General features: G+C 37.4%; 1 protein-coding gene across 1 annotated transcript; it reads right to left on the bottom strand.

The window, feature by feature from the left end:
- Positions 1 to 3,042: 3,042 nt before the first annotated feature.
- On the bottom strand, positions 3,043 to 38,385 carry LOC145766103 (unconventional myosin-Ib-like). Its single transcript, XM_082577761.1, has 24 exons — positions 38,254 to 38,385; positions 29,126 to 29,241; positions 26,668 to 26,867; positions 25,585 to 25,631; positions 24,808 to 24,871; positions 23,271 to 23,369; positions 21,403 to 21,497; positions 19,587 to 19,734; positions 19,119 to 19,237; positions 16,613 to 16,771; positions 15,857 to 16,024; positions 14,431 to 14,625; positions 13,714 to 13,949; positions 12,146 to 12,295; positions 11,435 to 11,579; positions 10,873 to 11,022; positions 10,132 to 10,200; positions 9,574 to 9,735; positions 9,185 to 9,319; positions 8,529 to 8,610; positions 7,745 to 7,905; positions 7,179 to 7,334; positions 6,383 to 6,507; positions 3,043 to 5,160 (listed from the first exon to the last, which is right to left on the bottom strand). The coding sequence occupies exons 1-24, from the start codon at positions 38,383 to 38,385 to the stop codon at positions 5,040 to 5,042; spliced, it is 3,234 nt and encodes a 1,077-aa protein (XP_082433887.1). The 3' UTR covers positions 3,043 to 5,039.
- Positions 38,386 to 60,948: the final 22,563 nt, after the last annotated feature.

The following is a 60,948-nucleotide window of genomic DNA, read 5'->3' as shown; positions in this document are numbered from 1 at the left end:
TACTCTATGGTGAAATAAACCCTCTTAGGGTTACTTTGATGACATCTTACATCACCTTTTCACCCGAAAATATTGTTAGATTTGATATTTTTGTTATGCTGTGAAATAAGACTTCGATTTAACCTACTTTAGTCCATGTAGCCTACCTTATGGGGTGCAATTAATCCCCTGGGGGGTCACTTTGGGGGAGTCTTACATCATTTTTCCTCCCAAAACTATTGTTAGATTTGATATTTTTGTGATGTCCTGACATAAGACTTCGTTTTGACCAAGTTTGGTCCATGTACTTTATGGGGTGAAATACACCTTCCGAGGGGGTCACATTATGGGAAGTCACTTTGAAGTCATCTTACATCACCTTTCCACCCGAAAATATTGTAAGATTTGATATTTTTGTGATGTCCAGACATAAGACTTCATTTTGACCAAGTTTGGTCCATGTACTTTATGGGGTGAAATAAACCTTCCGAGGGGGTCACATTAAGGGAAATCACTTTGAAGGCATCTTACATCACCTTTCCACCCGAAAATATTGTTAGATTTGATATTTTTGTGATGTCCTGACATAAGACTTCGTTTTGACCAACTTTGGTCCATGTACCTTATGGGGTGAAATTAACCCCCCGGGGGGTCACTTTCGGGGGGGTCTTACATCACCTTTCCACTCGAAAATATTGTTAGATTTGATATTTTTGTGATGTCCTGACATAGAACTTCGTTTTCACCAAGTTTGGTCCATGTACCTTATGGGGTGAAATTAACCCCCTTTTTTGGGCTTTTTAGGGGGCTCTAGGGACCAGATCCACCCGGTGCGGTCAATCTTCCATACTTTTTGTGAGTGACATGGTTGACCCAGGTAACTTCAAGGGGTCAAACCTTTTGTACCTTATGGGGTGAAATCTTCTGTCGTAGGCTCCCAGACTAAGAGGAGGCGATCGCTTCAATCGTCCCTCTGTGGACCCGCTACTAAGCAGGACAATTTTTTTTTTATCAGTTTTGCTTAAACAGTAGGCTATCTTCTTCACTACATTTTTCATTGATCATCACTATAATATCATGTTCAAATAATAATTAGTAGGGCGGGTCACGAAATCCATCCACAGCTTTAGAATATTTTTTTTTTTGTAGATGTGATGTTTCAGCACGGTGAATATTCTGTATCTGATAGCTGCTAGGTCTATCAGAATTTCTTAGTCTTTGATCCATAACAAAATGAAGGTCTACTAATGGGAGTTTAGCATCTGTTGCACATTTGCATCTTGTGTGAGCCTTGTATTTGCAACTATCGCAACCATAATCTCTACAAAGCCAAATCGGACAATTACATTTGATGATATCTACAATTCTATCTAATCGTTTCATAAACAATTTCTTCTTCTTTGCGGTTAGACTTTTTCTCTTCAAGCTGCTATAATCTTTAATGCAACGTAGGCTACCAATTTATTCCGAATGGATTGATCATCCTTGAGAGGTATGTCGGAATCAGCCTTGATAAACATATTCTTAATGGGTTGAATGATATTTTTAATTTTCTTTATCTCATTAAAATTTCCGACACATCTCTCTTTAAAAAGATTTAAGTAATTAAAAACATCTATTAGTGTAGGCAGTTCAGCCAGTGGAAGTGGCTTCGATGGTCCGACAATTTGACAAACTTTATATCTTGTACTTCTTGGAGTTCTCGGCATTTCCGTTTATACAGTTTTGTAGGTATTATTTCATGTGGAATTACTTAATAATTAGATATTAATAAATCTGAAAAATACAAAATTAAGATTAGTGAATAGTGATGTTCTACGATCATTAAAGCAGTAGATTTTCGACAAAAATTCAATGTTAATACTACTGCAATAAATAATAAAATGTAATCTCTGCAGCTACAACTATCTTCAGTAATTCTATAACTGTCTTATAAAATAAGTATAAGACCACAGCAAACGGATTTCGCTTGAAAAATTTAGATTGAACAATGAACATAATTCAAAATTTTGCGTTTTTTGCAATTTTCGGAAAAAATTCAATGTTTAATACTAGGCCTACTACAATAAACAATCTCTAACTTACTTCGGCAAGTCCATAACTGTCTAAAAAATAAGTATAAGGTCACAGCAAATAAATTTCACTTGAAAAATATAGATTGAACATAATCTAAAATTTCGCATTTTTACCCAATTTTGCAATTTTCGGCAAAAATTAAACGCGATTTCCTAGCTCATCCCAAACCATTGTTCAAATGAGCTGAAATTTTGTATAGGCTACAACAATTTTAGGTGTCTATCTATCAAAATCCGTATGAGGCAGGTGGATATAAAAAAAAGTGATTTCGTGACCCGCCCTAATAATTAGTGTATAACCTATTCCTGAACCGATCAGTTATCGATTGCTGTTTTAAAACTGCACCATTGTCGTTGCTGCAAACACTTCACTTTATTTAAAAACGAAACAGTGTACATAGTTTTTTGTATAAGCTCACCGTACGTTTATTCTTAGTGCTTGTGTTTTTTTTTGTATTGGTTGTAAGGTTCAGTCGCCCCGCATAGCTTCATCAACTGTCAGACCTCCAGTTGCTTTGGGTATGTGGAGCCAACTGATTCTTTCAACTAATTCATCTATTTTAAACTGTTAGATTTGGTGGCCGTGCTTAAATTTACTTTCATCGACGTATCCTTTAAATTTACATCGCATGCACGTTTTAAAGTTCTTTGGTTTTGCCGCCGTTTCCTTTTGTTGGTTTTGTTCCTGTAAACTATTGGTAACTTTATCATTGCTGTTGTTTTTCGACAAAGAAAAATAAATTGAATTGATTTCAAACAGAAATGCTAATATAATAGGCTACTTCGCAGCTTTCAGTTGATATTCACTTATTTCACAGAGCGTTTTTCAATTGATGCATACTTGTTATAAGTGTGACTGAATAATAAACAATTGAAATGAATGTGATTAAAAAGTGATAAATGTGAATAAGTTGAAAGTGTGAAATGAATAATTTACTGTGTGCCGTGACGCTGTTACTATTGCTACAACAAAGTAAACCAATCAATGTATGTTAAATGATGGAAGTATATTTAGTGTTATGCGACACATTCTTGATTATACAATGTACAGATATTGATGATCCAGATAATTGAAGGAAATTTTTGTCTTGAAGGAACACTATGCCTTCTGCAATGAAACACGATTCAACAACAAAAAGCAAACTGAGAAATACAAGAGAACGCAACAACGCAATGCAGTATGATACAGCTCAAACCCCTGAACTCTAATAACGCAAGGTCAAATGAAACAGTAACGCTAGTGATACCAACCGCTAAGGATAAACTCACTATATCAGTATTTTCAAACAAAACTTTTATATTTTGTTTGCAAAATGCAAATAACATAAGGCATGGACTGCTAACCTTGACTTGCAAGACTGGCCAACATTGAGCCCGTTTAAACTTGTTTCAGTACCTTATCGTAATTGCTGCTTGGTAAAACACAGCCTGATTATGACAAAACCAATCTCATTAATGATGATTACCATGTGACGATAGAGTATCAAAATATTAATGACATCAATACTTGAGGATCAATGTGCATGGTACTAATATTCACAAAATGTACTGTGTTAATGTAGGTGCAAATATTTTAAGGTGAATTTGGCAATTCAGATACCTTTCGTAGCAATAAAAATATAAAAAATTGACCCGTAGTCAAAAGCATATGAAATAAAAAAGTTGGAACATTGTTATCGAAGATCAAGATAAATGATGGTTTCACAAACAAACGTATGACTGTGGTATTTGGAGAACACAGCAAAATTGTGCAAAGCTTAAGAACGGAAACATGACACCTAAATATTTACAGTAGGCCTAAGTTATTTGAAAACTTGAGTAAACTTTATACTAACTACAGCAACATAAAAGTTGTTCGATAAAGCAAGAGAATTATACATGGTTGGAATCTATAAAATTCTTTCAGTTTAGTTTCCAATTTGCTGCTTGATGTGACTTTAAAACAAAAAAGTAGTAAGGAAAAAGGTCCACAAATTAGGGCAATGTTTGAGAAAAATCCAAAAAGCATCATCGGTCAAAAAGAATAAAACTATGACCCAATAAAAAATAATCAGAAATACTAATTATCGATATTGAATGATATGAATTAAAATTATTTAATTATTCAATTAAATATGAAAGTTGATTTCATCTGATAAAAAAGACTAGGCTAATTGATATGAACTTGAATTATCGAAAAAGAAGAAAAGCAAACATATAAATTTACAAAGGAGGCACATAACAAACCTAAGTACTAACAACAAAGACGTACCGTGCTGTTCAACTTAACGCACATAAACTGCTTAAATCGAACCTACAATAGTCTTTGCCGATCGAGGTGTTGCATATACAAGAAATTTGCTACTAAAAAGTAAAACGAACACTTAAGAAACTACGTGATCAATTGCTAGACAATACTGCAATTAGGTTAAAAATTTGCAAAGAATGACAAAAAATGTTAATACAGTAGCGTATGTACAAGCTGATAAGGTTAAAGACACAGCCAACAAGAGTCACTGTTTTGCACCGTTGTTTCAACGTCGCAAGAGTACATTTTGTTAGCCAGGGATGGACAAATCATAACAAGCATTTGATAAAAAGCGGAAAAATGATTCGATGCATAGCTAACTTCACTTTTTTTTCTTATCCGTGAGAACTAAATTACTTATATGTTACTGGTTGAATGACAAAGAAAGAAAATTAAGCTTATATTTTACTAAGTGATATGCGGAGTAGAAATGGAATGAATTTTGAAATCTCTAGTACAAAAGGTGCTGGAATAATTAGTCAAAATGCATAAAAAGAAATAAAAAAATAAAAACGTTTGGCTGAACATAATTGTCGTTCGCAAAGCACCATCATTCTTCAAACACTAACCCAGCCTACAGAATCAATGCTTTAACGTCTCAGACTCTGATCTTGTTAGCTGGACACAAATGCAAAAGGTCTATAAATATTATGTTCATTGAACGTAGAAATACAGCATTTAGTTGTTGAGAGATACGATTATTGAGGTACGGTGACAAGAAAGGTGTTCTTGTTTTTCTTCACCACCGGTCCTTCATGAGCACCGTTCTCCAACCTGGTAAATTTCACTTGCATGGAAACCTTACAGTTGATGTCAATGCTGTGTGGAAGAGAAGACAAAATGGGTAGAAAAAAAAACGAATAACGAAAACTAGTTTACCTAAATACCTAAGCAACATCACTTTAACATGTATTTTTTAAAACTTTTAGAACTTTTTTTAAACATAAACTTATTGCATCAGTTTAGAATAGATCATGGCAGAAAACAGAATTTTTCTATGTACCAGCAACCACTCCATGAACTTTCGGATAAAATTTTTAATATTTATGGTAGAGCTTTGTTAGAGAGTTCACTTTAATGCATTTTACTTGTGTTCTTGCTTAGCTTCGTTTATAAAACTAAGTCACAAAAGTATAGAAATAAATTTAACGTTTTTAAAGCAAAATAATTTTCATCATTATATATTCGGGCGTACCGGACTCCATTAACGCATTTTTTTCCAAACACTCCTGTTTCTCATAAAATTCAACAATTTATGACGTCTTAGTTTGGTCGGAGAAGAAAAATTACTTTGGAACAAAATAATTTCAACCTAAGGTTAAAATATAGGTTTAAAATTTATTTTATTGAAACAAGGTTATGTTTATTTCATTACTTTTGTGCATTTAAAGGGATACTAAAGGAAAAACCTGACTTGGCGATTTTCCACGTTCTTCGTGTTTAACTTGCTACCATAAAACGATTTTCAATAAAATTTTGCCCCATTGCGGTCTGATCAGCGTTCTGCGCGTGCTTTTGTCAAAGCTTTCAAAACGGGAATGGGCGTGAGCAGCGAAGCTTGCGACTGTACAGTCTACGTCACTATAGACTAGCAATCAGCTGATCGCGCAATAGTTGTTACTGCGGGCGATTTAACTGTAGGCTATGTATGTATGTACATCAAAACATCAGATTTCAACATCAAAACATCAGACAGTTTGCTCAAAACACCACATCTGATGTTAAAACATCAGATGTGGTAACGTGGCTTTTGTTATTGCTGTCGATAATTTTCGAGCAGTGTTTTTACTTTTTGATCATTTTGAAAAAAATACATAAATAAATGAAACATTGGACTTTGGGCCTTGTCAGAGCCATTGAAAAAATTTTTTTTTCGGTAATTTTTTTGAAATGTATTCTTGAATGTTTAGTTTTCGCATTTTAATGCTTAAATCCCGTTTGAAAATTTCATTTAGTATGCCTTTAAAGAAAACATTGCTAAATCGGTTTGTGGCATTCAGTTTTAAATTTAAATTCGAGATTCAAGTTTTCAAATGATTACCTGTTGCCTATTTGACAGACCAATTCTCGGCCGTTGCGGTTCTTCAGCAACAACGACAGCTTGGTTGCCAGCTCGATGGAATTTGAAACATTCAATATCAAATCGCCTTTGTGCTTTTTGGTGTCCTGCGAAAAGAGCGGACTTTAGATTTTTCGTCAATGTTCTCGGCTGCGTTGAACACTGTCTGCTTTGTAAAGCGCTGAGAGCAACGCATATTAAGTGGCAAAACTTAAATAATCTAAATTTAAAAAGTACGCTCAGCTGTCTCAGAGGTAAGGTGCATGTTTTCAGCAACCACAGCCACAAAAGCCAATATTAGCTTCATATTGATCAGTGACAAACCCAGTTCGCAAAATTGCTTCTTTTTAGATCGATTCAACTTTCGCAGACGTTAAATCAATGCAAAAATGAAAAATAAAAATGGAGCAATTTATTAACATAGCTAAAAAATTTGTCACAACACAGACAAAATGTATTTGTTTTCTTGAAAATGTTAAAAAGCCCAGCTTCTCCACGCTGTGAGAAGCGCTGCCATATAGTAACGTCTGGTCACTTGACTAACAAGCACTGGTGCTCCATTATTCTTACTAGTTAACCAAATGTACACTGGCCCTTCTGCATCATATCAGCATAACCTTCGCTCTAACCAAGACTCTATCGATGTGATTAAGTAGCTAACGATTAATGTCTGCGAGTGATTAACTGTCTGCAAACAGACACTGAAGCAAATTCGAACTCAAAGCTGAAGAATGCCAGTTATTCAGTAACAAGACTCATAACTTGGTTCTGTACTCACCGCATTGGGCTTCGTATGCACGATCATCATTCCGTCGTGGAAGGGAGAAAATGAGATTTTTTGAATATCTTGGATCGCAATTCGACTTTTCACTCGATACTTGTCGTCAACAAGAGTCAAGCTCAGATTGGTGAGGACGACCGTGCAACCGACGATCTAAACGTGGTTAGTTTTAAGTATAGCAGCTTGGAAAGTGCGTAGCTTTGACCAGCGCTTGTTTAAGATGACATAATTGCAGGTTCGAACCAATTCAACTAATTCCTAGTTTCATTGGAATCGTAGACAGTTTTTTATTTCTTTACCACGAATTTCCGTCTTCAAAATGAACAACTAACTAAATGAATTTTTAATAATAATAATATTAATAACATTATAGTTAATTTAAGTATTTTTGATAACCTAATGAAGTTAATCGCACTGAAGATAGAAACATTGATTTCAAAGCGTTTACCGACCATGAGTTTAGTGTTAACATTTTAGGTTCTTTATTTATTTCACCAATAATTGACGCAATAGAAATCAGGTGTTCCCGTGTTAGATTTTGCGCTTTTCACAAATTCAAATACCTTTGCGTTAGCTCGATTTATTTTGAAGCCATCGTCAGCAAACACGGCAACAGTGTTGCCATCAACAGCAGCCACTTTCTTCCATTTCTCATTGACTGATATATCGACGTGGTCTCCAGTAAACAGCTTTGGTAAGGAAGTTTTGTACAAAGTTTTTTTGTCTAAAAAAAAGGGGGCCAAAAGTTAATACTCTTCACGAAGTCGCCAGCTAGGACAAAATATTCAAGTGTTCTCTTTCTTCTGCCATTTGTTGTTGGAAGTATAGAATCGAAAACTAAAAATTGAAAATCTGTGTTCGAAAATCTCAGTTTTATCTGTTCATAAGTAAGAAAAACCGTATGTAGGAGATTAGCCCATTTTTGCAAAAGCCGTATTCAAAATAATCACTTACAAGGGAAAGTTGTTGCTTGTGACAGACAAAGCTGATGTGCAAAGCATCAAAGATTCCGCTTATGCATGGGGATGGGAGGGGGGTGCAAACACGTTCCAGCGATGCGAGGTCGATATCAAAAACAAACAAACTACAAGTCCAACTTTAAATTAACTGCAGAACTTTTAATAAAGTAACGTAAAATCCCATTGAAAAAATTAATGACTTTTGGTTGGATTTAAAGTCTAATACCGTGTGAATATTATAATAAAACCATCATGCGAGATCAAGGACTTCAATTTTGAAATTGATTTAAAGTGTCATTTCTCTCTTTCATATTAAAAGTATATAATTATTGACAACTTGACGTTAAACTAACGTTAAGAGATCATTACTTTTACTTCTAAATCTCACCCTTGAATAAAGTTGAAGCTTGCAGCTTCTCGGTTAGTTGCAGCGACCTTTCTGGCGTGAGAGATCTCCTATACTTCATGCACTGTGGAGAGATTGCGGTCATTTCGTTGTGGAAACCAAAAAGCAGAGATTAGTCAAATTTGAGTTGACACGAGATGCGAGAACTACAGTTATTTACTATTTTAGCTCATTAATGAGCTGTAAAGCATCAATACACCAGAAACGCCACAGCTTTGTATAATACAATAGCATCACAATTATGTAGAATGTCGTTTCCAGTGTTAACTTACTGCACATACAATTAAGGGGTCAAAAAGCAATACTTGTCTCCTACAAGTCAAAAAGCACAATGAAAAAAATATGTTGCCAACAAGGTAATCTCTAAACTTTTATGTCAAGCACCACACGATAAACTATAACGCAACATCGTAAATTCGTAATGTCTTCAACAGGCATGTGCTTAATAGTTGACAGGTTAGAAGAAACGTTTAGCGATGTTTACTGCATAAAGACACAACTGGTTTCATGTCTCCAGGCATCGTGCAATACAATACAATCGGTTCGTGAGGTTTGTTTATATCGTAAATAAATGGTTTCTGGCCTCACACAAAAATATCATAAAAAAAGTAAAACCAGGCAAACATTCTGTCACGTACCCTCCAGCGGTGGAATATGGTCCTAAGTTGCGCATGCGCAGGAGCAAGAGACGAGTAGCGACACGTGGGCCACTCGTGGCTGATGGGAGACACGGAAGGCATGTTGTTTACGATTCCCATCAAGTACTTGTATATCTAAGTTTAAGAAGTAGATTTAAAATCTAGCAAACTTTGTTATGTTGTAAGCACACGGGATGTATTATGCAGACACGTCAAACAAATCCTCTTCTAATTACAAACCTTCTGCAGAGATGATCGTTAAAAGTTTGTTGACAGCTAAAACACCTTTTGGAAAGGTCTTCTCGAACATTAGATGATGAAAAAAAAAGATGAAATGACACAAAATTCCGACGTGCTACTATAGAAAACAAAATACAATTAAACTTTACCACAAGTTTTTCCATCATTTTCACAATGACTTTCCCAGCATTTGCTCTGAAGAATTTCCTATACTCCACCCTTGTTTTGTGTCCTCTCCAGTAAGCAGCGATAATGGTGACAGAGAAACACCTCTTTTTGTGGATTTTGTGCGCACGCAGCAGACAACGAGCCTAGAGTGGTGAAAAGGAATTAAGTGTTTTCGCCACTTTGACATTGATTAAACGTAATATTTTTATAAGTTATTGACCTGTGCGGTGCACACTGAATATCCCAGCTAACAAAGTTGTATTTTTTTACATCGTAAAAAGGGCAGTTTTGCTAGCTGGATGATGGATTGAACCAATTTGCCATAAAAATACGTAAAACATTGAAACCAGAAAGAAACGAGAAGTGAGACCTTCCACTAAATGCTCTCCACTGGTGCTGCAACTGAACACGTCGTGATAACTCAACACGAAAGAAAGAGCTCAGTAATCCGTAAGCACTAAGCAGTAACTAAAAGTGGCAAACAATAGCATAGAAACGAGGACAATGAATAAAATGTAGCAAGCTGCAAATGCACGTACCTTCCATCCACGAATGTAAGTTTGAAACACAATGGCAGCCTGACGCAAGTTCAAGTACTTCTGGCGTGCCTGTAATTAGGAGCTGATGAGGCAAACATATATTGACTATGACAGCTCAAAGAGCTCTTGTGTTTAAACAAATATTTACTAATAAAATCTATGCACCGCGTGATTGATTCAGAGCAAGATGGAGAGTGTCATGGTGATCAGGAGACGTGTGTCGCTGAGTGCGGACATGCGAGGACTCGAGTATTGACAATTCAAGAGTAAATCAAAATGAAATTGCTAAAATTCAAGTATTTTTCCCTTTTTTTTATCATTTCAACGCACAAGACAAAATCTGAAAATATTTTTTGGAAAAACGCCTCTTTTTCGTCGTTTTTTGTAGTATCCAGGCTTTCGCCCGTGGTTAAAGACTTAGATTAAGTGGACGGGAAGGCAAGGATGCCAATCTTTGAGTCACCTTCAGGCGTGCTTTTACGTGTCTACCAAAGACACAGCCGCATGCTGCCTCTAGAGCGGTGTCAAACCGGCGCCCGTTTACCACTCGGCAATCGTCGGTAACGATAAACCTTGCTTATAAGCAAACAGTGAAGTCTGACACAAAAACTCGAGGACAAATTTTAGCAAAGTCTTCCTCAGTCATACCTTTCTACACTGGAACTTACAAACATTTCAAATATCGAAATAAATCAATCAAATGAGGTAAACCTATCAAGCGATCAGTCATAATTTGGTTACCTGGTACATTTTAACGTGTTTGCTTATGACTAGTTGAGCTCTCTTCATTATTTGGTATTTCTTCCACAAGAAAAATCCTCGCCACGTTTTCTGTATAATGGCCGCGATGTCGTGCAGTTTGTCGGCTCGAAGCTTTTCCAATGCAAATAACTGTAAAAATATAAAAACAATCATCCAAAGACCTGAGTTTGAACACTGTCATCGATTTATATATTCGATAATAATATCAATTTCCATAAGGTATATACCAGTATACTAAGGAATAGAAAAGGCAGTGAAAACCTTGTAGGTTTGGAACCTTCATAAGCAGTTGTTTGAGTAGTACGAAATACACCTGGGAGCAATTCAGCAGGTATTGGTTACTCATTGAATTAAATATAACCAAGTAGCACATGAAAGAACTGAAGAATTGAATGATAAAACGAAAATAGTAACTTTCATTAACCTCTACTTAGGAAAGCACTGCTTCCATAATTCTTCTGTTGAGAACAATGCAATTAGATGAAATGAAGCATCATGAAAAAACTTGCTAGGAATTTAAGCGCGCAGGGGTTTCACTTACGGTTCGAGGATTGCGAATGAACAGCTTTGTCCTTCCGTACTCGTATTCCTTGAGCGGAGTTTTCGTTTGAAGAAGAATATTTTTTACGCCCTCTCTGGGCATTCCATTCCAGGATGGCCAGGTCGCCTTGGACAGCATCTTGTACCTGGAGAAACACATGACTTTTTTACCGATGGAGAATGGTAAAAAGACGTGATTTAACGTAGTAATTAAACTAGCACATACGTCTTAAGGCACAGACTAGAAGCTTCCTTGGAAGCTTCATTCCAGTAGTCTCGCATATTGCAAAGGCCTTGAACCACGGATGCAGACCAGCTACCTAAGGTTGTTAGCAACAGGGCTGTGGAGTCGGAGGGATTTTGGCGTTTCCGGAGTCGGCCGGTTATAACCTGAAGAGTCGGAGTCGTACCCTGGTTATTAGTTTCTGCTTTATCATGTAAATTCCCCTCCACTGCCTGGCGCTGAACGGAGAGCTGTTCTTAAACCACGTTGCTCAATTGCATAGGTACCCGAGATTTAAACCATGGTTGCTAGATTCTTTTTAATTTTTGGCTTGCAGAGTCAAGTCCAGCATGGGTAACTGGGGTATCTGGGCAGATATTCGTGTCAAAATGCAGCTTTTCTATTTGAAAGCTTTGCCAATATTAGCACCACCCAACAATGGCTGAGCTGCAAACGTGCTTACAGCGATACCTTAGTTTTAGTACCTACCTGGTTAAACATTCCTCGTATTTTTGCCGATAAGCGTAGCCTGCTCTTCTGACGCGAACATTCTCCAACAAGCCAAGGTATCTCACTTGGTGGCGCACCAAATCAGAACTGAAAACCGCCGCCCGCTTCAGATTGTTTGGTTTGATGCACCTGCAAGGGATTAACTTTTGCTGAAAAGTTTTAATTGCAAAAACGCACGGTATCACAACGTCACTAGACATCTATCCAACGTAAAATTGACTGCTCTTCACAAAACATTTAACAATTTGGTAAAACGTTTTTAGATGCTTTGGATGCTAGCTGAATTAAGGAAACATAGATATGAACCTGAACAATAAACAAACCCATGTTTGGTGAATGAAAATTGTGGAACTGATATATGTGTATTCTCGAAGTTTACTAAATTGGTAAAAGTGGCTTTTCTGTTTTCCACCCTGATTATTATTGCGACTTTTTAAAAAATCTGACACTGTCAGCAGTGAGGTACTCCCATGCAACAAAAACAAATCATTATAAAATTTATACAAAACAATATCTAGTATCTATGGTATCTGGTCTACACAATACGTGGGATCTAGTGAGATCAGGTATCCCTGCATAACGATCTAACGAAAGCACACAGTAATCATCAAGCTGACAGAGCTATGTATATTTGAAGAAGTTGAAAAACAGAACGATGCGAAGTTGATTTAGCTTTGTTGAATCAGTTTGTGGGTCGAGTTTGTTTTTTTCTGAGCAATTTTTTAAATTGAAGATGTTTGAGGGAATAGAATTTTCCGGAGATATCAATTTTAGTTAACATGTATCAAAGAAAAAAGAATGTTACAGCAGCCCAGCACATTGATCTTTGCGTGTGAATGTTTTCGAATGGAGCATATAGTGAAATAGACTATAAAGATTGTTTCTATGTAGAAACAAGTAATTAGCGAAACAACACAAGAGAATCGAGCTAAAATAGCTCAGTAAAGTAGAATTGTAGTTAAACTATGCACGAGTGCTCTATTTAAAGCTGTAAACAACGATTCTGCTAAAAAGGCGTCACAGCCAGATAAAGAAAAAAACTGTATCATTGCAAAAACTGTAGCAATAAAAGCTTGCAGCCTCACACTATAAACATTAAACAAGTTATATATTGTACTAGTAAATCATGATACTGTTACAGTCCGTTAATTAAAGTCTATTTTGAAAATACGTGACCGCCATTAAAGAGCAATACTAGTGTCGTGTCTAGATACGAATCAAAACAATAATATGATCAAATATAAACAATTAATCGGACTTCCTAGAAAATTGGAGATAAATTGTGAAGTGTTGTGATTGAAGAATGAAACATCATTTAAACTTTATGTGCGAGAGCTATAGGAACTATGAAAATATTATTTCAACTCTGCTAAGTGGGACACTACACATATGACGGATGATAACAATATATAACCAAATGTTTCCAAGAGACAAAAGCTGCCATTTTTGCATAATTTGAACGTTTGACGACTTTGCAACGGCATTAAATTGATAACTAAGTAGCTGAGTTAGATTGCCTGTACAAACGTTTTCTCTTTAAAGCCTACCTTATGTAATTTGGATTCTTCATGAGCAAGTTTTTCATCAGTGCATTCATTGAACTTCTGAATTGGGTTGCAATGGTTGGGGCCCGTTTCAAAACAGACAAGGATGGGTCTCCTTCGGGAAACAAGCCTTTGGATCCCCCCAAAAGAGGGTGTTTAGAGTGGAATGCAGCTGCCGAGAGACTTCGAAAGAGGGCGTTGTTGTTCTTGTCGATAAAATTTTCAACTAAGTAGGTTACCTTTAAAAAATAGGGTTGATCAAAACTTTCATGAGATGAATTTTAAATGGGGGCCTGGGGGGTTATCAATAGGCATAAGCCTACCCCTTGAGACCCCCATATAAAGATTCTGATCTGAAAAGACGTAATGGGAGAAATATATCATTGTAGAGTTGGCAAGAGTAGGCCCAAACGAGAACAACAGAATTGATGGCACCGGTTGTGAAGTAAATGTTCCTGTTTTTTCCTTACTAATGCCAAGCAGTGTCGGTTTTAATAACACACTATTGGGTATATTGCAGTTTGAAATAAAACTAAAAAAAAAATAATTATACTACAGTACCTCAATAAAAACAACAAAATTAGCTTTTGTACTAAAATAATGCATTAAACTTAGCCTGCTGCAATACAACAAAATTAGATGAGGCCTTAGGAGATTTACCAGAAACAAAACAGATTTTAGAAATTAATTCAGTTACAATTTTAACAAATCAACGCTCACCTTCCCAGCGTAATGTTGGATTCTGAACGCGTCATAAGGAAGAGACTTATCAGTTAAAAACTTGGAGTCCTGGCGACTTTCGAAATGTTCATGCTTTCCACAAGTTGATTGGAGCTTTGCCAGGAAGGTTCTATCAGTGACGTCACCAGGCCTCAAGCATTCCTCGTCAAGCATGGAAAGGATTCCTGAGCGTGGCTGAAGTGGCATTGCAAAGGTCAAGTAGGTTTTATGAAATTTCAGGAATTTAATCATTCAGGAAATATTATCTTTAGTTTGTAAGATGACTTTTAACCAGGGTCATTATTATTTTGACTTAAAAACTGGTTTCGTGCTTAATTCTAAAAAATAATAAATTCTAAATTCTGAATAATAAATTCTTTCTCTTTCATGTGGCATGTATGTTACAGAAAAGATAATTGACAAATTTCAAGCAATCACTCTTCTATCGTGGTCAACACATCTATAAACCCCTCAATTTAATTATGTAAGAACTACGACATATTCCAATCTCAATAGCACTGCAGGCCATGACAATTTTTTTACTTCATTTATTTCACAAGTCCTATGACGCTCTCAAATACGAAAGACTTGGAAAATACAGTAAATGGTAATATGAAGATGCCGGTCTTTTAATACGTATAACCGCACTGTATGAATTTGTATAATGCCTTCAATAGAGAGGATTGAAAATAGCTTTATAAGCCTAGCATCTTTCAGCAGCCAGATGAAACGTATCTCCGGTAGGATCGTGGAGAGTTGAACTTGCAACGTCACGTTTGTATGATCGTAAACATGGTCATTTTTGCGTAGATTCAACGTCAATGATTGCTGGTTTTCAAACAACTGTCATTAGCCAAAGAACATATAAGTAGAAAATGACGTAAAGCGGGGCAAGTGAACTTGAATCCATCGCTCAGCAACTAAGTAATTATAAAGCAAACAAAAACGCGAAAGCGTTTTTGATCAAAATTTTCCAATTTTAAAGGTTAAAAACCGAATACAACATTTCAAATATGATTAAGCGGTCTACCTCAACCAGACTTAATGAAACGAAGCAATATATTAAAATATCGTATTCCAGCCCAGTCTTTTGCGAGCACTTAAAAACAGCTCGAACATTTCAGAAACTCTATTTTAAAACTGGACAAAAATAGATTAAGCACAACATGGCACTGCACCAAGTTGCTCGGTAAAGCACTGCACTGGATCTCTAGCTACGGCTGTTTCAGCGTTACTAGCTTCTTAACCAATTGTTTTGTAGTTGTTCACATGTGCCTATCACTGTATCGAATCTTATAAGTGTTTCAACTATACTTTAACGAAAATATCCCAGACAGTAAATCAACCGTTATTTTGAAAATTAAGTAATGAAGTAATCTTTCACTCAAATAAGTCAAAGGGAACACAACAGGAGGATATAACTTACACTTTCGATGAGTTGACAAATGATGGCGTTGTTAAAATAATCTATGTGGAGCCATTCAATTCCTTCTCGGACATACTCCTCTTGCTCCTCCTTAAGAGTCAACTCCACGAAGATCTGCTGGAGCTTCTCATTGCAATAATTGATCATGAATTGCTCGAAGCTGTTTTTCTGCAGCGAAATCAAAACTATTTGGAGCTCTGAATAGATTTAGCGTACGGTATTCACTTATAAAAAGAATTTAATACATTGATTTCTTTCACATTACGTCGTGTGCGAATGAAAATTCAACCTAACCAGAAAAATAATGCCTTTATATTGATTTAACATTTACAGATGATGAATCACTGTATAGTGTATAAGGGACCGATTTTGCAAGCTTGGAATCTACTGTTTCCTTGAACACATATTAATCCATGAACATAAACACGCCATAACCCCGGCTGGGATGGCAGTTCACAAAATAGCGTTCTGTTGTTCTTTCCTAACATTCGATTTCCCTACTTTTCTATAAAAGTGAAGTTCTGTGGTGGGAGTGCGGATGTTCTTATTTTTGTGATGTCATTAAGTGACACGCAACCAATTTCTGTAATGTGAATGTTACATTCGATTAAGCAAAATAGATGGGAAGAAAATTTAATTTAAAATCGATCTTTCACAAAACTACATACAAAGACATGATTAATTATACTTAATTACTCAAACAGCCAAATATTCAGACGCGCTTGCAGTGATTATGTACAAGACCCGAAGACTGACCTCAAAAACCTCAAAGCCATATATGTCCAACACGCCCATCACTCGGAATTGCTTGTGTTTGGCTTGAGAGGCTTTGATGCTGCTGTTGATGCGAGCCACGAGCCATGAGAAAAGACGATCGTATATCTCTTTGCACAACGCATCTCTACTGTAGGAAGCCTATGAAAAATAAGATGATCAAAAATCAAGTTGGTCAGCTTAACGATACAGAATACGGAGATTTGGAAATTGTAGTCACAAAGCAATGAAGTAGCTGGAAAACATTTCATTAAATTCTGATCAATCTTTGAAAAAAAAAAATGAAAATTTCAACTCCAAAACACTGTAGAAGAAAGCATATAAATGTTGCACAAATTTCCGACGCTTTTGTTACAAAACGGTGAAAGTCCTTAATAGTTACCATAATATTGTCAATTATTAAAACGCGCGTTTGTATGTTTACAATCTATTACTGATTAACTGAACAGTTTACACAGTTTTATATACCAGTTCTAAGGACCTAGCAAGTCATGCAAGGATCACATACACTTGTACAAAACAATGCAAATTAGATGTTACCAAACACGACGCAGTGATCGTGACCGGCAAAGTGAAGTTCGGTCCTTTCTATGAATAACATCTCGTTAATGAGGATGCCCTGCGGCGTCTTTTAAATTGGACCAAATGACCTTCTTACGAATGACAGGCAAACTATACGTTTACTACAGGTATTGACATAGCTTTGATATGTATCGACGCTGTTTTAACGGAAAAACGCATTGTGGAGCGGTGTCTGTAAGCATTCAATAAGAAAAGTTTGGCTTTAGGAGAAAATCTATTTGGTTACGAATCAACATGGCTATGCTTACGTATAAACATCTCATGTTGAAAAATTATGATATTACGACGATTATGCGTCTACAGACGTTGAATCAATGTAAAAAATGCACTAAGTGTTGTCTGGGTTAAAGCAGATTGTTCCGGTGAGTAGGTACAGATTATTTTTCAAATAATTCAACATCGCCAGACCTTGAATCATCGTCAATTTGACGAAAAAGCGACGCAAATACGAGCGTACGTCTGTGAAATGAGATCAAGTTTGGTAAACATTATCTTGAACGGGTCAGCCAACAATTCCCATAAAACAACAATGCTCAGCCTTTTTGTTTTGGACCCTTTGCTATTTCAAAACAATTGCGGAAAATTATCTTTGTCGATTGCATATACAGTAGATGGGTGGATCGCTGCTCCAGGTGTTAGGAACCTTTGTAGGCAAAATTCCTCGTTTTTACAAAAGCGTTAGATTTTGATGCCTAGAAATTTAATGATCCCCATTGTGGATGTGTTGTAATAAAGAAGCTATCGGATGTTGATCTATTATGAGATGAAATAAAACGAAACAATGTAGCTCATGTGCTGACATAATAATTAATATCCAACTAGTGCAGATAAACCAATGAAATTGAATATTCTGCATGGACTGGACCGGCGCGGGCTAATAAGGGTCTGTGGATCCACAATAGGAAGCAATCGCTTAAATTCTAAGCCTTACAACGACGAAAAACCGACTCAATTTACTCAGCAAATTTTTTTTCTGTGAATTAACAGCGAATGTCAACACGACTGTTTCAAATATTGGTTTCAATTACAGTAACGTGTACCTGATGTACGGTGATGAAACACTTTTGAAAATGCCTTCATTTATTCGATAAAGATAAAAGTTTGCTTATCTCTTCTCTAACGCTTGTGTAGGATTCTTAGTTAAATATACACAAGGTCCAAGTGAACAATACATTGAAGGATAGATTCGTTAGAAAAAAAAGCTTTAAACTTAAAGCAAACATTGAAGCCGCTTATTTATAATAATGAGTTCTTGAAACCCTTGCCAAAAACATTTGTTAAAGTTGCACTTATTACATTAATTCAACGTTGCTAATCTTGAAAATATTTTGACCAGTCCAAAGATCTTACAGCTCAAACAATTCAAAGTTATTTACATTGTTTTAACGTTACCAACGCTTGCAGACGTTGAATCAATGCAAAAATGACGGATTTTGCTGTCCTAGGGGTAATTTCGGAATGGCCCGTTTCGGTGAGTCCGATTCGGTGAGTCCGATTCGGTGAGTTCGATCCCTTAACGGGGGATTTTTTCAATTTTTTTTTTAAATTATCGGGTACCGTAGCCTAATTATCATTACCGTTTTAGGGTTAGGGGTTTGGGGTTAGGGGTTAGAGGATAGAAACTCACCGAATCGGACTCACCGAATAGTAGCAGACCCACGACGATGTCTAGCACACTTCTTTCCATTCAATGTTTTTGTGATTTCAAAAGATATCGTAAAATATCAAAGTTGCACTCTTATGCTGAAAACAAACTTAAAACAAATCACTCTATCGAAAGACGCCACTCACTTTTCAGAAGCAAAGACTGCGGCAGTGCACTGGTGCAGTAACTGCTCATACAAAAAGAGCAGTATTTAACATTTGGCCATATCGATCCAACAAATTACATTTGACGGACACTCACTTCATTTGCTGAGAGGTTGCAAGTGACGGTGTCTTGTTTGGTGACCACTCTGCGCTCTGTCATAGCGCTTGTAAGGATGGAGGATTTCACTGAGAGAAGCTGGCAAATCTCGGCCACTTCTGAAAAATGATTGAAGTGTATCCTTAAATTCTCATTGCTAAGAAGTATGAAGTATATAAACTTAAACTTTACTTTCGACTGGAAACGCTTGTTTTAAAGCACAAGACTGATCATTTTTTCAGCCTGGAGAGTTTGTAAGCGAAAACTTTTGACTTTGGTATTGCTACTGGCATGCTTTATTTGATTCACAAGTTTGTCCAATTTTTTTTTCTGGCTCAGAGATGTTAAGTGTAAGACGTATAAACTGCGGAACAAGTGTCAAGTATTTTTTAGTGGTCACAATGTTTATGAAGATATTTTGACCTGCAAGTTAACAATAAAAAAAAACACTCCACCACATCCACTCACCATTTGTGTTGTCTATGACGCAATTTTCCATTCCGTTTTTACTGGACAGAGAACGAAATTTGACATTTCCTATCTTGAGAATGGCAGCAATCAATTGAAGGACACTGTCCACTTCTTCTTTGGAAAATCCGATCACGTCGAAAGCGTTCTGTTGGAAACAAAGTCTTGAGAATGCTGAGTCAGCAACATTTCACTCCACATAATCAATTGCTCTATTTTTAATTATCTCAGGGCAAAAAGCAGTAGTACTTTTCCAAAAATGTCACCTTCTCAGTGGCATAGACGCCAAGATGATAACTCAAAATATCTACATTGCTCAACCATAACTGTAGTTCATTCTTCATAAATTTACAAAGCTAGCTGTACTAAGGTGTAAAGATAGAGAAAATAAGCTGCGCTACCACCAAGGCATGAGGGGTCCCACGTCTTTTAGGTACATGTAGTTAGATGCCTGCCAAATAAGTGTGCGCATTGTGTTTGTGGCATCAAGATGTTTGGGTACGGCTCACTGTGGTGCCCGGTCATTTAGGTGAGCTTCCATGTGTCAAATTATATTCATTGTTCATTTTTTTTTGGTAAAAGAGCGTTGTGTCATATTGTTTGTTTTATATACAAAACCAATCCAAATGAGTAACCTAGCTGTTGCAAACTAACAAAATATCGTCAATGCAAGCTGAGTATGGTTGGCTAATCTTATACAACATTACTTGCTGGTTATAATTAGAAAATGGGCGTTTTTTAATTCGTTTTCGTTTCGAAAAGCAGTTCAAATGTATGTTGCCAGTAACACTACACGGGATTATAGCAAGTCGGTTTTCATTCCATTAAAAAACTCTAAACTAGAACAACACAGGTGGTTCTTCAAAGGTATTTTAACTTAATCATGTGTCAAAGGAAGTTACTTCATTATGCAATCGCAAGTTTAACTTAGAATCGAACGTATGAAATCCATGGCAAACAACTAATCACACTTTCATGACGTTTGTAAGAGGTCAAACGCAAAGGGGGGGGGAGGGGTATTAGAAAGAAGTCCACAATTCTCTTTTTAGCTGTCACATTTTAAACTAGAAAATCGAATGCGGTCTGATGCGTTTTATTGTATTGCAGCTCTATTACAATGATGTGAGCATGAAAGTTGACCAAGCGAAAACACTGGAAAACGAATTCTTGTAACAAGAAACAGTAAAAAAACTGAAGTGGAGTTGATTTGATAGATTTTACTGAAGTCAAATAGCCGGCTGCTCAACTGGCAACACTTTAATTTACCGGTTGTTGCTCAAAAAATTAGCTTCTTTGTAGGATATGTGTAATTGTGTAATTGTTTATGCTTAATGTCCGAATAATCACAAGTTAACTTGTTTGCAGTTTTTACACATGCATTCGAATCTGTGCAGACAGACGCTCGCAATATCACGCGGTTGCTGCAGCGATCTGTAGATTATAAATACGTCACCTGTAAATAAACAAATAACTGTGTACATCAAATATATTATTTAAATTGCAAATTCAGATAGTTTTCTACACGTCATGGAGTTGAGAAAACTTTAGATACAACGGATTTCGATTGTAGTGGATGAATATGGTTGACTGGAACTTATCTGCTTTATAGAAGGTTGGCTGAAATTTTATGTTATTGTTTTAAATTTACAATACTTACTACAAAAACAATCAGAAGACAAACTCAAATCTGTTCTGCCAGTTACCTGACTACATCAGCAAGATATCACGAATTTTTTTTTTAATCTAGCAGAATTTCAAGACAATCAAATCCCGAATAAGTTCTTCTTCTTCTACTATTTTTCAAACCAAACCTCACCATAACATTTTTAAATAATTCCGAATCTTCTCTCGTACATTCTGCACAGTTCATGTAGTTTAAGTCAACGGACTTGTCTCCAAGCATAAGTTTCTCTGCAACAAGGCAAAAATAACATTAGAACACCACTTTTTCATTGCCATTAACATGAAAAAACATTTTTGCACAGTTGACTTTGTTACACCACAATTAAGCATTGACAAACTTAAACGGATTGAACAACATGAAATACGTTGTTTTAGTGCAAACTAAGCTGAACTATCTACCACAAGATGTATGATTGATAAACTGCTAGTTGGCACCAAAAGAACGTATATATATCATGTTATTTAACTAAATGGTTGGTGAACAGTCTCATTCAAGTTTGAAACGGATTAAGTTGATGAATTTAAAGATTGTGAAACAGAGCTGTGAAACAGTCATATGTTCGGCCAGTTCCGACATATATTTTCACGTTTGCATGCCAGCGTGGATGATTGATGCAAAACTATTCCAATTAATGCGACAACCTGTATTGGAAAACTCAAGTAGTCTATGGAAAATCCCACGCGTTGGAAAATGGAGATTGCAGTAAAAGAGGTCTCACTATGTTTCTTTAGCAGCTTCGAAATGGTATAATACCACTAGCTTAGCAAAAAAAGTACAGTCAACATTTTCATAATATTTCACTTCAAGTCGACGAAGCGATGTGTTTCCTTCAAGTCAGTTTTTTATTGCAAAGCAAACAGAGTTTCATCCGCCGTAAATTGGCCCAATAAAATAGGCTATCACCATCTTAATAAGTTAAGATACACATGTCTTCAGTTTTAAGCGCAAAATTTCCGCATGTTTTTTTAGTATAAGATTGCTTGAACATCAAATGCTATAATTAAAATAACAAAGTAAAGGTAAACAATCGAAATGTTTGTTTTTTGATACAAAAATAAATCAACGTGCTTTCCTGCTGAATGAACTCATTGCAATTGTTAAGGCTGTGGCTTTTCAGACAGCAAATTAGTCGTTTTTACATTGATTCAACGTCTGCAAACCGCTGATTTGCTGATTGGGTTTTTCAAGAAGCTTAGCTTCTACGAGCGAACCACAAAAGGGTGGATAACTGGATATCGTATTGTAGCGAGGTGATGACTGACTCGTGAGTCCGACTAGCAACTTTAGAGTTGCCATTATTTATCGTTATCTGTTATCGTTCCATGCATAAGTTTGTATAGTGAATAACAAGCTAAGCTTTTCTCGATGAAACGTCGAACCTTTCCATGTCAAAGCACGTCGTCAGCATCAAGTCTTAATCAACCAAGTTAAAACTGACTCTACAATCATGGTATAGTACTAGTTAGCCAGACAAAAGTTAAAAAAAATTCAGTACATATCGCATTTAAGTACGATCTGTTATACTGGAAATATATCAGCGTTTGCACACAATGAATCTACGTCAAAAGAACAATCTTGCCAACTAGATAGAATGCAGAAACAGAAGAGATTCGTACTAACTGGAGCGCTGGCACACTGATGTCGGGTCTGCTACTATTCGGTGAGTCCGATTCGGTGAGTCTGATTCGGTGAGTTCCTAACTGCTAACCCCTAACCTTACCTCCTAACCCCTAACCCTAAAACGGCAATGATAATTAGGCTACGGTACCCAATAATTTAAAAAAAAAATTGAAAAAATCCCCCGTTAAGGGATCGGACTCACCGAATCGGACTCACCGAAACGGGCCATTCCGACCATGTAATGTGTCTGAACAGCTGATGTGTCTGAATCACTGAGAGGAAGTTTCGACAATCATACCGACAGCATTACAACTTTCGCCATCAGGAAAAAGTGATGCAGCAAAGCAAAGAAAGTAGCTAGCTTGCAAGGCTACACTTACTTAGAGTCGTTTGGGATGCTCCGCCCATTAAAAGATAAAATATGTGGAAGTTCCTTTCGCCTGATGCCTGACGGACAACACGAGACTTTTCGAGTAAATCTGCACAAAATAGAGCAAATTCTTACAAAAAATATGTATCATATTTATAGTTTAGCGTGCTCGAGTATCAAAAGCAGTAGAATGATGCAAACTACACCTGAAAGCAACGCAGCCAGAGAGGTCATATACAAATTTACCATTTAAAACTCACAAAATGAGCCTCGATTCTCAAAATTAGAAAAATGTTTGTTTGTCATATATTTATCCTGCATTGCAGGAAAGCGGACTTGAGCGCTATGCATCGCTGTACGCCTTCCAACGTACACCTGACCCACGCTGCAGCCGATTGCAATGTCTGTTTCCGGTTGTCTACTTTACTTATGACTTAAATTTGGTACTACCCATTACTCGAAATCGATCACTGGGTAGAGGCAATTATCGTAAAGTTTCTTGCCCAGAGAAACAACAGCAAGTGCGGGTGGCTGGAGTCGAACATGCAGGCTCTCGACTGCGAGCCCAACGCGCTAACCACTCGGCCACTGCTGCCGATAATGCCTGCAAAACTCCTTCTATCTCAAAGTGAGTTGATTTGGCAGTTCTCGTTTAAATACTATCCATTTTAAAGCACACTATTTTGTGATTTCAACACAGAAAAAACATCATATGAATGCATTTATGAAATTAGTTGCTGAGCAAACGGCTAAAGCTAATTACATGTTAGTACAGTTACAAATAATAATTGACAGAATGAACAAACGAAAAACAAATTTAAATTACCAGGTTAGGTGAAAATTACTTGCGCAAAACACGGGAGTTGTTTGAACCAAAAACAACAAACTAATACTAAAGCCATGGCGTCATCACTTCATCAGTACTTCTTGTTGCTGTATGTGAGATTATTTGTAGCAGGAGTGGAAAAGATACAGCCATGAGCCAATAAATTAGGTCATTCTCATTTGAAAAAATAGTCCAACACATCCCTTTCGTTGTGAAAGGAGCGTTCTTCCTGGCAATCAGCACAAGGCTGACCAGTGGCAACTCACTAGTACAGCGAGCAATTGCAACTGCTGAATCAGTCGAGCAGTTGAATCGCAATTGCTCGCTGTACTAGTGAGTGCTCAGCTTTGTGCTCATTGCCAGGAAGAACGCTCCCTTTTTCACAATGTCCTCCCCTGGCGTTTGCTGGCTCTTTTCTTTCCACAAAGATAAGAGTTAAACTGACTGGTTAAACCGGTGGTCGAATACCGTTGTGGCACAAATTAGTGGTGCGATAATTGCGACTATAGCCTAAAAAAATAATAACAAAAAAAGACCAGCCTCGGGCGAAACACTGTGTCTATCGCTGTCAATTCTTTGTTACAATCGGCTGCCGAGAAACATTTATTTTTCGTTGTGGTAAAACTGTTGAATGTTGATGTTGCAGGCCTCACATTGACGGAAAACTTAATTGCAGTACAAAAATAGACAAGCTTATGTTTGGAACTATGGAAATACTTACAATTGCTAATAACTCCACCTATAGGATCTCCCTTGAAATCGAATTCTATGTCCATGTATTTACCCTGTCAAAAAAATAGTATTTATAATATGATAAAAAACAATAAAAACTATTAATACTACAAAAAGTGCTCAATGCTAAGCAAAAAAGAAAAGCAGAGCGAATTAAATCAAATATAGTTATTACTAGTATATTTGATTTATATGATATGTATTTTTTCGTTTCGTAAAGGACGGAAATTTCTTCAAGTGATCAAATTGCAAAACGCCGTAATTTCTACGCGGATTGGGGTTTTTCAATTAATTTTTTTTTTTTGCAACTTGGTTTTTCGGTCTACAATACATTTCATTTACCATGAATTTTTAAGGCTGTTAATTAAAACTTACAAGGGTCTGATAAGGAATTCCCTTACGTACGTGCTGCAATGATATGGCAGTCATAATTAAGAAAATACGAAACTGTTATGACTATCAGAAAATTTATCCTTACTTTCCTAACAAAAATCCATCGTTTTTACATTGATTCAACGTCTGCAGACGTTAAATGTAAAACTGACGAATTTTGGGGTGTGGGATTATCCTATTGCTGGAATAGGAACAAATTTGTTTTAGTGTGTTTTTACGTTGATTTAACATTGGTTGATTTTCTAAAATTACAGTATTGTGGAGGTTGCGATTAACGAGACATGAAAGTGCATTATTACAAAAAAGATTTTAAATACACAAACTAAAAAAGAAGACTTGGAATCGTCTGCTGATTCTTATTTTGTATACGTACAAATCTACTTGAATTGTCATTTTTGTTTGTCTTCGCATTTCCAAACGCTGCAATACAAAAACAATGTCACATGTATAAACTGTTCAGTATTCACGGATAAACTACCTTTAAACTAATAAAGAATCAAAAACAAACTAGCAAAAAAGCAATTAGGAAACAAAAAGTGAACCAGGCAAAAAGTGATACATCAAACATAAAATACGAGTAGAAATATTTTTGAATATTTAGTCATCAAGTTTTAATGGCAACACTGACGAAGGAAAGGTTACTTCACGAATGAAGAATCAAATGAGGCATGATCCACATACATTCAAACACACTTAAAGTTTATCTTCACACGCCATTAAATATTGATATCAGAGAATAAAATTTAAATGCAAGGATGAGAAAAGAATACGGCGTCAGACAAACTACCATTTTACAATAATGTATATACAATCTAAATGTAAGCATAGCACATATTGTCCTGCAAAAAACATTAACATTCCTTCACGGAGATAAACAATTGGTTTTTATTGCATGTTGTTTATCCAATGTGTATACAGCACTGCCCACAATAATTTCTTTATCACTTCGGGTCTACTGCCTTCCATCTGAGCGCCAATAAACTTTGTGTGTAAGTGTAAGGGACACTCAGATTTATCCTGAATTGGTTTAGAAGATCTTATTGTTATTTCTTACCGATATATACTCTACTTTAGAACGAGACTTCAATAAGGAAAGCTAGTCTATGTTGATAGTTTGGTTTATATAGATTGGGGCAAAAAATAGTGTATTCCCAGTACACTAATATATAAAATAGATAACGATCCACGCTAAGATAGAAAGAAAATAAATGCTGTTCGTTCAATATTTCATTTGAATTGTCTATAAGGATGGTGGCATATGTTATCTACTCAATATACATACAATAAAACGATTTTCTTTTCAGATCAAGCATAATGTAGCATCGGGCAGCAACGACATAGAAGAAGTGCTTTTGTTCAAAGTTAATTTACAAGACAGTGAACCGAAGCAAGAATGCAAACCGTGGTGAAAAGTCACGCATTGTCCTGACTGACACACATATCTTAAGTGGACTACCTTCCAACACAGGGTTTGATTGAAGAAGCTGTTGTTTTATTCGTTCCACTTCACTTGATCGACTGCTTACAGCTGAGACATATCGCATGACAAGTTTGCTTGCCTCAGTTTTACCAGAACCTGATTCGCCAGTAATTAAAATGCATTGGTCACGCCCATAGTGCTTCATTGAAGTGTAAGCCAAGTTGGAAACAGCAAAGCTAAAAACATAAATTGTTGAAGGTGAGAAAAGGGGATATTGAACTTACCAAAACTACTGCTGGGAGTGCTGGCACTGTATACGAATACAAAATACAGAAAAATTACAGCAGTACATTTGAACCCTTTAAGGAGAAATGGAAGGTCCAAAAATTGCTTTTTACATTAAAGTAGTAATTTTTGACAAATTTGATTAAACATCTTAACATTTTTTACTGAAAATACAAAACAATTTAATCAAACAATAAACACTATTAATACTACAAAAGGTGCTCAATGCCAAGAAAAAAGCCAAGCAGAGCGAATTACATCAAATATATACTGTAGTTATTACCGGCATACGCACCGACTCCCGGGGGGGCGGCGCCCCCCGTAAATTTATGGTTGAGGGGCAACAAAAATCTTTTACAAGTGGTGTTTCAAAGATAAAATACTTTGCGAGAGATTTAGATCATTTAAACGGACTTAGAGAATGCCGAAAGTGAAAAACAGCCTGCGTTACTCTTGCCCGCAAAACAGCAGCTGATCGCATGGCTTTCTCTGGAACGTGAATTACTACTGAGATGTGCACCGCACGCACGCTCACAGTCACACATTGCTTATCTTCCCGCGCGTGAGGAGCAACTTCAAAGTCAAAACGCGTGGTAGCGAAAAAGCGAATGCGAGGTTAAATGTTTATTCTCATTTCACGAGTTATCCAAACGTCCGTTAGATTTTTTGTGACTTCAAACATGAAATCGATTTTAGCAAACTTTATCGAGTTGAAACTACGACACAACGAACAATTACATGAATACAGCTTGGAAATCATACCGTATGGAAATTTCAAAGAGTGTAGAGTAACTTACGCTGCTGGAATAGTCACGTAACTATTCACTGCAGTATTACGTAAACCAGCTAAATTAGACGAGCTATTTTCAACGAGGTCGCCCCGCTGTGAGATCAATTATGATTCAACAGAACGCATTGTTTTGTTCGCAATGTGTGAGAATTAAATTGAAAACCGACAAAACAAAAGGTGTTTAATGGTCTTGGTCGCAGATATTGCCTGCATTAACGACGTCTCTTACCGCTATTATCACCTAGCCAACCTGACATCATTGTTTTATGCGGCCGCTAAGGTTTGACATCGACTTTAATGATCATGGAATGTTACGTAATAAGAACGATTATATATATAGTACACGCAAAAATAAAAAAAAATGATCTCTTAAAACAGCTCTTTTTGCTGTTTTGTCTAGTGAGCTTTGCATATTGCTCAACAAGTGCACAAAGTTTAGAATTGACAAGAAATCATTAAATTTGAAAGTTAAGTTTGAATCTTTGCAAATAAACGTATTCAAAACTTTTACTTCGGCCGACGCCATTTCACCTTCCGTAATCTACGTCGGCAATGATTTTGCCGCAGCAAAAATGCGTTAATTTTGTAAACTGCCGAGCTGGGGACAATAGCTTGTCCCGTGTATAAGTTGAACCAGTCTTTTTGAGGTGAAAACCACTTGTGAAAATCTCGATCCATATTCGAGTTTCGATCAAAAACAGAAGAGAAAACACTTCGCCGTTGTTAACGCTTTGAAGGAAAGTAATTAGCAAAACGTGCGATACGAGGTTAATAAAACTGATAGCGGGTTTCCACTCTGCTTGAAATCATGATTTTTTGCGTTTTATTTCGATAACTTCACTGTCTTGATCGTTGTTATTCACTCGCACGAAAAGGAAATGAATCGGCTTGTTTTCCAACTGTTCCAATTATGAGCTAATAATATCAAAATTATTACGACTAGGCGTACTGTATGCGTAAAACTAATCGTTTCAAGCAGCGGTTGTAATAAATTCGGTTTGCGACCTAGGTGTCAATATAAACAAAACGGTAAGCTTAATCAAAGACTATTTTAATTGAGTAAAGTAGCGTTATGGTTATGACGTCATCACCTTTCTCGCCCCCAAGGTTTTTTGAAAAGTCGGCGCCTATGATTACCGGTACTCTCTAAAATCTCTACACTACAACCTGTTTCACTCTAAAAGAGGGATCATCAGAAGGTAATTTAATTCTATTTGAATGAGGACCTTCTGATGACCCACCTTTTAGAGTGAAACAGGCTGTAGAGGTTTTAGAGTAACAACTAGGCTATATTGATGAAACAATTTATTCATATGTGTCCAACTGACAATAATAATATGTCTTTCTGAAGTCATTTCTTGGACCAATAGTCGTTTAGTCAATGAAAGCTTAAGGCAAAAATATTGAACCTGGACTTACATGTGTGGAGGCAATTCATATAAGCTTCTTCCTCTGTACCGCTCTATAGTTTCCGAGTCATAAATTGGAAGGTTTTTATATGGGTTAATTGATACCACAACACTTCCGATAAATGTCTAAAATACAATGGTGAATAGACTTATTATTGTTTAATGTTTATACTGTATTATATTATATAGGCTATACATATTTATAACTACTCACTCTGCATCAACTGAAATGAATACCACTAATTGAGTGTACATTGCTAATCAGAACTCTCAATCTCAGGCAATCAGATTGCTGATCTGATTACCTGGTGAATGGTGATGACAATTTTACATTAAGTGAACAAAATGGCAAAGAAACTAATTTTCATATCCACCTTCAGGCATGCCATTAAGTGCCCTGCCAAAGACACAGCCACTTGATATTAGGCTGTGTCGAACTGCTGTCGTTTGTCTAATCACCGTACAAAGATTCTTATCACAGTTCTCATTCATACAGAGAAATGAAGCAAGATAGAAAATCTTTAAATTATTCAAACTTCTGCTTGCATAGGCGCCGACTTTTCAAAAAACATTGGGGGGCGAGAAAGGTAATGACATCATCATAACCATATTACTCAATTAAAATAGTCTTTGTTTAATCTTACTGTCTTGTTTATATTGACACCTAGGTCGCAAACCGAATTTATTAGAGCCGCTGCTTGAAACGATTTAAAGTTTTACGCATGCAGTACGCATTATCGTAAACATTTTGATATTGTTAGCTCATAATTGGAACAGTTGGAAAACAAGCCGATTCATTTCTTTGTCGTGCGAGTGAATAACAACGATCAAGACAGTGAAGTTATCGAATTAAAACGCAAAAAATCATGATTTCAAGCAGAGTGAAAACCCGCTATCGGTTTTATTTACCTCGTTTCGCTCGTTCTGCTGATTACTTACCTTCAAAGCGTTAACAACGGCGAACTGTTTTCTCTTTTGTTTTTATCGTATGTCTTTATAGTCTATTATTGAATACCGGTAGTGCAGTTCTCTCATAATTCTTGATGTCTATAGTGTGAAAATATATACATCAATACAGTGCTCATTGAAGCAAAACATGGATGACAGTTTTGAAAAATGCATTTTTTCTTTAAGCTGTATTCACGTAATTGTTCGGTGTGTCGTAGTTTCAACTCGATAAAGTTTGCTAAAATCGATTTCATATTTGAAGTCACAGAAAATCTCACGGACGTTTGGATAACTCGTGAAATGAGAATGAACATTCAACCTCGCATTCGCTTTTTCGCTACCACGCATTTTGACTTTAAAGTTGTCCTCACGCGCGGGAAGATAAGCACTGTGACTGTGAGCATTGAGCATGCGCAATTTGCGCATCTCAGTAGTAATTTACGTTCCAGAGAAAGCCATGCGATCAGCTGCTGTTTTGCGGGCAAGAGCAACGTAGGCTGTTTTTCGCTTTTGGCATTCTTTTGTCCGTTTAAAATAAATAATGTAAATCTACTTCGCCAAGTATTTTATCTTTGAAACACCACTTGTAATAGCCATTTTTGTTGCCCCTCAACCATAAATTTACGGGGGGCGCCGCCCCCCGGCCCCCCCGGAAGTCGGCGCGTATGTCTGCTTGTTAAATATTGTCACAGATTGATGACAGTTCTGACATTGGAAAATGTTTTCTGTACAGACATCAGGAATACATATTATTACATAAGCTGAAGCAACAACAAATACTGAGACAGCTACGAGCAAGATCTTATTTTATCACTGTTGAACAATCTTTTCAATATACACCAAATGAAATACCAAGATATCAATTTTCAACTATCTTTACAGGTCATCAACTGCTTCCCCTGTTTGAGTATATAGCAATAGAAAATTTTGATAGCCTTGCAGTGTCACATCAAAGTGGACACTTAAACGGAATTATACTATGTCTTTTAATGGATTCACTATTTTATAATTTTATAATTGGGTCATTCCATGTCAAAACACCGAAATTTCAAAAAAGTTCCCACCCGACCCTCCCGGATTTTGCTCAAACTTTATCAGAATGTTGGTAAACATAATTAAGCAACATATGCAAAATTTTAGCTCTTTATCACTTTTCGTTTAAAAGTTATGCCCCCTCAAACTTTTGCATCCCCCAAATCACTCGTTTTCGTCTCATTTTATAGCGTTTTTGAAGGATCATATCTTCTGATTAAAGAGAGCTACAGTGCTGAAACTGGGAATTATGGTAGACATTTTTCCACTGATTTCAGACATGTATTAGGTAAAAACGTAGTGTGTTGCAAATTTGAGTTACATTTCTTTGAAAATGGCCCTTTCTACACATGCGGACGTATTTTTTGCAAACTTTGGAGACCTGTATCTCCCGCAACAAGTATGACAATGCAACGAAACTGCTGTTGGTTTTCACTCATATATGTAAGATTACTCTGATAAAGTTTGAGGCTTCTAACTGCAGTGACTTTGCAGTAATGAACTTGAACACACCAGACATTTTGCGAAAATGGTGAAATTGCGCCATCTTGTGTGGACCATTTCATAATGTGGGCAACATTTCAAAAATTTGAAAATTTCACAAGAGTGTGTCTTTGACCCAAGCTTCAACATATACAAATTTTAAGAATGTGTCTCAACTATAAAGTTATTTTTTGAGGTCATGAAAGTCCACCTATTTTGCAGAATTCGCTTGCAAATTTTCCCTAGCAACGACCATAGCAACGACACTCTGCTTGCTGTAAACCCCCACTATCTTTACATTTTTGGAATTTATATTGAAAATTCAGCAACTTGCACCTGCTATGAAGCAAATTCTCATCAAAATGAACAACATGTATGTACTGATTGTTTTCCTATACCCCAAACATAACCTGGAGGCTTGCACACTATGTTATGCAGGATCAAAACTGGGATTCCAGTTTGTGTTGTATGTAAACATTAAACTCAAGCATTGCAGCATCACATTCATATTAATTGAAACAACTGTGTATATATATATATATATATATATATAATACCTTCATGGCCATTCCAGTGTAAACACTGCACTGACGAGACCGGAAGGTCGAAACGGTGTGCACTGTCTGCAGTTATATATATTAGGGTGCGGCTGGTGCCCCATGATTTTCAAAACTGGAATCGATTGACCCTTACTTTTTTTTGGTGAGGAGGTTAGGGGTATAAAACAATCTGTTAAAATTTCAGGAAAAATAAACAATGTTTAGGGGTAGCAGGTCACCCCCAAACTTTTGAACCCCCTCGCTCGCCCCGATAATCACGATTTTACAGTATCTACAGTTATACTTGGGCTAGAGAGTTGATTTATAGCTCAAAATGACCAAAAACCTCATATTTATATTAGTCTTTCTAACATTATATAGGTCTATACCCTTGAGAAATAAAGATAATGTGAAAAAAACTATTTTTCTCTTGTACGACAAGAATTATTTGGCATTAATGGTATATAATATACATAAAATTTATTTAATAAACTTGTTCTATAACCGTGTAATTGTGTAACTAATACCTACTTTTAAAATAATTGCTGACTATTGTAATTTGCATATTTAATTTCAGCAGAAACAAACATTCAACACATTGCAAGGTGAAGCAGTAAGGTAGTTTTGCATTAATTTATAATGCTAGAAACCACGATGCTGATTTCAGATTTTTATTGATTTGGTAGCTGATGTCTGGCATTCTCAACCACTTGCAGAATATCTTGATGACGATCTTCTCTCTCTGCTGCCCCCAAAAAAATCATGGCATAGCTTTACCTCTCTCTCGGCGGCATCGTTGACCACATGAAGACTTTGTACAATAGTATTAGCTTGTTTGTACTGCTCATCTTCTGACCATTTTTTAATTGGTCGCGAGAGGAAGGTATGCCTAATCTTTAATGCCTAGAAAAACATTCACCAACCACTTCCAAAAATTGTATCAAATCCATGGATTCTTCAGTAGGCATTCTGGGAAAACACGGTCTGCCAAAACCTGTTCCATATCGGTTGGAAGCAGTTGTGGATCTTACCGAGAGCAAACAATCAGCCATTTTCAGCTTCTCTTCGGGAGGGACATGTTGACTGAAAAGAGCCAATGGCACCAGTTCTTCTGTGAGATACCAAAGATGGTTTGCAAAGCCTCTGAGGGCAGAAGTAGCAAGCGTTTGGTCAATACGAACATAATGCAATAACGAGTTATTTAAACCAAGATCATTCTTAGGTGCAGTGGCAGGATCAGTGGTTGTCAACCACCATGGAATGTAACAATAAACTACAAACTGGACAAATTGGTGGATTTTGGTTTGTTGCAGTGGTGTAACCACTTTTGCTTTGAGCAATTCCTTCACAATTTTAGAACTCATTAAGTCCATCTTCAAGCAATACAACAACTTCGACATCCAACGTGCTTTATGCATGGCACCTGGTTTACGAAATGCAAAGTTTTTGACTATCTCACTATCACCAAGATAAACCAGCGTCAAATGCACCAATTCTTTATAATCACCACATACAAACGATTGTGTCAATGCCTTGTTACATAGATCAATAATGCTATGCCTTCGATCCTGGAGATGAGTTGGTGTGATTGGAATATCCAAATTATCAACATCTCCATGGGTCAAAGAATCATAGTTTTCTTTGAATCTGGTAAATAATGTATCATGCATTCACTTTGGTAAATAAAATTTGTATACAGTACCGTACCAAACCATTTCCAAAAATTTAGACAAATGTTTCATAACTGAAAAATCACTAAATGGAACACATAACTATGTAAGAAAGACTGCAAATCTGTCCAAACTTTTGCAAATCTATACCTGACTGACTCGTATCGGTAATCTTATCATCATCATCTTTCAGCCCTAACACAGTGATTAAGTTTTTTAACAGAAAGATATCTGACTCTGTACTTACCTTTTAAATACCATGATATCAGGACTTTTAGAAGCTTCCATGTTTAAAATATTCCATGAATGCGTTAGTACAACTTCGCCTATATGGTGTCTGCATGCAAACCACAGTAACTTTCGATTCAACTTCTTTTGAATAGATACACATGCTGCCGTTTGAGATCCTGAAATCAGATAATCTATATGCCTAGTTGCTGAACTTGCTAAGAAATAATATTTCTCTTAGATACTGCATTTGTTTTTGTACATCTATTTATATTTCTGTTATAATATGCATACTGTTTCATATTTTATTGTTACTTACTACTCATAAAATATAGCTTTACAAGAATAATTCATAATAATCTTATTAATCTGGTCTGCCTTCTGCAATTGTATAGATATTACTGTATTGAGTTAACCTTTCTTGAATTGTATTTTACTGAATTCTGATTATAAATGCCTGACTGAATTTTCTATTCTATATAATACTACCGGTATTAGAAGCCGTTGTGTCAAACACCATCCCTCCAACACACTCAGTGCAATTCCATTCCTTGAAATGTTCAATGGTAGCTTTTGAAATTAATTCTCCTGATTTTTGTGATGACTTATGTGGTAGTGCTGGAACTCCAAAGTTCTATAAAAACCCTAAAACACCATTTTTGGCAATATCTCTTTTTCTAACGGAAATAGACCTATATAATGTTAGAAAGACTAATATAAATGTGAGGTTTCTGGTCATTTTGAGCTACAAATAAACTCTCTAGCCCAAGTATAACTATAGATACTGTAAAATCGTGATTATCGGGGTGAGCGAGGGGGTTCAAAAGTTTGGGAGTGACCTGCTACCCCTAAACATTGTTTATTTTTCCTGAAATTTTAACAGATTGTTTTATACCCCTAACCTCCTCACCAAAAAAAAGTAAGGGTGAAACATCCATACAAGGGGCACCAGCCGCACCCTAATATATATATATGCAAAAATTAATCCCTTCAATGCCAGTGCCCAGTATGCATTAAACTCAGCCCCTCATTATATTGCCAGACTAATAAAATACGGATTAGCAATTCTTGCTACATTATTTTAATCATCATGTGTCAACCCATTCTTACTCTTGCATAGTCTCTGAATTGCAGCTCAGGTAATAGCCTACAGGAAACACAACATTCAGTTCTGTATAACATTAACATTGAACAATAAATAAAAGTCTGGCGGTTTCTGTGATCAATCATGACGTTTTTCAATCTTCCAACTGGTAGGAAAAAAATAGTCAGATCTAAATAATCAAATTATTCGGCTTTAATCTGCGCTGCTCAGCTTGTAGTATTGACCACTTTGATGTTGAAGTACGAGGCATCCACAATGCATAATATTCTTGAAACGGTATCCAGCATTCATTTCTTGAATGTTGGGACCATGCTAACATGTTGTTTTGGTCAAGATGCATAAATTTAATGTATACATCATTTTGCTCTTCACACCGCTCTGTAATAATTCCGACATGCCATTCTTGATCATATGTGCATGCTACATACTGTAAAGGTTGGAATTTGATATTATTTTGAGTTGATCTTATGCCAGAAGAGCATGCTGCTGCGTTTTCAACTTCTCCAAGTAAAACTTTGGTACCAGCAGTGTCAGAAGAAAGTCTCTTCATTTCCATGACAGACTCAGAAACAGAGATAAAACTGTGATGTGAACGAGTTCCAGGGATGATGTTACATAAATTTACAATAATGCTCTTCTAGGTCAAAGTCCCGGGAATTGCTTGTGATTTTACTTCCACTGACATATAAATATGTATTTTATGCCAGTAATATGCTGACCAACCCATGCAAACATTTGAAAGGGCGTCAAAATTTGGTTTAATTCTATTGCCTGCAAGCTTGCTCTTTTTGCCACAAGCCGTTTGTTTGTACCAACCAAACTATCGCATGGTGACTTATTATTATTGTAACTGTCTCCGCCGCCAGTGTAGCCAAATCGTTTGGCAGCCGCTGGCTTTGATCAGTCTTTCAACAAGGTTGATAGGATCTCCATTCTGTTTTGTCCTTTGCGATGTTTTGCAATCGATGGAGATGTGATTTGCTGAGTAGGGATCCCAGGCCAGCTTTTCTGATGTCAGATCTCAGCAGTTGTAATAAGTTGGTACGTTGACGTCCGGTTTGGCTTTGGTACTTTTTGCTGCCAATTATCGCAAATTCAAGGGCTTTCTGGGGAGGTGAGTCCTGGTGAAGTCTCAGAATATGTCCAAACATGTTCCATCTCATGGTGGAGATCTTGCAAGATAATGGTTCACTGTTGCATATTTTGTAATGGTGACTTACCATGATTGGTAGCAAAAAAATGCCACTCAGCTTCAAGATGATGATCATGTTTATGGTGACACATATTTAGCAGATTCTTGAAGTTTTTAAATTGACTTGCAATACCATCACTAAAATAAATCAGTTTCGACATTAAACAAAGTTCTTCGATAATGTATTGAAGTGCTGTATGGCTATTTGGACAAAAGCATGAACTGCATTGTTGTCATGCTTCATGCTGTTCAATATGATGCAAACATTTAAACCAGGAGTGGGCAAAGTTGCTCAAAGAAAGACCCGCTTGCGGATAAACCATAAACACTGGCGAGCCGCAAATCACTTTGACACCAAATAACATAAAGATTGTTTATTCATATTAGTTTTCTACTTGACTCGCAAATCTCTGAAAATTTGGACGATAAATTGTTAATGTTGTGCGACTTAATTCTTCCAAGCGTTTATTTGTCAAGGTTGCACGATGTTTTGATTTTACAAAGTTATAAATTCTTATAAAAATGAGTAAGAAAAGTCTGGTGCTACTTGTAAGCTTCAACTAATCGCTGCTTAGCGACTTTATGAAACTTCCAATTGTTGCTGACTGAACACAAAATGAGCCAGGGGAGGCATAATGTTGCGTTTGCAACATCACAACTCCATTGTTTAACAATAGCTACCAGTAAAAGAGAGACTCCTTTTTGATCTTTATATTGTATTGGGTGCAAATTAGATTTTAAAGAAAGTGTAGGTAACAAATATTAATTTTTACCAACCGATTTTCGCGCCCTTATCAATGCGAGCCATGCCTACCATACCCTAGGTATGCCATTGCTCAGTTGACAGCGCGAGATAACATATTTATAATGTATAATCTTAATTTTTTGTAATATTACGATTCAATACAAGAGCTACAAAATTTATGTTGACGAGCCGCATGTGGCTCGCGAGCTGCAGTTTGCCCACTGTTGGTTTAAACAGTTAACTTTCTCCCCTTGTTGTACTTGTACATATGCATGTTGTTCATTTTGATGAGAATTTGCTTCATAGCAGGTGCAAGTTGCTGAATTTTCAATATAAATTCCAAAAATGTAAAGATAGTGGGGGTTTAAAGCAAGCAGAGTGTCGTTGCTATGGTCGTTGCTAGGGAAAATCTGCAAGCGAATTCTGCAAAATAGGTGGACTTTCATGACCTCAAAAAACAACTTTATAGTTGAGACACATTCTTAAAATTTGTATATGTTGAAGCTTGGGTCAAAGACACACTCTTGTAAAATTTTCAAATTTCTGAAATGTTGCCCACATTATGAAATGGTCCACACAAGATGGCGCAATTTCACCATTTTCGCAAAATGTCTGGTTTGTTCAAGTTCATTACTGCAAAGTCACTGCAGTTAGAAGCCTCAAACTTTATCAGAGTAATCTTACATATATGAGTGAAAACCAACAGCAGTTTCGTTGCATTGTCATACTTGTTGCGGGAGATACAGGTTTCCAAAGTTTGCAAAAAATACGTCCGCATGTGTAGAAAGGGCCATTTTCAAAGAAATGTAACTCAAATTTGCAACACACTACGTTTTTACCTAATACATGTCTGAAATCAACGGAAAAATGTCTACCATAATTCCCAGTTTCAGCACTGTAGCTCACTTTAATCCAAAGATATGATCCTTCAAAAACGCTATAAAATGAGACGAAAACGAGTGATTTGGGGGGATGCAAAAGTTTGAGGGGGCATAACTTTTAAACGAAAAGTGGTGAAGAGCTAAAATTTTGCATATGTTGCTTAATTATGTTTACCAACATTCTGATAAAGTTTGAGCAAAATCTGGGAGGGTTGGGTGGGAGGCCCTTGGTGTTTTGACACGGAATGACCCAATTATCAGCTCACCGTAAGTATTTTAAATTGCTCATCTGCATGCAGTTATATCATAACTTACATAAATATTGTCATGTTGAAAACGCTGGTAAAGATTTTTCAGAAAGGTATCTTCTGTCAAAGGTTCTATAAGCACAGCATCACCAACACCAATTGTTCCATCCAATAAACTCTGGATTCCATTGCTTGCCATTGTGCATAAGCTTTGTTTCAATAAGAGTTAGACCAGTCAGCTATGTATAAGCACAATAATAAAATAGTCTATTACTTCACAAACCACTAAAACTCCATTTCTGGAATGTAATCCAAAAAGCACTTTGTACATACAGTAGGCTACTTTAAAAAAAAATTACTGAAGGTAAATTGATGAAGGTATACAGAATCAATAGAGTTTCAGTTTAATCTTAAACGCAAACATAGCTCATTTGTTGAAATGAAAGATTATAAACGAAGAAACGCCAAGATTCTTGAATGATTAATTATTCAACTTCTGTACAGCTTTCTAATTTCCATCCAATGAATGGAAATTCATATACAACAATTTAAACAGCATATAAAAACTTCATTCGGTCAATCCCAGTGACTTGACTTGTGCCAGTAGTTTGAAGTCTCTATAAGTACTGGTATATGAAACTAGCAAGATTAAGCTTTCAAAGGCGGATTTCTCAGTTTAACAAGTTATCCGCCCCGATAGCCCAGTTGGTTAGCATGTGACTTTGTGAGAAGAAGCTCCAAGATCAAGCGGCATTGGTTCGACTCTCGGGGTGTGCGCTTGAGCAACGCACTGCTCTCCATTCAGCAGCACCTAATGGATGAAATAATTCCCCGACAACAACACTTCAATAATCGGAAACTTCACTATCATTCTCAGTGACCGGCCTGCATCAGTGGTTCAAAGCCTCTATAAGTATACGAAACTGCTAGAATTTAGTTCTCAAAGAAGCTTTCCTAGTCCAAGAATAAAGATTCAATCAATCAACAATAAAGATTCCCTCAATCAATCAAGATTTGAAGATTATCTTAAATAAAAAATTGTGCCAGTTTTCAGAAAATAATCTTAAAACTGTCTGTAAAAGCTCTGTTTAAGCTCAGTTAAAGCTGCGAATGGCATATTTGAAATATGATGATTTGACAAGAGCATCAGAATTACAGAGAGCATTTATGTAACAATTTTTGGAATATTGACGTAAAAAGTTGTAAACAGATTTGTGACATACTGCATCAAAGGTCAAAATATTTTGTTCAGTTTGAATAGTGCGGGCACTAGTGTAACAAGGTAATCCATGCAATCAATCAATCAAGTTTATTTTCGGCATAGCTCCACATTCATTTTCAAAGTACACGTCAGGAGATATAACAAATAGCTTTTTTTATATGAAAACTACACCATGGAGGCACCGAAAAAACCACGCGGTTATCTAAGTCAAGGTGCCCCCACATGGGATGTTTTACTGGATACAATATATAATTGGATTATTAGCACAGAAAAAAAAAAACAAACACAAAGAAAAACAACAACAACAACAAACAAGGAAAAAAAAAAAAGATATCAACAACAGTAGCCTAAGGCAACAATATAATCACAAAATGACACTTAAATGGGTGAGTAACTAGTAGCCTAGGACAGTTTATCAATGCCAACAATGTAAATAATGCCAAAAATCAGCTTTAGTAATTTGAAATGAGTTGTTTTTTATATTCCTTTTTGAAAGAAGAAAACGACAACATTGTGATTTACTTTGGGATATTATTCCACAAGGTTGCTCCAGCATATTTAATGCATTTTTTCCCAGAATTGGAATTTATTTGCTGAATATATATAGACTCTTTCTTAGCACTTCTGGTTGAATACTTGTGAATGTCTTTAGATTTTGTGAACATGTTTTCAAAATGATTTGGTAATATATTATGGTGGATATTAAACATAGATTTTCCTAGTTCTAGTCGATGAATATCCTCTATCTTGAGTATATCAAACTCCTTATATTTGGGGGAAAGTTTTGTGTAGTAGTCACAGTTGGCTATACATCTCAGTGCATTGTTTTGCAAGGTGTTTAAAATTTTAAGATTGGAAAAGTCAGCTGTGCCCCAGCTTGTGATGCCATATTGGAGATGAGTATATATAAGAGCATAGTATAACATCATCAGTGTTTTTTCATCTACATAATGCTTAATCTTATACATAAGACCAATAGATTTTCGCAATTGTTTTGTCAGTTTTTCTATGTGATGTGTCCATTTCATTTTGTCATCAACTACAACACCTAAGTATTTTACATTGTCTGTGCGATCGATTTGGGTTCCATTGATAGATATTGCAAAGTTTTCATTTATATTATTTCTTCCTTTCTTGATTAGCATATACATAGTTTTACAATAATTCAAAGAAAGCTTGTTGTATCGAAGCCAATTATCAACTTGCAGAAGTTCTTGGTTAACATTACTTTGGAGATCATTTAGAGTATTTGCAGACATGGATAACAAAGTGTCATCTGCAAAGAGGGTGGTTTGAAAAGAAGAAGCCAATGGCATATCGTTTACGTACAGTAAAAATAGTAAAGGTCCAAGTATTGAGCCTTGTGGGACTCCGCATAATATATGTTCAGGGTTAGATATAGTATTGTTTATTGTTTATGCATGTATATTGTGAACGGTTATTTAGATAACTTCTTAATAAACATAAAGGAACCCCTCTGATACCATAACAGTTTTCAAGTTTTTTTAACAGTAGAGCATGATCCACGGTATCGAAGGCTTTTGACAAATCCAAGAATACACTACATGTATGAAGTCCATTATCCTTATTGGATAATATATTACTACAGACATCAGAAACAGCAAGAGATGTAGAGAGGCCATTTCGGAAACCATATTGACACTCTGATAGTAAGTTGTATTTTTCTACATATTCATTGATACGTAATAAAATAATTTTTTCAACAATTTTTGTATTGGAGGGAGAAGTGAGATGGGACGATAATTGCTACAATCAGTCTTTGAACCTTTTTTATAAATAGGTACTACTTGAGCAACTTTCAGGCAGTGTGGAAAAATCCCTTGATTTATGCACTTGTTTATCATTAGGCTTAATATGGGGGAAATTATGCAGCTTGCCAACTTGAAAAATCTTATTGGAATATCACCTTTTCTCACAGATTTTTTTGGATTTAATTCACTGATGTATTGCTGGACTTCATTTGGATTTGTTTCCTTTAAGTAGAAGGAATGAAGAGGACTTTTCATTTGCTCAAGTGGTGACATGTTTGGTGGATTGATTTTGGATGCCATGATAGGTCCAACAGTGCTAAAGAACTTGTTAAACATGTGTGCTATTTCATTGTTATCAGTGATAATCTGTTTCTGTTCGTTTTCTAATGAATGATTTGAAATATTATCTTTCTGTTTCGTTTGTAATATTGTGTTTATAGTCTTCCATAGTTTTGCTGGATTATTTTTGTTTGTTTTTACACGGTCTTGATAGTGTTTTTGTTTAGCTATTTCAATAAGATGATTTAATTTATTTCTATATTTTTTGTACTTCAAGAAAGAGTTTTCAAGTCTGTTCTTGATACACACTCTGTAAAGTTTATTTTTATTCTTAATGGATTTTAAGATGCCTTTTGAAATCCATGGTTTTTGAATTAACTTTCTGTGTTTCCTTGATATGGTTTTTAAAGGTGCATGTTTATCTAAAACTGATTTAAATTTGTGCATAAAGACATTGAAATCATGATCCACTGTGTTGTTGTATGTTTCCCAGTCATGAAATGAGTCGTGCAGTTCAGTGAGAAATTGTTCAGAATCAAAATTACTCATATTTCTAGTTGTTATTTTAGTGCCCGAGTTACATTTTGCTGAAATTTTAGTTTCTACCATTATAAAGATTGGCAAGTGGTCACTAATGTCATTCACTAAAATTCCAGGTGTTACATTGTCTTTGAAACTATTTGAATACATATGAATGCAACATACGAAAGGCATCGTTGTATGCAACACGCAAATGATTGATAGACGTACAAGAGAAATTACACCAGAAGTTGACATGCACAAAAAGAAACACAATGCGCCAGTGCGCCTGAAAGAGCAGGTTTTTGATAGAAATTGAGCACTTTGAGAAGTTGACCCTTAACTTGTTTCCAACACAATAAAGATGTCTTGTTTTTTGCCTGTTTATGTCATTGTCGTCTTTTAAAGCCTTTTGGGTCATAATTAATGGCAGGTAAGTAGAGGCAAAATTGTTAAATAAATCTTTCCCAATTCTTACTGATATTATCAGACAACTGCATTTGAGCAAGAACTGGCACTGTTCGATTCATGCTGTAAGCTGTCACAGGCTAGTATACAGTACCGTACTTTAACTCACTTCTGATACCATACCATGCAGGACCTATGAGAGAAATCAGGACTGGTTAGGCAAACAATAAGAAAAATAGGCCCAGAATTTTTTTTTAACAAAAATAAAAGCATCGAATTTGTATCATCAATCAATCATTTTATTTTTCGTCATTAACGCGTCCGGGATGGAAAAGACACTAACTACAAAAATCGATATAGACCTACCAGCATGTTAATGAACGGAAAAAGGTGGCAAAACCTTGAAAAGTTTAGATTTTAACAAAAAAAAATGTAAAAAAAAATTTTTTCAACAAAAATCACTCAAAATAGTGAGTAGCAAAATTGCCATTGCTACTCACTATTTTGTTCAGAAAAAAGTGTAGTAGGCCTAGAGTGGTGTGGTTTGCACACCTCACGTGCGGTGCTTTTGGCACTTCAACCAGTGATTGAAAATGTCCTGACATGAGTACCGTAACCTAGTATAGGGCATAGGCCTAGCTCGCCTAATGAGTACTGGCTAGGTAGACACTTTAACGTAGGACAGTTTTCCTCACGAATCAGCTGATTCACAAATCGTGTTGCCAACATTTTTTCTGCAATTAAAGTTGATACAAAAAAGGGACATAAAAAAAGTAGGTATCCAGCGGCAAAAAAAAAGAAAGAAGTGTCTTCTGAGAATTAACTATTAACATGTATCAAATGGCTGACATTTTAACCGATGAAAAATTTCCTTGCGGACCAGGTGAACGCAGTCATTGTGACTCATGCACAGTATGATTATAGGTGCTAAAATGCGTAACAATCGAAAGCAAATTTTGAAGTGTAAACCATCAGGCTGAGCTTTTACGGCATTATTGCACAGTTAAAATAAAAAGGTGCTAAACTGTTTTATTTTGATCAACAGCGCACGAGTACAAAATAATTAACACAGCGAGAACACAATAAACATAGCCAGGTCAGAGACTTTAAAGAATCGGCCTGCCACGCCCCGCAAAAATCCTCGGAATTTATTAAATCTTCAAAAAACAAAGTTGCAGCATTTGGTTGTGTGCAGGGTCGTTGCCAGCACAACATTTTGGGAGGGGGGAAAATGAGTATTAGCTATTGCACCTGTATGTAAGTGAACCCGACGGCGTAGCCTATCGCCGAAGTTGACACCCTTTTAGTTTGTGGGGGGCTCTTCCACAAAGTTTTGATAAAATATCCCAAAATTGGGCATTCTGAGAGTACTTTCGGTCGAAATCAATGGCAAAACTCTGCCAAGTGATGCTGCAACAGAGGGTAAAACGTTTATTTAAATTACATAACACACATTTGTAAGAGTAAATATAAGCTAGTGGTTGGTGCAATGGTAGACTTCAGTTTGTCAATGAATACCTTTCGCACAAAATACAGCACAGTAGCCTACGAATGCTCTCTAATGTTTACATTAGGTCTGAGGTGTAGGCTTCGGGTTCTCTTGGGACTGCTGTTGTTTATTTGCATCATCACGAGACCTGACACTGACAGTCTATCAATATCTATTGGCCAATAGCTTAAAAGTCGGTTGGTCAGTCGTATGTATAAAAATATTTCGGGGGAGCAATTGCCCCCGCTGACTACGCCCTTGGTTGTGTAGCCTATCTGAAATTTCACTGGATCTAACTCTCTCAGTGCTTAAAAGTAATGTGAGCATACAAGCTAGGTGATTCCCTGATTTAATCAATCTTGAATAGCTCAGTCTAACGTTAAAAAGCAGAAGACTGGTGGTTGTCTACACTCTACAACGTGCAAACCCTAGATTGGGCAAACACATCAAAGCTATGAAAAACTACTGTTTGTTTTGCGAGTCTGAGCATAGTTTCATGTCTTTCTTTATTGTGCTTAGCTGCTTACGAGGGACACGCATAATGGTCTTACGTGTTTATGCCACCAAGTTTTCTTAGAAAGGCACTAGATCTAAAGGTGGATGGGAAGAGGAAACGCGGTTGTCCAAGAAGAACGTGGAAACAACAAGTGAAGGATGAATTTAAAAAAGTCGGACTGAAGGAAGAAGATGCAAGGGACAGGGTGAAATGGAGAAAAGGGATTAAAACAATTGCTGCGCGGAAACAATCGGCCACCCCCACTAGTGGGGAACAAACCGACGATGGATTATGATGATGATGATGCAGTGGCGGTCGACGGCCACACAACTAAATTTTCAACAACTGATTTGGTTGGTTAAAAGCAGTCGAAAAAACTTCAAAATCTTACCAGAAACATATTACCTAAGCTACTATTATTGCTATCTAATCCTAATGATTTTAACTCACGAGATTTAAGCATAGTTAATAGCAGGACTGTATTGAAATGGCGGTAGATATATGGTAGATGGATATTTAATATGACCATTGATAATGGTAGATATTTACACAATCCACCTTCACTGACACATTGCATGCTGTGTTCACTGTTTATATAAGTATAAGTTTGGCTCCAGGTCCCCTGCGGTCACAAACACGCATATTAGCCCTAAAAAGGGGGGTTTCACGGTTGCCAGTCGCTCATTGTCGCCTGGGTTGATAGAAAGAACAAGCAAGCCTGTTCTATACAGAGCATCTCCACTGCTATACACAGCTTAATTGAAAATTCCAAAAGGCTTACAGCGGAAAATGTTGACAATGCAAATGATAAGCACTTAAAAGGTTTGCTTCCTCATTTCATCTAAGGAAGACACTGCACATGCAGACTTCATCATATCTGCTTTCTCCCCATGACGATGCGCGTATGCATTAGGTTTTGTTCGCTTAGGCAATGGATCACATGCAAACGCAATGCCAGGTTTGCGCTTCCGCAGAACTTTATGACATTTCTTCACATCCTTTCGAATTATTAATCCTGCATCAGAATTGCAACGTGATGCAAGATAATCTCTCATGGCGGACAATTGACCAAGTGCATTTGTCACGTCTGCGTCTTCTTCCACATTATACACCCCATTGAACATTTCCTTGACAACAGTCCGCATTTCCTTTATGGTGTTCAGTCTTGCGCTGCTTAAAATATTGCTTGGGCCGGGTACGTCTTGAAGAATCTGTTCTATGCGAGTGTCAGACGCAAAACAACTTGAGTCACACACTTCAGAAGAGTCTGGTGGGCGCTCACGCCCAGGCCTAACTGCTAAGCTGTCAACTACGCACGGGTCGAGAACAATGTAAGGGGAATTTGCGTACCAAGTAGGAAAAGTCTCCCAAGACACAAGGGCAACGTGTTGAATAACCGCAAACATGTGCTTGCACGGAAGAAGATGCTTCTGAAAATCATCGCAGGAACAATTGGGGGTGGTACTTTCTCCACCAAACGTTGCGCGATAGATTAATTCCGACGAAGCACTTCTTACAAGAAATGCATCTCCAACTTGAGAAATGGAGGTGTATGGAATTTCATCCGATGAAGCAATTCTTCTCAGAAAGTTAGCGATCACCTCTTTTGGTCTATTGTACAAATACTCGGGAATGGAGGAGTTGTGCTGACGATAGAATTCCGAGGAAAAAAGATTTTGTTGTTCGTACCTGCAAAGCAAGCAAACAGTGCTCAAAAGCAACATCTTATAGCTTATAGGTCGGACTACAAAAGTAGCCCCGCAAAAGTACGGTCAGCCTTAATAATGTCATTATGGTTAATGGTTATTGTTTAGGACGGTATGTGCACGTTCATTCGAAAATGACATGACAGTTTAGGCATTCTTGAAATTTAATATCTAACATTCTAACCCTTCAAGGCTTACAATAAATGGTAGTACCGTACTGTAATTGCAGTTGTACCACAATAACACAGCATGGTAAGTCTCACTCACCGACGCTTGTTGTCAGGAAGGAATTCTTTATGAATTATCGCTACAAGAGCTGACAAAGATTTATCTCTCCGTGTTCGAATGTATGACTCCTTCAGTGTTCTGTTTTGGCATTCCACTCCATTGTTTGTGTGGAAGGTTACGCTCCACTTGTTGGCTCGATAAAACCACACCCAACGCTGCAAATATTTTTAGCTCAGTACATTGCAATTGTATCCAGCAGTGAACGTTGCAAAATTAATGCTGTGAATGCTGAGTTACTCATTCAACGAACCTGCCTTTCTGGAAGCCAAGGATTTTCAATGTATCTTTGAAGCTTGGGGTTATTCATCCAGCACTTGCTGTTTTGAAATCATTTAGTGCATCTGTGAAGGACTGCTCAGAAGCGGCTTTAGCCAATTCGCGCAAATGACCCATTACAGCTGGTTTGTTGTCACCAACACCATTGTCGCTTCTTCTAGTCCATCTTTCACAAGCTTGCTCTCTATGGAAATCGCACAGAAACACTAAACATTCTGCAAAAGAAATACGAGAAAAAATGTAACTGCTTTTCGATTTGGTGAAAAAGTCCGTTTCGCGACCCACCCTACTACTTATGCTCCTCTTGATGAAAGATAGTTTGGTGACCCATGCAATAAAGTATCAATGTACGCTATATCTTTAATTTCACTTTTTTTAACTAACTGACATGTGGTTGTGTGAGTCTCTTCTTTTTATTTCTTGCTTTATTGTCATCTCTACCATGCTGACATCCCCAGTAGTGAGTGCATGCAATGACAAAAGGAACTCCTGATGTTTCGTCCCACTGCAGTCTGCTCTTTAAACCACCTAATACATGAACAATGGACATATATGCAGAGATTATGATACAGCACACTTATCTCATATAAGCAATACATTTGTGCAACTTGAAGCCGAAGCCAAAAGCTTACTGCATCACATTACCAGCTTTGTTTTTCTTTCCCTTTATAAATTTTGTTGTTTCTTTTTCAAATTCTTCAACTCTTTTAGTCGCACTTCCCATGAAGAAAACCACTGCAAACAATGTATTGATAGTATATAGAACAGGAGTCTACAAACACTTTTGGTGCAATCCTAAAGACTAGTTGTATATCCTCCTTGGGTAGCAATGCAATAACAACAAAGTATAGCAAACACCTTTACAGGTACAATAGTTTTATTTGTTGCTAGTTTAAATTGTTTTGCAACCCAAAGCTGAAAGTTGCGTGACCAAAGTTTAGGTTGCAACCCACTATTTGCAGACCTTTCCTTTACAAGACTGAAAAGGCAATCCGGTGTTTGCTGCGTTGTAGGATACATGAGTGGCAATCACTTCATTGGATGATCACAATATCTGGAACAATACAAGTTGGAACTTTTTGAAGATAACAAATTTACTCACCTTTACATCAACATTTTGAGTGATGTCTTCACCATCTTCATTGTGTTGAAATGTTTCACCAACACTGTTCTCTTTTTGTCCTGCATCTTGTAACTGTGAATGCAATTTCAATTGTTTTTTGAAACCATAAGTGTAAGTAACACATTTATAGTAGGCTAGAGAAAAAATAATTGTTGAGCTGGTACGTATTGTAACTACGCTACTACTGTAAGACCTTGTCAACTGCAGGGAACTTGACTCTATACTCTATCTTCTTAGTCATCTGAAAAGAATTGGTGCCAGCACAACGTGCACGAAGAACAGGTTGTATCTTTAATTCCGCATCTTCTGAAAGAACCTCACTTGACACCTGCCAAATAAAGAGAAAGCTGCAGCACAACATTTCACCAAACTGTATGAAACTTGCATTCATTTTCACTCACGCATAGCAATCCATAGTGAAACCTCACCGTTATGTCTTGTATGGATGTTTTTTCAACAAAACAATAATTCACATTCCCGACAAATACAAACAATGATACTTACTTGAAAGTCAGGAAACTTAACCACTTTTGATAGGTGAATTGTTGTATACTTGCTAATTTCTCCAGTGCATTCCTGAAATGCAGACAGGAATAAGAAAGTTAATACTGTACAATTTGGCCTACTTTAGATTGATGTTTCACAATAATGACAATATAGGGGAAGATGGGAACACTTCGAAGACATTTTCTAAATTTAACTGCTACATAAAAGAATTAAAGGAAGTGTAAATAAACTTTTACGTTCATTGTATTCCAAAGTTATTGCATAAAAAAGGTAGAAAATAGAAGCGCTACCTTTGCACAATTTTGGTTTGGTTGGCTGGTTTTTGAATGCTTATCCTCAGACTGACAAAGCCTTTGATAGGTTATTTCTAGTAGTTTTTCATTCTTGCAGAGGCTTCTGACGCAGGGGCAGTTACCAACATAGGCAGAGTGAACTTTTTGGATTGTTGTTGCTGGAAAATTAGTTGTGCCGCTGAATGGATAGCAGTCCTGAAATGTGTTGCTCAAGCGCTCAAGAGAACCGAACCAGCACTGCTTGATCTTGAGTTGGGCGTGATACCACTAAGCTAACAGGGCGGACGTTATTCAAACAAACGAACATTCTGTTTAAAGCAACGCCATCTAAAGTGTCCCCACTTTCCTGTACTACCAAAACTTCTTGGTGCAAAAAAGTAGAAGGCTTAGCAATCTCAAAACTAGTCAGACAGTGTAAAAACAGTATGATGACAATATCAAAATGTTTCCCATGTTAATACAAGGCTGTATAAAGTAAAACATGTTCTTTCTTAATAAAGCATGAACAGTGAAGATTTTATATATAATTAGGTGCTCATGTGTACTTAAATTCAAAAGAAAACAACAGACTTGGCTACTTACAGACCCAACTTTCGCTGATGAGACAAGTCAGCTCTTTGGATAATGACATATGTGGTGTTTGTGGAATCCCAGAAAAATTTTCGACATTTTGCCAAAGCTAATACAAATAATTCATTTTCATGCAAGTCAGTTTAGTGTTAGCCTATACAGTTAAAAATCAACTTCCATTTGCTAGGCCGTCTTCAGTTAAGTTGACAGCAAACAACACACAATCAACCAAGACAATGTATCTCCTCTTCACTTTTCCCATTGTTCACTGAAAGAGTGAGTCAGTAATCACGTAAGCAATTCCAGTAATAGAGTTAGCACACACTCAATAGGGTGGGCTGAAAAAACTTTTTTTTTGAAAATTACGAATGGGGGAGTCCTAATGCCTGGCAAATGATCCAAAAACATCCCAAAATTTTTTTGGGGAGTTGGGGGCAAAAACCAGCCTCCAACTCCCCCATCAAGGTCATACGGGGGTCAAATTTCATGAAAATGCTGTAACTCGAGAACCGCTTGTGGTAGAAAGCTGTTCTTACACTCAAATGATGCAGAATAGTCATAATTCTATCTGTCCTAAAACAACTTTTCTTCGTAAGTAATATATTTATTGAGATATTTAGAAAAAATTGGTATTCCATGTTCTTATGTACATTCGCATGTGCTTATCACATCAACCTTTCTAGATTTTCGCTATTAAAACTTTTGACATGCAAACTTTAGCAGTCAGCACTTGTCACCAAGAAAGCATCTCTTTTGATGAGTTGTGTGCAATACCGTAAAACGCCCTAACTTTAGACGGGACCCTAACTTTAGCCGAAACCGGATTTGTGATGTCAAAGGGTACTGGAGCAGAACTGCTTTGCTTATCACATTCATATTGCATATACACTTCAGTAGGGACTATGTGGATTGTTTAAAGGTGTTTGGTGAAATCTCCAGCTATATTGGGGACTACTAGTCAACAATTTTTAAAACTCGCTAAAACCGGAAAAAATGCACCCTGGAAAACTGACTTCGGTTCATGTACTTTCTGAGTATCCAGAAAAAAATCAGTGAGTTAGAAAAATTTGTAATATGGCAGAGAGTCCCATGTTAAAATTTGATGAGCTTAATCCAACTTCAACTAAAAATATTATGGGTGGCCAAAGTAAGGACCTCAACTTCAGACGAAATACCCTAACTTTAGCCACCACTTAATCCATATTCGTATGGTTCAGTGATGGTATATCAAAATTTTATTTATACTTTCTTGACATTTCAGATGCCTATGCCTATATTACCTGTAAGTACCATAACTAAAATGTCCAATAAAAGAAAATATGCAGCATTTGATGATGGGGAAGGTCTCAAGCGAATGTGCCATACCGTACAATGATAGGGGTAGGGGAGTGTTTGAAATTAAATCGGAAATGCTGTCGATGTGGTGATTAGGTCTTCCCATTGGTTGATTTTAAGTACATACACGAACTGTTGACTGATTTTCTGTCTGTTGTTCATTGGTTTTCAGTACATTTACAAACTGTGATTCATTTTCTGTGCTGCTGCTGTACACTTTGAGTAAAAAAAATTTTTTTACCCCCCCCTCTCATGCCCCCCTTAATTATATGCAAAACACAGCTAAAGTGTCAGTAGAAATCATGTTTCATGTTTTTTAAAACTTTTCTGATGGCTAAAGTTAAAGATAGCAGCCATAAATGGCTAATGAAAGTAGTTTAATTTATGCGGCTAAAGTTAGGATTTTATTCCTAACTTTAGCCACCCAAGGCTTTTTAAAAAAAAAGGGACCTGGAAAACTGTGATCAGTCTTAAAATACCATGATTGTGTAGAATAAACCAGTCTCATGTTTTTAGCATAGAATTTTTGTTTATTCAAGGACTATTGTTGAAATAATTGATAAAACAATTAAAAAAACGGCTAAAGTTAGGGCGTTTTACGGTAGACAATTACTGTAGACATAGAATTAGACCAATGAACGTCTTACGAGCGTTCATTAAAAACGAATATATATAAAACGATATACTAGCAAAATCTAAATCTAAAATCGTCTCCACTCCTGCACACATGAAAGGCCATTCAGTTGCAAAGTTATCATAGCAGTGTACACTGTACAGTATAATGTTCTGCAGTGTATAACTGAAATGTTGTAGCCTACCTATATTCTAACTGGCTTGACAAAACGTTACGTTGGCGTCACATGGGGGAGGTCAAAAATTCGGAAAAACAGCGTTATGTAATATTTGAACCTTCCCTAAGACGTTTCACAATCAAAATACTACTGGCATCTTGTTTTGAGTAATATAAAGTTGCAGTGAAAAACAAAAAAACAGTGAAATAATGCAGGATGCAGTCCACAGAAAAGTGACACTGCAGTTATTACTTTGCCTAATCTGTGGCAAAATGAGACTTATTGTCAAATTTTTTCATCATCTTTCTGGATCTAATTTTTTGCCATATAAGCCCATCATGTCACTCAACTGCTTGATTGTGGCATGGATGTAGCAGCTTGAGAGGGTTGGTACGAATGTCATTTACTTCGGCAGAGGACTTCTTCCTAATTGCTGGTGGTTCAGTAACACTGTCCAATGTCCATGTCTACAAGTTTGTAATAAACTTTGGCCTTTACATTAATTTTCGGGACTCTAAAACGGCGAAAGGTTTCAGAAGATACATCTTCATCTGGTTCATCTTCTGGCCAATATCCTCCATAACTTTCTGCTAGGATTTCAGCATCAGCACTTGCCTGCAGCTCACCGCGGATAGCCATAATTTTGTTTACTGCTAAACAGCGAACCTGGTAATCACTATCATCCAACATGGCCAATAAAATATTTTCTGGGTGAGCAAAATAGGCATTGCGCTCGAGAGATGTTATTGCTGTTTCTCTTATTTTTAGACTAGGAAACTTTGTAATTTGCTCTAGCAATGCATGGAAATTGCACTTGCTGCACAGATTTTAAGACTTTACATTTCCGAAGAAAAACCATCAAAAAACCTTGCTCTTTTAGCAAAATTTTGTGTTAAAATTTTCTGTCCTTCCTGGTTTGAGATGAAATACCGTATCTGAAGGAGCAAAGAATATTTTTGCCCCCAAGTTTTTGGATCATTTGCCAGGCATTAGGATCCCCCCATTCGTAATTTTCAAAAAAAAAGTTTTTTCAGGCCACCCTAACACTCAAGGGCAGGAACATCTGCTGAAAATGGCCGGAGTCTAGGTACCGGTATCATAGAAAGTTGTTCTTACAAAACTGAAGTAGAGCAAAAAGCCTACTTACGAAGTTCATTAAAATGTTTGTGCATAAATTTCCTTCCACTTTTCCGTCCAAACTCTTTGATAGCTTCAAGAGCATCCGCTTCACTTGTAAACCACTGCATAAAATAACATTGCAATGCAGACGTTGCAAAATGCAACAATTAAAATGGTGTACGATAACAACCGAATTTTGCAGAATCAAACGGACCCTGGGAGGCAAAGCCCAATGCCCTCATGCGTTCGCCACTGGATACACTTGATCAAAGGAAATAGTGAGTCATTTGTACAACAGCTTAATTGAAGCAAAATACGAGACTAAAAGTTAAACACTGTAATTTACAATGAAATACCTTTTTAACTCTTACAACAATAGAGCGTACAACAGAATGGTACGGTATGCTTCCACGCGAAGCAATTAACCAAAAACAACAGATCTACTGCGCAATGACAAACTACCGTATGCCACCGTGCCACTAGGTCCGAGTGAATGAAAGAAAAGTAAGCTAACCTCTAGTCAAAACACTAGACAAAACACAAGGTGACCACCTCACTACACTGTTACTGAAACCACCAAAAAGTAAAATCCTCGACAGACCTACAAAGGCTACCCCAGGACACAAGTAAATCTACAAATTAAGTTAACTTACAACAGCAAGCCCACTTACTTGTTCAAGCAAATTAAGTTAACAACAGCAAGCCCACTTACTTTTTCAAGAATTCTTGCTTGAGTCATTGTGCTTGCCATGTCTTAGATTCACAGAACACCGTACACAGATAGATGCAGTTGACTAGTTGTCTGACGATTTTAGCGGGAAGTCAATACCAACGCATTTTCTGCGCCAACAATCATAATGGCGTGAGTCACATGACTGAAATCAGCTGATTCGTGAGGAAAACTCAAGCTATAGTAAGGCCAAATCCATTATAAAATAAGGCCAAAAAAAGGCCAAATTTTTTATTTACTTCTAAGGCTAAATAAACGCTAACAACTTATTGAGTCAACAACAGTCTTATTGAGTATATTTACCAGGGATGTATTGTCTACAACTACAGGATTGGAAACTCTTTTCAGTGCTATACATGACTACAGAAGAATTATTAAAATAAAACACTGTTTGTATCAACTAAAGAATGCATAAAATTCAATTTCGCAATAACAATATAAAATATAGCCTACTGTTACGGCCAATCTCTGTACAAATCAAACGTCATATAAAACCGTTCAAGTCTACTGAATATTACGTCATGGAAGTTGCTAGAAAATGTGCCAAAATTGCACCATCGTTCATAGACTTGTGTCAAACTTGTTTGGACTTGTTTGGGCCTGTTTAAACAGGAAATATTACATCAGCTTTAAACACCTGTTGGAATGACTTCATAATTGTCTTTCATTTATTGCGTCACAGTTACTTTCTACGTGAATTTGAGATATTGATATCTATTCTGGTCATTCGTAAAATGATTGTTTGAAAGTTGGCCGCACATTTAACTGTTGGCTTAGTGCTTGCTAGCTGGACAAAAGTTCCGTCTTTTATCCAAGTAATTTGTTGTGTAGTGACAGTTTTTAGGTGTACGGCGTTGCACCAGTCATTTCGATAGCCTCGGGCTAATTTTACTGGAATACACTTTTGAATAGACGTTTCGAAAGTGTGTTTATTTTTGGGTCATTGCATGCAGACGAACGGATTTGGGAATCTTACGTTACAATTTTCCCACGAAGAGATTATGGTTTACCGCTGTGACCATAAAAAATAAAAGACGATTCTCTGTCTAGTGTTTGGCACAGAAGCACTTAGAAGCAAAGAAATAATAAAAGAAGATCTTATTGGTTGGTAGTCTAAAGAAGCAAAGAAAATTAAAGACATTTCTTCTCGGTAGGCAACTGAAGAACTTTAAGCTAAAAAGTAAAGACATTTCTTCTCAGTTTGGTACAGAAGAAAAATAACTTTGACATTTATTGGCAAGAAAGAAGATTAAAGGCAATCCATCTGTGCTTGAAGATTCAAGTGGAAGAATCCAAGCAAGTTTTGTGGACGTTTGGACTTCACATACTCGTACAGCTACGGTATCGTGCATTTAAATTCTTTTTTGTATTTTTACGGTCTTTGCAGTTAAGTTTTTTATAACTACTGTAATTTTGTGTGTTTGTGTAACTTAAATTTTTAATTGTTAAATTTAGCCCTAACATTTAATATGTCTACACTCGGTGGTGACAGGGACTCGACCGCCGTCGACTCGACTGAGTTTAAGCCTGATGATGTTCTTTGCGGTCGGGCAGGCCATTCTGGGGAGGGACCCATTAACGATGAGGCTAAGTCAGTTCGAGAGGCCCGGCATCTTAGACGGGATATTTTGACTCAAATTGGGAAACTTTCTGTGGCCCTAGGTTCTTTGAGTGATAAGCAGGAACTGTTAATTTTTAGATCTAACTTATCTACTTTAGAAGAGGAATTAAGGCATTTCCATGCTCTTTTGAGTAAAATTGTTAACTCTGCAATCTTGGCAGAACTTCGTGATAGGGTAGATCCCGAATTTAACTCGTTAAAAAATAACTTCGAACAAAAAGAAAGTGATTTCTCAGATAGGTTAGATGCTGACATACATCCTGAGGATAGCGCCTCAAATGTAAGCACTAGGATGTCTGAGAGCTCGTCACGGATAGTTGCACAAATTAACCTACAGCTAAGACGAGAGGAGCTCCAGATCCAAGCCGAGGCCGAAGCAAGAGCTGCTGAGGCCATAGCGAGAGCTGAGACCATACGAGTTGAGGCCGAAGCGAGAGCTGCTGAGGCCGCCGCGAGAGCCGAAGCGAGAGCTGCTGAGTTCGCACTCAAAGACGCACAGTTGAGGGCTGAACAACGTAAGGAGGTAGCTTTAGCTGAATATCGTTCTGAGTTGGGCTCCCGGCGTAGCTCTAGGAAGGGCTCTTCTAGGCATTCCAGAAGTGAACATCAATCGCAGTTTAATTTACCTAACCTTTTCCAGACGCCTGTTCAATCTGTAAGTGGACCTGTACAATCCACATGTTTTCCAGCTGTTTTAGAAGGTCTCGGGGCCGCGGCTAAGGGTCTTCCGAAGGCTGTAGAGCCAAGGTCTGCAAATTACAACCGAACTCCTCCCCCAGAGCGTACAGGTCACGGGGCCGCCATTAGCAGTAATGCTTTGCCCCCTTCAAAGTTTTCTGCGCCGCTAGTTGCTGATCGCCCAGCTACACGTAATTTAGGTGGTTGTGAGAGGCGTATCGTGTCTCCTGATTTTAACGTGTTTGAGGATCGTGATCAGGCTGTGCATGTGACTGAGCCCACTCAGCCCCTTAAGGGATATAGCTTGTCTTCTCCCGCTAAATCGAGTTCTCAACAGCAGGATTGCTTTTTTGAATACCAAAATAGTAGGACGTTCTTCGATAAGGCGGCCTTGATTGGTTACGATGGTAATAATATGCCATTTGTCTTCTTTAAAAATCGTGTTATGGCCTTGATGGCAGCTTCGCCCTTTAAGGGAACTCGTTTGACTTTGTTGCAAGCAGCTTGTGTTAGAACAGCTGCACAAACGATTGCTAATTTGGTTTCCGACACTCCTGGCTTGTCAGAGGAAGACAGGATAGAAATGTCGTTATCTCGCTTGTCCCAACGTTTTGGAGTTCGTGGAGGTCTTTTCGCAGAACCAGAAATTAGAAAGTATCGCTATGGTAGCAAATTGACTTCTATCTCTTCCAGTGATTTGAAAGAGTTTAAAGATGAATTGTCGCAGTGTTTGCTTTACGCGAAAGCTTATGGTCAGCGTGATAAATTAGAAGGACGTTTTGTTTTGGATTTGGCTAAACGACTCCCGTTTGACGCTAAGCAGCGTTATCTTGACTTTTTAGGTGATCAGTATGGTAGCACTGAGGAACCTACTTTTCAGAGTTTGTTTGATTTTGTAGTACGGGAGGAAACGCGCAAGTCGACTGATTTTAGCATTATGCTAATGGGCGATTCTGGTGAGTCGCAGCATTTTAAAAAGTTTGGCAAAGGAAAATTGCCTTCATGTCCGGTTAGGCAGACGTCGGTAAAACCCCATGATAATGTGATTTCAGGGAGTTCGCAGTACTCGACTGCTGTTGGCGCACCGCGCGGCGGTGTGGCCAGACATAGTGACATACCGGCGTGTTTTTGTTGTTCGTCACGTGGTCAAGTTGAATATCATTTTTTGTCTAATTGTAAAGAATTTTTGCGCTTGACACCTAAAGATCGGAGAGATGTCATTGTGAAAGCTGGCAAATGCTTGAATTGTTTGCGCCAGCATATGGTTAGAGACTGTAATCATGCAAATAACTGTCGTAAGTGTGGACCTACCAACGATAGGAAACACTATTTTCTTCTGCATGATTTTTATGTGACGTCACGTGATTCTCTGGATTTGGTCGGTAAAGATGAGGCTGGTGCCAGAGTTCCTGTGCGTAATGTTAAGATTGGAAATGTTAAAGCAGCCTTTAACCGCGTTACTGCTGCTCGTGTTTTGAATCCAATGACTGGCAAATCGAAGTTGGTGTATTGTCAGCATGATCCTGGTTCGCAGTTGACCTTTGTTTCGAGTGACTTGGTGTGCGAACTTGGTCTTAAACCGTATGATAAAGCGTCGTTTAAAATGGATACTCTGGCTGGTCAGAAACCTACTTGTGCTGACCTTGTTAAACTCAACATCCAGTCGTTAGAGACTGATGAACTGTTTTGTGATATAACCTCGGTGGTTAACCCAGCTTGGGCTGACGATGTTAAAACTTTACCCCATAAACAAGATTTAAGTGGTTTCCGTCATTTTCATGACGTGAATATGTTTCATTTGAATGATTGTAGTACTGTAGATGTACTGATTGGCAACGACAACGCTTATTTGATGTGTGCAAAAGAAGAGCGTGTTGGTGACAATCGTAGTGAACCGCATGCTTTGCTCACTCCTCTCGGTTGGTTGGCTTGTGGTGGTAAGTCACCCTTAGTTGAAAGCGTTGCTAAAGTGTGCAGAGTGCAGACGTCTTCAGAGTCGGATGTCATCTCTGACTTTCAGCGTAAAATTGAGTCTCGCGATATGGAAATAGCAGACCTGAATAAAGTCATTCAGGATTTGACTTTGCAAAATGAAACCTGTGAATTGTCTCGCAATGATATTTTGGCTAGAGAACTTGTCGAACCGAATATTGAGTTGAAAGATGGTCGATTTGAGATACCTGTTCCGTTGAAGGAAGATATTGATCTACCTAACAATTTTGTGTTGGCGTCAGATAGAGCTGCTGCTTTAAGAAAGAAAGCTTTAAAACAACCTGAACTTCGTGATTTCCTTACTGACACCATGAAAGATCTTAAATCTAATGGCTATATTGAGCGTGCGGGTGAAGCAGGAAATGTCAAGGGATTTGAATGGTATTTACCATACTTTGTGACGTCACAATTAAAAAAGCGCATTGTTTACGATGGCAAGTCTGAATTTCGAGGAACTTGTGTTAATGATGTAATGTTTTCGGGTCCTGACTTGTTAAACCCTCTGGTAGATGTCTTGGCTAGATTTCGGCTTGGTAGATTTGGTCTCATGGCTGATGTGACTAAATGCTTCTTTCAAATAATGTTACCTGAGTCGCAAAGAGATTTGTTTCGTATATTGTGGTTTGAAGATGATGACCTTGAAAATGGTAGGATGGTACCATTTCGTTTTTGTGTACACCCTTGGGGAATAAAGAGTAGCCCGTATATCGCTTGCTTGGCTATAAAGAAAATGATCGAGCAGAATCCCAGCAGTGCTGGTGAATTGACTCTCTGCAATATTGCAAATAATATGTACATGGATGATTTTATATTTTCGGCTGATAGCTTAGAGGAAGCTCAGCAAATCACTCATGAATCAATTGCTTTGTTTGATAGCCGTGGGTTTAAACTTGTTAAGTGGAGTGCTAACAAGGAGGCTATGATTGTCTTGTCAAATTTGGATAATGAGATGCTTTCACCTTTGATTCGTGACATTGACTTTCAGACTGAAAATATGACTTTGCCATCAGCGAAGACATTGGGTTGTGTGTGGCAAACCGAGTCTGACGAGATGCGTATCGCATGTTCCTTAAAGCCCTTAGCTAAACACACGCGCCGAAGTATGCTCAGTCAGCTTGGACAAAATTTTGATCCGCTAGGCTTTGGAGCGCCATTTTTTCTAAAAGCACGCCTTATACTTCAACAATTGGCGATAGACAAGTTTGATTGGGACACCGAGGTCCCTGATAGCTTTGTTAAAGAGTGGGAGTCGTGGCTTCGCTCTTTGGACCTGCTTAAGGATTTTTCGTTACCGAGATGGTATTTTGCAAACTCTGGTGTGTGCAGTCCGGATGATATTGTTTCATATCAATTGCATGGGTTTAGTGATGCTTCGAATCAAGCTTTCTCTTCTGTTGTTTACTTACGTAGACTGGTTAACGGAGTTCCGAGTGTGTCTTTCGTTCTGGGTAAATCTACCATTGTTGTAAAAAATCAGTTTTCTTGGCCGATAGCTAGGAAAGAGCTTGTTGCCGCTTTGAATACAGCAAGACTCGTGAAGCAGGCCTACGAGGCATTGAAGATGCCCGACTGCAGTAAGTATTTTTGGTGTGATTCTCGGACTGTGTTGCAGTGGGTTAAGAACCCTGATTTACGTTTGAATAAGTTTATTATGCGTCGAGTTGAGCATATTTTATTGTTGTCTGGAGCCCAGGATTGGCGTTTTTGCCCTACCGATATGAACCCAGCTGATGTTGGCACAAGGCCAAATCTTATTACAAAGAAAGAGTTTCGAGAGTTGTGGTTAAATGGTTCTAGTCTTCTCTATCAGTGTGAAGAAATTCCATCTGTAGAAAACCCCACTCCAGTACCTGTCCATAGCCTATATCTTCGTGACGAAGAGGGGTCGCTTGACGTTGCACAGGGTGGCCTTCACAGATTGATCGAGGCCGCACCTTCTTTGTATGTTATGAAAAAGAGAATTGCTTATTTGGTTGCTTTTGTTGAATTTTTGTGCTGTAAAACGAGAAAGCGTAGCTTTATGAAGCCAAAACTGGACGCCTCTTATCTTAATAGAGCCTTAGACTTAACTGTGAAGTTTGTTCAGAAGAGCGTGTATGGCGATGTGTTACATTTAATGACCAAACGATCGCCGGATGCACTTGAGGAAGTGATAAAGCGGGGTAGTGTTGGCGCTTCGCAACGTGAGAAGGAACGCTTGAAGGAATTGCGTTCACTTAAAAAGTACAGACCTTGTGTAGATGATGCTGGTGTAATCCGCATTGAAGGGCGCTTAAGTAATTCTCCCGAGATTTCTCTAGAAGCAAAGCATCCGATTGTTTTGCCTTCGAAACACCCCTTCACTAGGCTTGTTGTACTGTCGCATCATAATCGAAATGCGCACTGTGGAGTACAGCACACTTTGTTGTCTACGCGACAGAAGTTTTGGATCGCTAATGGTAATGCTTCCGTGAAGAGGTATCTTAATGATTGTGGTGTATGTGCGATTGAGAAAGCTCGGCCTATAAGGCAGCTCATGTCTGATTTACCTTTGTCTCGCACAACTGCCCATAGGAAACCCTTTTTTGATTGCGGCTTAGACTATCTTGGACCATTGACCTTTGTTGAAGGTAGGAGTCACAAAAAAGCTTGGGGACTCTTATTCACATGTATGGCATCTCGCGCTATTCATGTTGAGCTGGTTACGTCATTGTCGCTGAGTGATTTTTTACTTGCCTTTACAAGGTTTAGGCTACAGATTTACGTGGGCAGGTTAATGCTATCTATTCCGATAATGGAAGTACCTTTCAGGCAGCATCTAAGAAGTTACCCGAGTTGATAGAATCAGCTGAATTTCACAACGCCCTGAGACAGAGAGAGATAAACTGGGAATTTATACCTCCGTATGCTCCGGCGCAAGGTGGCGCCTGGGAGGCAATGGTAAAACAATTTAAAATCGCATTTTTTCACATTTTGGACTCTTCAATTCGTAAGCCCAATTTTATTGAACTGCTTACGTACACAGGCAGTGCCGTTCGGATCGTGAACGAACGCCCTTTGGTACCTTTGAGTGACGACCCTAGGGATTTTACTGTCATCACCCCTGCCTCACTTTTGACCCCATACTTAGACCCATACTGTGCTGTTGGGCAACCACATGATCGTGACCAATTAAGAAGGGATTATCGGTTCAATTTGTCACTTTCTCAGCAGTTTTGGAATAAATGGATCGATTTTTACTTGCCAGGTCTTCAGGGCCGGAAAAAATGGCTAAAAATGGCCGAGAATTTGGAGCCTGGTCAACTTGTAGTGGTAGGTTCTCTCCAAGACATTGGTAAACGTGGGAAGTATCAACTTGGGAGGGTGCATGAGGTAGTTCCACAAATTAGGAAAGGGAAGCCTGTGGTTCGTAGAGCCAAAGTTGCCGTCTGCAACTATGATGAGAGTACGGGGAAAGTGAAAGTAGACTACGTGTTGAGGGATATTTCGTGCCTCGCCCCCGTAAAGAACACCTAAGTGTTAGGGTTTGAGCCTGGTTTTGTCTGCGGTGGCCGATACTTGTCTGAGCC

This window comes from Aplidium turbinatum, chromosome 3, assembly GCF_918807975.1.
Source record: "Aplidium turbinatum chromosome 3, kaAplTurb1.1, whole genome shotgun sequence".
Classification (NCBI taxonomy): domain Eukaryota; kingdom Metazoa; phylum Chordata; class Ascidiacea; order Aplousobranchia; family Polyclinidae; genus Aplidium; species Aplidium turbinatum.
The sequence above is the reverse complement of the archived record's forward strand: the minus strand, read 5'-3'. Positions and strand labels throughout refer to the sequence as shown.

Bases quoted from the DNA above. Each gene is read 5' to 3' on its own strand.
- LOC145766103 (XM_082577761.1), bottom strand. From the start codon at position 38,385: ATGGCAAGCAATGGAATCCAGAGTTTATTGGATGGAACAATTGGTGTT. The intron at 25,632-26,667 runs GTAGTCCACTTA...TTTGTATTGCAG, and splicing joins ATCAAACCCTGTGTTGGAAG to CGTTTGGAAATGCGAAGACA. The intron at 14,626-15,856 runs GTAAGTTATATC...ATGCCACTTCAG, and splicing joins TTTGTCAACTCATCGAAAGT to CCACGCTCAGGAATCCTTTC.